Source organism: Ranitomeya imitator, chromosome 5 (assembly GCF_032444005.1).
Source record: "Ranitomeya imitator isolate aRanImi1 chromosome 5, aRanImi1.pri, whole genome shotgun sequence".
Classification (NCBI taxonomy): Eukaryota; Metazoa; Chordata; class Amphibia; order Anura; family Dendrobatidae; genus Ranitomeya; species Ranitomeya imitator.
This window is the reverse complement of record NC_091286.1, coordinates 225975036-226047124: the sequence shown is the minus strand read 5'-3', so window position 1 is coordinate 226047124 and position 72089 is coordinate 225975036.

Genomic DNA, 72089 nt, shown 5'->3' with positions numbered 1-72089 from the left:
ATAGTTGATTCACAGTGGTTTTATTTAACACGTTTCAGGGGTCTCATGCCCCCTTCATCAGGAAATACCACCTGGAGAAACTGAAGAAGAGGCAGTATGCAGTGATGCGCAACTGCTTTGTCTCTCTAAATCCAAAGAGGCAGGTGGGCCAGTGCCTACGGTCAGCACACCTGAGTACGCATCTGATGATGAGACTCAGGTGCCACTTTCTGGTGCGTAATGTGCTGCCGAGACTTCCCAGGAGCAGTTGTTGGGAGAGGGTAGTGTAGATGATGAGGTCATTGACCTATCATGGCATGAGGTACAGGAAGGTGGTGGGAGCAGCTCTGAGGAAGAGATTCCCCGAATGGCCCAAAAATGAGGGAGAGGGAGGAGGAAGACTGCGGAGCCTGTAGCCTCCACTTCGGCACCCATTAGGAGCATGCCTCTACCAAAACCCAATATCAAAAATTACCGCACACTTGAAGCTGGTATGATGCAAATATATAACAAGTTTATTGTGTTCACAAAACAGGTTGCCACAAAAAGGAAACAAAAAGTGCAAATAGAAACCCAACGTTTCGACCCTCCCGGGCCTTATTCATGGGGTTACTTGATGCACGCTAGGATACATATGTAGGTGGCAGGCATAGGGTAGGAGGGCAAGTCCCTTGGTATATAAGCTGTCGCCTAACCTGGAACAGGCTGGGAATATGCTGTTTTGTAATGCAAAGCGATAGTGGCAACATTTTCGACCCGTTTCGCTCAACCCTAGCTGCGGCATGTCGCAGCAGCAGGGCGCAGGAGCGCCGCTCATCCAGCACCCTCCATTCACGTCACTACAAGCCTCAGGAGTGCTGCCCGCACGGGTCATCCAGCTATACACAGGCCCACTACGGATCTCACAGCCTCTGTGTGCCACTATCGCTTTGCATTACAAAACAGCATATTCCCAGCCTGTTCCAGGTTAAGCGACAGCTTATATTCCAAGGGACTTGCCCTCCTACCCTATGCCTGCCACCTACATATGTATCCTAGCGTGCATCAAGTAACCCCATGAATAAGGCCCGGGAGGGTCGAAACGTTGGGTTTCTATCTGCACTTTTTGTTTCCTTTTTGTGGCAACCTGTTTTGTGAACACAATAAACTTGTTATATATTTGCATCATACCAGCTTCAAGTGTGCGGTAATTTTTGATATTGGACTGTTTTGGACCACACGGTCTGTTTTACCAGCACCTACTTACCTCTGTCCTGAGTGCACACCATTATTTCCTTTATGACTTTTTTCTACCAAAACCCAAAACGGGCGCTCCCAAGACTTGCAGTGCCTGGACCTTTGTAGACACAGATGACATTTGCTTTGCCAAATGCAAGCTGTGTAATCAGAAAGTCAAAAGAAGGGAAAGTGTCAGCAACCTCAATACCACAAATATGTGGAAACATGTGCGGACCAAGCACGTGGTGGAGTTACAAAAACACACTGAAGACCTAGGCCAACCTACAGCGGCACCTACCACCTCTTCAGCTCGTGTTGTAGCATTTTCCTCCAGTTCACACACACCTGGTTTGGCTTCCTCACAGGATCACCATGGAAGAACCTCTGGCACTGTTGTACAGAGACCCAGTATAATTCCACCCACAGCACCACGTTCCCAGTCATCCTCACACTCCCAGCTAAGTCTACAGCCATCGGTAGCACAGACATGGGAGAAAAGGCAGCCATTCTCGGCAAACCACCCCCAAGCACAGGCTCTGAATGCTGGCATTGCAAAACTACTGTCCCTTGAAATTCTGTCATTCAGGCTGGTGGAGACTGACACCTTCCATAACTTGATGGCATTGGCAGTCCCACAATACAACGTGCCAAGGCACTTTTATTTCAGCAAGAAAGCCATCCCTGCCCTGCAAAAGCATGTGGAGGGAAACATTAAACATGAGCTACTAAACGCCATCAGTAGCAAGGTCCACCTGACCACCGATGCGTGGACCAGTCACCATAGAGAGGGACAATACCTTTCCCTCACTGCCCATTGGATCAATGTTGTGGAGCCGGGTACAGATCTTGAGAGTGGCGCTGTATGTGTTCTGCCAACTCCAACGATTGCAGGAATCCAGTCTATACACATTGACTCCTCCTCATACTCCAGTTCCTCTGAATCAGCGCTGCAGGAGCCATCACTGTCTACCTCCACATGGACCCGTGAACGCTTACCTGTTATGACCGATATGAACACAGACATGGCCAAACGTCAACAGGCCGTATTGAAATTAATTTCTTTGGGGAATCGAAGCCACACGGCGCAGGAGCTCTGGAATGCTATCAAGCAGGAGAGCGACGTGTGGTTTGTGCCAGCAAATCTCCAGCCAGGCATGGTAGTGTGTGTCAATGGCCAAAATCTGGTGTCAGCTCTGGGCCTAGGCAACCTCACTCACATCCCATGTCTGGCACATGTGCTCTATTTAAGGGAAAGGAGCGCACTCAGCTTACTGGGTGGTGCAGGCTGTACTTGGGAAAACCCCAAATAGTCCAATATACGAAAAAAACAGCCGCACTCTCTCAGGATATGTCTTTCCAAGGGTGATGTATTTATTCACATGTGTTGACACAAATATATACATACACGCAGCAGGATAAGATAAACGGAGTAACATTTCGACCCTGCCCCGGGTCTTTCTCAAACTGCAAGCAAACACAAACTACAATTAGTGCTATATACATATGGGGTGCATGACATAAATCAAAATTTACAAATATACATACAACTCTATCTACAATAAATAATTTTAAGAATCCCGTTACAAGGAAACTGTTCATTATGATTAATTATTATTATGATTAATGTACTGAGATCCACTCCTTGGTCTCCAAGGGGTAAGGTAATTTCATAAGAAACAATGCTATAGAGACTAGGATCAGAAACAAAATGATAGAGTAAAACCAAATGGTAAGTTTAAATGGTACCTAGTGGTGGACATGATGTGTAAAAGAATAGATATTTACTAACCTGCGTTTTTAGATATTAGACAAAAAATGAAGTGTGGTCCCTTTAAGGGCTGTGGATAAAGAGGGAGGGAGAGAGAATCCCTTGTCAGGAAATGTGTGATCTATATGTTAAAACAGTAGTGCGGGGTATAGAGTGATTACCAACCTCCTCTCAGTGCGGTGCCGGAGTATCCTGCTTCATAAGGGGTGTGTGTACGCATTGGTGGCAGTGTCCCTATTTATAGCGCCTGATGGCTGCGAGGCTGCGTCTGCCAAAGGGAGGTGTGGAGCGCTGTGTATGCGCGCTCTGCTGGCGGCGCCTGGGCAGTGTGGAAATTGAGAAGGAGGCTTGGATTCTCTGTAACTGATCGCGCAGGGACACTGCCACCAATGCGGACACACACCCCTTAAGAAGCAGGATACTCTGGCACCGCACTGAGAGGAGGTTGGTAATCACTCCATACCCCGCACTACTGTTTTAACATTCTGAACACGGCTGATTATTGGGTGTACACCCTCCTAGATCCTCGCTACCAGGACAACTTACAAAGCCTCATAACACCGTTGAACCGGGAGCGTAAAATGCGGGAGTACCAAGACACACTGGTGCATTCCATCATCTTCTCCATTCCAACTGAGAGCCGTGCTGCTAGTGCTTTACAAAGCAGCTCAGTGCATCGAGGCAGTGGAGTAAGCTCTGGAAAAAGGGAGCAGAAGCACTGCCTCAGCACAAGGCAAAACCAGTTTGGCCCAAATGTGGCAAAGTTTTGTGTGCCCACCACAAATGTCTACACCATTACAGACGGCTCCAGTCAGCAGGAGGCAACGTTTCCGTCAGATGGTGACAGACTACATGTCTTGTCCTCCCAGTGAACTCCCAGATGGCTCTTTCCCCTTCAAGTTTTGGGTCTCTAAGCTGGATACATGGCCAGAGCTTATCCAGTATGCATTGGAGGTGCTGGCTTGCCCTGCTGCTAGTGTATTATCAGAACGTGTCTTTAGTGCCACAGGTAGTGGCATGCGACTATCCTCCGATTACATTGACCGGCTTACTTTTCTGGAAAATGAACAAGGCCTGGATCTCGCAGGAATTTGCCACTCCTCTTCCAGATTAAATAATTGGTTGGCAACAGTATCCAGGTCTCCTGTTGTGTTCATGTTTTTACCACCTGAACTGTAATCCCTGGGCTCCAACACCGCCAGTTGATGCTCAGAAGTGCCGTCTGCACAGTCAACACATGACCCAGTGTTATTGGGTTTCAGTAACGTCAGCTGATCCCCAGGTGTGTATCCGGCAATTGCTCCTGCTACCTCCACACTCACACTGCTTCAGATATTAAAGTTGCTCCAATTAGGCCTCATCCTACACTCTGCTTCTCCTGGATTACCTGGGCTCCAACACCACCAGTTGTTGCTCAGAAGTGCCATCTGCACAGTCAACACTTGCTGCCATGTTATTGGGGTTCAGTAACATCAGCTGATCCTCTGCAGTGTATCCAGCAATTTCTCCTGCTACATAGTTACACAGTTATTAAGGTTGAAGGAAGACTTTAAGTCCATCTAGTTCAACCCATAGCCTAACCTAACTTGCCCTAACATGTTGATCCAGAGGAAGGCAAAAAAAACCCATGTGGCAAAGAGTAAGCTCCACCTTGGGGAAAAAAATTCCTTCCCGACTCCACATACGGCAATCAGACTAGTTTCCTGGATCAACGCCCTATCAAGGAATCTAGTGTATATACCCTGTAACATTATACTTTTCCAGAAATGTATCCAGTCCCCTCTTAAATTTAAGTAATGAATCACTCATTACAACATCATACGGCAGAGAGTTCCATAGTCTCACTGTTCTTACAGTAAAGAATCCGCGTCTGTTATTATGCTTAAACCTTTTTTCCTCCAAACGTAGAGGATGCCCCCTTGTCCCTGTTTCAGGTCTATGATTAAAAAGATCATCAGAAAGTATTGCAGACCCCCCAGTCCTCTAATAACCTTGGTCGCTCTTCTCTGCACCCGCTCCAGTTCAGCTATGTCTTTCTTATACACCAGAGACCAGAACTGTGCACAGTATTCTAAGTGTGGTCGAACAAGTGACTTGTATAGAGGTAAAATTATGTTCTCCTCATGAGCATCTATGCCTCTTTTAATGCATCCCATTATTTTATTTGCCTTTGTAGCAGCTGCCTGACACTGGCCACTGAAAATGAGTTTGTCATCCACCCATACACCCAGGTCTTTTTCAATGATGGTTTTGCCCAGAGATTTAGAATTAAGCACATAATTATACATCTTATTACTTCTACCCAAGTGCATGACCTTACATTTATCCCCATTAAAGCTCATTTGCCATTTATCAGCCCAAGCTTCTAGTTTACATAAATCATTCTGTAATATAAAATTGTCCTCCTCTGTATTGATTACCCTGCAGAGTTTAGTGTCATCTGCAAATATTGAAATTCTACTCTGAATGCCCCCTACAAGGTAATTAATAAATATGTTAAAAAGAAGAGGGCCCAATACTGACCCCTGTGGTACCCCACTGCTAACCGCGACCCAGTCCGAGTGTGCTCCATTAATAACCACCCTTTGTTTCCTATCCCTGAGCCAGCTCTCAACCCACTTGCACATATTTTCCCCTATCCCCATTATTCTCATTTTATGTATCAACCTTTTGTGTGGCACCGTATCAAAAGCTTTTGAAAAGTCCATATACACTACATCTACAGGGTTCCTTTGGTCCTGTCCGGAACTTACCTCTTCATAGAAACTGATCAAATTAGTCTGACATGAACGGTCCCTAGTAAACCCGTGCTGATACTGGGTCATGAGGTTATTCCTCTTCAGATACTCCAGTATAGCATCCCTTAGAATGCCCTCCAGGATTTTACCCACAGTAGAGGTTAAGCTTACTGGCCTATAATTTCCGAGTTCAGTTTTTGTCCCCTTTTTGAATATTGGCACCACATTTGCTATACGCCAGTCCTGTGGTACAGACCCTGTTATTATGGAGTCTTTAAAGGTTAAAAATAATGGTCTATCAATGACTGTACTTAATTCCTGCAGTATTCGAGGGTGTATCCCATCCGGGCCCGGAGATTTGTCAATTTTAGTGATTTTTAGACGCCGCCGCACTTCCTGCTGGGTTAAGCAGGTGACATTTAATGGGGAATTTTTATCACTAGTCATTTTGTCTGCCATGGGATTTTCTTGTGTAAATACTGATGAAAAAAAGTCATTTAGCATATTGGCTTTTTCCTCATCCTCATCCACCATTTCACCCAGACTATTTTTAAGGGGGCCAACACTATCATTTTTTAGTTTCTTACTATTTATGTAGTTAAAGAATATTTTGGGATTATTTTTACTCTCTCTGGCAATGAGTCTCTCTGTCTCAATCTTTGCTGCCTTGATTTGCTTTTTACAGAATTTATTTAATTTTTTGTATTTATTTAATGCCTCCTCACTACCTACTTCCTTTAATTCTCTAAATGCTTTCTTTTTGTCACTTATTGCGCCCCTTACAGCTCTATTTAGCCATATTGGTTTCCTCCTATTTCTAGTATGTTTATTCCCATATGGTATATACTGTGCACAGGTCCTATCCAGGATGTTAAGAAACGTCTCCCATTTTCTTTGTGTATTTTTGTGTCTCACGATATCGTCCCAGTTAATTGCACCAAGATCCTCTCTCATCTGTTGGAAATTTGCCCTCCTGAAGTTTAGTGTCCTTGTAACCCCTTTATTACACATCTTTTTAAAGGATACATGAAAACTTATTATTTTGTGATCGCTATTTCCCAAGTGACCCCCAACCCTTATATTTGATATGCGGTCTGGCCTGTGTGGCTACGTCCACACTCACACTACTTCAGATATTAAACTTGCTCCAATTAGGCCTCAGCCTACACTCTGCGTCTCCTAGATTCCCTGGGCTCCAACACCGCCAGTTGCTGCTCGGAAGTGCCGACTGCACAGGGAAGAACACTAGCCCCTGTGTTAGTGGGGTTCAATAACATCAGCTGCTCCCCTGCTGTGTGTCTGGCTATGTCTCCTGCTCCCTCCACATTCACATTACATCAGATCTTAAACTTGCTCCAATTAGGCCTCAGCATACACTCTGCTTCTCCTGGATTCACTGGGCTCCAACACCACCAGTTGCTGCTCGGAAGTGCTGTCTGCACAGTCAACAGTTGCTCCTCTGTTATTGGGGTTCAGTAACGTCAGCTGATCCCCAGCTGTGTATCCAGCAATTGCTCCTGCTATCTCCACACTCACACTACTTCAGATATTAAACTTGCTCCAATTAGGCCTCAGGCTACACTCTGCTTCTCCTGGATTCCCTGGGCTCCAACACCGCCAATTGCTTCTCAGAACTGCCGTCTGCACAGTCAACACTTGCTGCCGTGTTATTGGGGTTCAGTAACATCAGCTGATCCCCTGCTGTGTGTCCGGCAATGTCTCCTGCTCCCTCCACATTCACATTACATCAGATATTAAACTTGCTCCAATTAGGCCTCAACCTACACTATGCTTGTAGCATTGACCCTGGGCTCCATCATGGCCAGTTGCTGCTCGAATGTGCCGTCTGCACAGTCAACAGTTGCTCCTCTGTTATTGAGGTTCAGTAACGCCAGCTGCTCCCCTGCTGTGTGTGCGGCAATTTCTTCACTCTGTTTCTAGCATTGACCCTGGGCTCCAACACCGCTAGTTGCTGCTCGGAAGTGCCATCTGCACAGTTAACACTTGCTCCTCTGTTATTGGGGATCAGTAAGGCCAGCTGCTCCCCTGCTGAGTGTGCAGCAATTTCTCCTGCTCCTGAGAGGCGAAGATATGCACAGCGCATGCCCATGAATCCCAGCCCCGCAATGTGAATAAATCAGAAGACAGTGTGGGGCGGGATCTCGGGCAGCGTGGCCGCACAGGCGCAGTCAGCCTGAAACAAATGATGTCAGAAGATGGGCAGCGCTAACGGCGCATGCCCAAGGGATAACATAACAGCGCAGTCTCCGGGACAGATTCAAACAACGCTGAGGAGGTGGCGCCCGGCGCCAAGGGGGCATGAATGACGGCTGTGCTGCGTCTCATTAAGAAGGAAAGTCCCGCCTCCGGGACGGTTTCACGGTATGAGGGGGCACATTTTATAAGTGTTTACAGTACTTCAGTGTGTGCAAGGAGCATAACTAAAAGAGCCACCTTTTCCTTGTGCAGCATTAGTGCTGCACAAGGTGGCTCTTTTAGTTACAAACGCCTGGGGGGTTACAGGTTCCTTTTCAACTTGCTCCAATTAGACCTCAGCCTACACTCAGTTTCTCCTGTAATCCCTGGGCTCCAACACTGCCAGTTGCTGCGCGGAAGTGCTGTCTGCACAGTCAACACATGCTCCAGTGTTTTGGGGTTCAGTAACGTCAGCTGATCCCCAGCTGTGTGTGCGTCAATTTCTCCTGCTCCCTCCACATTGACACCACTACAGATTTTAAACTTGCTCCAATTAGGCCTCAGCCTACACTCTGTTTCTCCTGTAATCCATGGGCTCCAACACCGCCAGTTGCTGCTCAGAAGTGTCTTTGGCACAGGTACTCCCTCCTGCCAAGCCTGGTTCCAGCATGCATGCCAGCTGTTTCCGGGTAGTGTCAAGGTCACTTTGCCTCCAATACGTTGTCCTCTCGGGTTGTGGTCGGGTTAGCCAACTCTATAGTGCCTGCACTGGCAATCAAGGCTGGTTCCGTAGTGCCAATAGGACAAGTTCCCCCTGTAGGACTGTGGGTGTTATGTAACTATGGCCGGCTCGCTGCCTAGCAATTTTTTTTCATGTGGACCTTCAGCTGCCTATCTGAGTTCCAGCACCATTAGCTGGTTCTTAGGAACACAAGCTTGAATAGGTCCCCCAGGTTCCAGTACCGTCAGCTGGTTTCGGGCAGAGCCTTTGGCTTAGGTGCCTCCTTCTGGGTATCTGAGTTCCACCAACGTCTGGTGGTCCTTGGTAGTGCTTTCTGGCACATGTACCTCCTGCTTAGTAACCGAGTTCCAGTACCGTCAGCTGGTCCTCGGTAGTTCCATTGGCTCTTGTACCTTCTGCTACCCATCTGGGTTCCAGTACCGTCAGCTAGTTCTTGGCAGTGTCTTTTGCTCTTGTACCTTCTGCTACACATCCTGGTTCCAGTACCATCAGCTGGTTCCAGGCAGAGCCTTTGGCTTAGGTGCCTCATTCTTGGTATCCGAGTTCCACCGTCTGGTGGTCCTTGGTAGTGCTTTCTTGCACGGGTACCTCCTCCTTAGTAAATGGGTTCCAGTACTGTCAGCTGGTCCTCGGTAGTTTAATTGGCTCTTGTACCTTCGGGTAGCCATCAGGTTTCAAGTACCGTCAGCTGGTTCTCGGCAGTGTCTTTTGTTTGCTCTTGTACCTTCTGCTACACATCCTGGTTTCAGTACCGTCAGCTGGTTCCAGGCAGAGCCTTTGGCTTAGGTGCCTCCTTCTCGGTATCCGAGTTCCACCAACGTCTGGTGGTCCTTGGTAGTACTTTCTGGCACATGTACCTCCTGCTTAGTAACCGGGTTCCAGTACCGTCAGCTGGTCCTCGGTAGCTCCATTGGCTCTTGTACTTTTGTGTAGCCATCAGGGTTCAAGTACTGTCAGCTGGTTCTCGCAGTGTCTTTTGTTTGCTCTTGTACCTTCTGCTACACATCCTGGTTTCAGTACCGTCAGCTGGTTCCAGGCAGAGCCTTTGGCTTAGGTGCCTCCTTCTGGGTATCTGAGTTCCACCAACGTCTGGTGGTCCTTGGTAGTGCTTTCTGGCACATGTACCTCCTGCTTAGTAACCGAGTTCCAGTACCGTCAGCTGGTCCTCGGTAGTTCCATTGGCTCTTGTACCTTCTGCTACCCATCTGGGTTCCAGTACCGTCAGCTAGTTCTTGGCAGTGTCTTTTGCTCTTGTACCTTCTGCTACACATCCTGGTTCCAGTACCATCAGCTGGTTCCAGGCAGAGCCTTTGGCTTAGGTGCCTCATTCTTGGTATCCGAGTTCCACCGTCTGGTGGTCCTTGGTAGTGCTTTCTTGCACGGGTACCTCCTCCTTAGTAAATGGGTTCCAGTACTGTCAGCTGGTCCTCGGTAGTTTAATTGGCTCTTGTACCTTCGGGTAGCCATCAGGTTTCAAGTACCGTCAGCTGGTTCTCGGCAGTGTCTTTTGTTTGCTCTTGTACCTTCTGCTACACATCCTGGTTTCAGTACCGTCAGCTGGTTCCAGGCAGAGCCTTTGGCTTAGGTGCCTCCTTCTCGGTATCCGAGTTCCACCAACGTCTGGTGGTCCTTGGTAGTACTTTCTGGCACATGTACCTCCTGCTTAGTAACCGGGTTCCAGTACCGTCAGCTGGTCCTCGGTAGCTCCATTGGCTCTTGTACTTTTGTGTAGCCATCAGGGTTCAAGTACTGTCAGCTGGTTCTCGCAGTGTCTTTTGTTTGCTCTTGTACCTTCTGCTACACATCCTGGTTCCAGTACCATCAGCTGGTTCCAGGCAGAGCCTTTGGCTTAGATGCCTCCTTTTTGGTATCTGAGTTCCACCAATGTCTGGTGGTCCTTGGTAGTGCTTTCTGGCATGGGTACCTCCTGCTTATTAACCGGGTTCCAGTACTGTCAGCTGGTCCTTGGTAGTTCCATTGGCTCTTGTACCTTCGGGTAGCCATTCGAGTTCCAGTACCATCAGCTGGTTCTCGGCAGTTCCTCAGCCTTCTTGTACCTTCTGCTACATTTCCAAGTTCAAGTTTTTGGAAATGGTTTTTGCTTATCACTCTGGATCTCCCTGACGACGACCCTAAAGATGATGACCCTGAAGACCACCTGGAAGAAGAGGACGACCCCGGAGATGACGACCCCGGAGATGACGACCCTGGAGACGACGACCCTGAAGAACACCCCAAAGAAGACGATGACCCCGGAGACTACGACCCTGGAGACGACGACCCTGGAGATGACGAACCTGAAGACCACCCCAAAGAAGACCAAGAAGCAGAAGAACAAGAAGCTGCAGAATAAAAGCAGAAGAATATTAAGCATAAGACTAAAAATCGGCGTAAAAGATATTATCTAAATTATAAGCAGAAGAGGACTAAGCAGTGTATGGGGCTGAGTCTGTTCCTCCTTGTGGTGCCCCTGGAAAAAACCTGCTGCTGCAGGCCAAACTGAATGCGGACAAATCCTGTTGTAAATCTTTTGTGACAGGCAGAACGGAAGGTGTAATCTTCAAACTTTTATAGATAACAACTACAGGAATGCCTGTCACAAATAAGAATATGATGAAGAAGAAGAATATGAAGAAGATGAAGAAGTATAATATGAAGAAGAAAAATAGTTGAATAAAAAGAATATGAAGAATGTAAAAAAAAAGAATAATAGGAAGAAGGTGAAGAAGACGAAGATGAATAAGGTGAAGAAGAAGTTGATGAAAAAGATGCTGCTGCTGAGTATGATGAAGAAGAAAGTGTGGGAGAATTAAAAAAGAAGGTGAAGAGCATGGAAGTAGTGAAACATAAATATCTGACAAAATATAAAAAATCTTAACATAGTCAATATCTTTGTAACTCCCAACGTCTTAAAAAAAGAATTCCTGCTATTCCATTTGATTGGGCTAAACCTCTATGCCTTTAAAGTCTCCTCGACCTCCCCCAATACATCCTACATTATTCTTAGTTGTTTTCCTTCATGAACAATTAACCTACAAGGAAAGAAAGGGTTTATTTTAATTCCAATATTTTTGTCCCATTGACTTGCATTGGTATCGGGTATTGGTATTGGCGATATCCGATATTTTTTGGATATCGGCCGATCCAATCCGATACTGATTTCCGAATATTGGATGGTATCGCTCAACACTAGCTTTGGCACGATAGAGTGCGACCTTTTTTGTATATGGAGGTAGCTGCTCCTGGTATGCACCTATTCACACTAGTTTGGATGTGCCAGTCATTTTTCTGTCATTTCTTTGTGAGCTTACTGACTGCGCACTCCTCCCTTCACCATCTGGTTTTTAATTACATCTAATCACGCTTGGTTCCGGTCAATCCATATGTTGGCTTTACTGAGAGAGGTGTGAACATTCACCCAAGCATATAGACATTAGCCTTCGGTAAGTGTTCACATTTGAACAGGGAGGTCAGGGACCCATCAGATTAATGAGACCACCTTGACGATGGTTGGTGGGCTCACACTATTTGGCCAAGTTCTGTGCAAAGCATCTGAAATATTTTTCCTAATGTTCAAAAAGCCATTTTGCTCTTCATATTTCATGTATTTCATGTTCAACGTGCTTTGGCACGATAGAGTGCAACCTTTTTTTGTATATTGTATATGGAGGTAGCTGCTCCTGGTATGCACCTATTCACACTAGTTTGGATGTGCCAGTCGTTTTTCTGTCATTAGAAACACAACCCCGTTTTAGTTTTATATTTGTATAGGGTAAGATAGGATGAGAATATTTTACATTGTAGTAGAAAGAATCATTTCAAAAAGCTCCTGTGCACATCTCAGGTATTGGAAGCGGGATACTTGGCTATATGTTTTCAGATGGTAGAAATCAAAGTATTTGGTTGAAACTAATGTGAACAAGATGCAAACGCAAAAAATATACCACTGTTGAAACAGTTATGAAAACCAGAAATGTTTACCATATTGGCCAACATAATTTTGATTATTATATGACAAAGAAAACCCAGAAAGGAGAGTTGCCTTCTGAAGAAACTGAAAATTAAAGACCACAGTCATGAATGTGAACTTGACATTTTTAGGGCCCTGATTATATAAGGGGTAATCCAAGAGCAAATTATTTTTTTGCCATTAGCCAAAAAATTTCAAGCAGATAGTTACTAACCAGTTATCAACTAGCTGATTGCTCTGTCTGCTACCGGCTCAGAGTGGCCACTTAGTGCTCCTGTTGAGAATTCAGCTGCTTCATGTCAAAAGAGAAGTTCTTCTTCTTCTGGGCTGTTCTGTTGATCCTGTGTGATTGCTGATTCCATTCTGAATGGCAGATTGCTTCCTGCAGTTACTGTATACAGTGGTGAGCCAGCTGTCAATCAGAAATCAGCTGTCACACCCCGTCAACAGAGCAGAGCGGAAGAAAAGCTGCTGCTCTGTCGGCGTGAACTCTACAGAAGCTGAAGGATTACCAAAAGGAGCAATTTGGAATCGCACTGTCCTTTGCTATCCACCCGTGGCTGTTAACCTCTTAAATGCCGCTGTCAATCTCTGACAGCGGCAATTAATGTGATTTCGCCTGAAGTATGTCACTAATCCCGACTCTCAGTGCCAGTGTCACATGGCGACAGGTCAACGATGGGTTGCTATGACAATCCGGGGTCTGCAGCAGACCTCTGTGGTTGTCATTGCCGGATTGCTATGAAAAGTGAAGGTGCTACGTCTCGAAAAATGATGCAATTTTTGCTTTTTTGACTACTTAAATAAAAAACAACCTATATATGTTTGGTTTCTACAAACTCGTAATGACCTGGAGAATCATAATGGCAGGTCAGTTTAATAATTATATTATACAGATGTACATATAAAGTGCATAAAGTGCAATCAATAGTGCATATAGTGTACATACAGCGGTACGAACAGTCAATTACATATAGACACACATGTGTACTCTATTAATCATAATGACTCAGTCCATCTGAGGAGTCAGAAACATGCCGAACTCGACATTTAACCACCACATAATGGGCATGACATCTCCTCACCAAACAGGGGGAACTTCTGCGAACGCACGGTAGCATCCTATTGCCAATATTGCCATTCATAAAAAGAGAATCAGAGTATTAAACTGCGCATGCACTATTAACATCAAGCGCCTGGAAGCAGAAACACTGATACAAGCATATTGAGCCGGATTTCTGGTCTAAAACATACTGGAGACCCGGTATTCCATACCTGGACGTCTATTTAGGACCAATTCTCATCTATTCATTGAAGGCAGTTAACACAGACATTATATATCATAAATTAAAAAAAAAGGATATAAGAGAAGGTCTCCAGACCATATCTCTAATTAATGCACATAAATATATTGACATGTGAAAAAATGAATATAATTGCAATTCAATATGGTTGTGAGGGAAGATTCAGGAGCAATAGGTATCGGTAAACTTTTCTCATATTTTTTCATATTCTTATAGATTTACTTTAGTAGGATATTTATTCAAAAAAACTGAAGGGATGAGTAATGATTTCAGTTGTTTTTTTTTTCTTTTTCATTGTTTTTATACCTAGAAAACATAAAGAATAAAAAATAAGTAACTAATAAATAAGTCCTTTAAATGTATAAACGTACTACACCAAAGGAGGATAATGAGTCGATAGAAAACGGCAAATTGCAAACACCTTCTACTGTGTACTATTTAACTTGTATTCCACATTTAAACCGTTAGGTCTTAAAATTTTAAGTCTAAAAATACATTGACGTTCTTTAGCCTTTAATATCTTAGCCCTATCTAATCCCTGTCTAAGTGGTCGAACATGGTCTATAATGCAGAATTTAAGGTCTTTCTCTTTGTGTCCATGCTCCAAAAAGCACTTAGGTACGGGTAGGTCAAGCCTTTCCTTTCTAATTGTGTGTCTATGTTGGTTAATACGAGTATTGACATCACACATACTTTATTTTTCGGACAATAAGGCGCACCGGACCATAAGACACACCCCAAATTTTCAGAAGGAAGAAAAGGGAAAAAAAATTAATGTGTCAAATGGAAGTCCGTCTTACAGTTCAAATTCAACTTACCGGGGAATCAGCAGCGCTGGTGGAGCGTGGTCACAGGGGGTGTTCAGTGGTCCAGCGATATGACTCCCATTACAGACTGGTGTGGCAGGTTTGGTGGTGCTCGTGGTGTGGGGGGCCCTGCCGGCATTTTGTGAAATCCCAGAGGCCCCTGCACATCCATTGCTGTAATGCGGTTGCCATGGGGAAATCCCATCCCAGGCTGGTGTGACATGTCTCTTCGGCGCTCTGTGGTGCGGGGGGCTCTGCCAGCATTTTATGAAAGCCCAGAGGCCCTCGCACATCCATTGCTGTAATGCGGTAGCCTCCGGAAAAATGGTACTCTGTGCATAGTTGAGGGAGCAGTTAAGGACACTCAAGGTCAGCCGACGTTGAGTGATGGTGCCATTGAATAATTTTAGGGTGACAGCTAGAGATGGGCGAATACGAACAGTAACGTTCGACATCCATACCGAACACCTACTGTTCAGGCACGGACACCAAACACGGACTAGCTGGGATCTCCCCAAGCTTACGGCAGTTCAGCCTGGCTGGGAATGGAGCCTCAGTGACTGGACGTAACCTCAATGATGTCACCACCGATCTCTGAGGCTGTGCTCACAGTATCTCATTCACCAGTGGTTTTCAGCCTGGGCAGTTGCATGTTGTCACCATCCATATTGAAAACTGTTTATCCCCAGACATGGTTTGTTGTTTTTTTTACTTTACTTTTATTACAGGAGATCGAGGGCTTTGCTGGAATTAGGTGTTTAAATAAAAATGGAAAACTGTGTTTAGTCTTATTTCAAATAAAGGACTTTACTCTGACTGTGTCTTTATTTACCATACAACAATAGCATTAGTAATGGATAGGTGTCTTATAGATGCCTCTCCTTTACTAAGCCGTGGGCTTGATGTCACCGGACAAAACAAAGGTGACATCAACCCCACAAATATGAACCCCACTTGCCACAGGGCAAGTGGGAAAGGGCAAGAATTGGTGCATCTAATAGATGTGCCATTTCTGGGCAGCTGAAAGCTGCTATTTTTAGGCTGAGGGGCAATATCCATGGCCCCTTGCCAGCCTGAGAATACAAGTTCACAGCTGTCAGCTTTAGCAAGGTTGGTTGTCAAAAATGGGGGGACCCCATGCCATTATTTTAAATTATTTAGTTGAATAATTAAAAAAACAGTGTGGGGACCCCTCTATTCTTGATAACTATCCTTGCTGAAGCTGACAGCTGAGTATTTCAGTCCCCAGCTGTGAGTTTTGTATGGCAGGTTAGCAAAAATAAATGGGAACCCCATGCAGGTTTTTTTTTTCATTTATTTATTTACAGCACAGGAGCTCCTGCTCTCACTGTAATTAGCGGCAGGAGGTGTTAGATGAAGGGATCAGTTGTCCCATTAGCTGACACCAGTGACTGGAGGTAAATGTTATACCTCCGACCACAGCTGAGTGCTCCCGGTGTCCTTTGACAGAGTGAGAACCGTGACTTTCTGACTGGCGGGGATGATTTCACCGCCAATTAGAAGTGGTGTTTGCTGTGCTATCATGCACACGACAGTGCAGCAAACATTGGATGTTCAGGCCCCCCATTCAAGTAAATGGGCTCCGGGTTCAGGTTTCGGTCTGGCTCCTGTTCTGGTACCCGAACCTAAACATTTTGTAACTGTTTGGCCGAACCTGCCGGACCCGAATATCTAGGTGTCCACCCATCTCCAGTAACAACCTCTGCGGTCAAGCAAGGACAAGTCTTATTTCTAATAAAAGGCTTTATTCTAGCTGTGTCTTTATTTACAAAACAACTATATGATTAGTAATGGAGAGGTGTCTTATAGACACCTCTCCATTACTAAGCCGTGGGCTTGTTGTCACCTGACAATACAAAGGAGACATCAATTCCATAAATACGAACCACACTTGCCGCTGCTACAGGGCAAGTGAGAAGAGCCAGGCAAAGCGCCATAATTGGCGCATCTAATAGATGTGCCTTTTCTGGGCCACTGCAGACTGCTATTTTTAGGCTGGGGGATCAATATCCATGGCCGCTTATGAGCCTGAGAATACCAGCCCCAGCTGTCTGCTTTTGCAAGGCTGGTTCTCAAAACTGGGGGACCCCATGCCATCTTTTTATTATTGCTTATTTAAATAATTTAAAATACAGCATGAGGACCCCTCTTTTCTTGATAACCAACCTTGCTGAAGCTGACAGCTGAGGGTTGCTGCCCCTGGCTCATTTTCTTATTTTTTTATTTACTGTAAAGCGCAGGTGCCAACTTATGAATACCCCCATCAGCCGCTTCTGCTGTCACTGTTATTATTGGCAGCAGGCATCGGATGATGGGAGTAAGGCCGGCATCACACTACCCTAGAATAAGAGCGAGTGCTATGCGACAAAACTTTGCATAGCACTCGGACCAGTGTTAATCAATGGGACAGCTCACATCACCGTTTATTTTATCAGGCGTATTCATCATGCATGTAAAATTGGAACATGCTGCGATTGTCACCGAGACTCAGCCGAGACTCGCAAATGCAAGCCTATGGGTGTGAGAAAAAAATCACACAGCACTTGGACCATGCAAGTGCTGTCCAATTATTACGCACCGATGTCCTTTGAATATCCGGCAATTCATGTGCCACATACAGTAAAATCACACTGACAGGTTAGAATAGAATTGATAGAATAGATATATACACATAAAATACATAGATATAAAGATGTCAGTGACACACACATATATATGTTTATATATTACATACATAGATAGAAGAAAAGTCATCAAATCATCTGCCGTGTACTGGAAAATCACTTCAAGAGCCGACAGGATAAAAGAGATGGATTACATACTGTACAGTAAATACAAATAGAATATGTAGAGCAGCAGGTTCCATCTCTGCACGGTGGACCCCCGGCTGCGAACGCACCTTTCTCTATCTTTCTAATTATTTTGTGCATTCCGCTAGCCCTAACACCCATTTTTAGTTTTCTGTGTGCAATTATGTTTAATTTTACTTTTTTTTCTCAGTTTTTTGTATGCTTGTTCCAATGCATCCAAAGAAAATAAACATGTATATGACTAATCATTTTTAATTGCAATAATTAAATACTCAATTGGAAACTCAGGCATTTTTCTGATGGCCCTTCCCAGAGGTCTGGAGTTGGTCTTCAAATTGCTGAAATAAATGGAAACAGAGCTGAAATGGTAACAGCATAGTGAAGACCCCTGGAAGCATCTATGACTCTCAGGTCGCTGCTGGAAACAATGTTGTCAGAGTATTACTCCACTATTACGGACTGACAATAAAACAAACAGAACTGAAGATAAAATGGATTTTAATGGAAAAAAGTTAAGAACTATTATAGTATATAAGGAAAAATAAATAAGAGAAAAATAAATGCTCCTCTACACATTGGTCTATGTTCACGTGCAATGTTTTGCTGTTTTTTTTTTGCATGTTTGCATTGTTTTTTGGTGAGAAAAACATTCAACAGGAAACATAATTTTATCATATTAATACCTTATCTGGCCATGTGGTGTGTCAGACAATATCAGACAAATAGTGATTAATTTATGAAGGAGGGATTTTGAAAGTCACAAATTTATTTTTAAAGGGCCAACAGGCGGACATCACTATTTGTAGAGGGCCATCAGGCGGCCATTACTATTGCAAGAGGGCTAGCAGTCGGTCCTCACTATTGTTAGAGGGCCAGCAGGTGGCCCTCACTATTGTCAGAGGGCCATTAGGCTTTCCATATTCTAATTTCAGAGGGTCAGCAACCAGCCTTCACTAAGCGATTTTGGAGGGCCAGAGCATGGCTGTGCTTTGCATAGCTGTGTATTGCTACTGCAATATCAATTTTCCATCTGAGTTGTGAAAATTTTGTTTTTGGTATTAAAACTGTAAAGTTTGAAACTTGGAGAGACAGCAACGATTCATTACAATTTATAGAGGGCCAGCAAGCGGCCCCCACTATTTTTAGAGGGCCTGAAATCATCCTGTGGACAGATGAGACCAACAGTTTTTTGGTAAAGCACATCATTCTACTGTTTACAGTAAATTGAATAAGGCCTACAAATAAAAGAACACAGTAGTTACAGTCAAATATGGTGGAGATTCAAAGATATTTTGATATTTTTTTGCTGCTTCTGGCCCTGGGTGCCTTGACTGTGTGCAAGGCTTCATGAAATGTGAGGATTTAGGGTCGCAACGTAGTGCCCCGGGTCAAAAAGATGGGTTTGCATCTTAAGTCATGGGTATTCCAGCTGGACTATGACCCCAAACATACCTCAAGAAGTACCAAGAAATGGATGGAAACAAAGCACTGGAAAGTTCAGAAATGGTAATTCCAGCTCCAGTAGCGTAAAGTCTTCCACCACTAACTCTTACATACAAATGCTATAGAGAAACAGAAAATGGACACATTAAATCAGTTAATTTTGCCTGCTTTGAATTTATGAGTAAAAAAAGAGGAATCGGATAATGAGTGCATGGAAAAAACAGCAACAAGGCTCATAATTTATAAGGCAATAATCCCTAACTAGATGAATGTGATACACTATCTCTACTGCCACACCTCACTGTAGATGAATTGCAGATAAGAGCGTTATTATTGTAGAATGTAGAAGGCATTTGAACCAGCCCTAAAAAGATATTTTCTTGTACTTGGCAGCAAGAAATTGTGGAGTAATGCAAGTAATACTGTTAGCTTTGATGAATTTATGAGTACAGATCATGGTAAAAGAAACAGAAATCGGTCAATGAGTGCATGGAAAAAAGCAAATGCAAGTCTTAAAATTTTTAAGGCATTAATCCCTGACTAGATGCCTGTCATATGCTATGCCTACTGCCTCACCTCACCCTATATGAGTTGCAGATAAGAGCAGTATTATTGTAGAATATAGAAGATATTTGACCTGGCCCTGAAAAAAATATTTTCTTGTATGTAGCATCAACAAATTCTGGAAGAATGCAAGTAACACTGCCAGCTTTGATGAATTTCTGACTCACTGAAAAAAAACATGAACAAGTCAATGAGTGCATGGAATAAAGCAGTAGCAAGTAGGGTTGAGCGACCTTGACTTTTTTAGAGTCGAGTCGGGTTTCGCAAAACCCAACTATCTCAAAAGTCGGGTCGAGTGAAATCGGCCAATTATGACGTAAAGTCGGGATCGACCGAAACACGAAACCCAATGCAAGTCAATGGGGCAGCATAGTCGGCAGTGAGTGGGGGCTAGGAAAACACCTAGAGTGCCCATTTTAATGTCAAAACCATCCATTCTTCTTAATGAAGCTTGTCAATCTTAATTTCCCTTATAATAATAGTTAGGCATTGGAAATTGGGGGTCATTTGGCTAAAGTTGTGGGGGGTACGGCTGGTTCAAGTATTTAGTGGGCCCAGGTAATCTGGACCACCTCAGGGCAGTGGAGCAGGGAGAGGTAAGTATTTAAACTTTGCAAGTGCTGTGATCCTGAGCAAGCAGGGGGGGCCCACTCGTTGGTATTGGCACTGGCACAGGGCCCCTCAAAGTACGGCGGTGTGTTTGCACGGCGGGGGCGCCTCCCACCGGCAGCGACACTTTTGCATACTATGAGGGGCCCTGTGCCAGTGACGTCGCCAATGAGTATTCCCCCCCCACACCTGATGAAGGAACCTGCACTTTCATCTGCACCTTCCTCTTTGTAAGGTGGTATGGTATGCTGGAAGGGGAACCTGACTTTCAGCAGGGTCACATTCTGGCTGTGTAGCGTGCACGGGGAATGTAGCGTTCTGGGTCAATGTACCAGCAGACTCATCTATCACTGGCTGGGAAATGGGCAGGATGAGGAGGAAACACAGATATAGGCCCAAAGAATAAAGTGGGTTAAATGCAGTTCAAAATTGGTAACAGGACTAACCAGGGGGCATTGCTTTGTTCAGTGGAGGCCAAGTGTGATGAGAGGCTGACACAGAGAGTAGGCCCAAATCAGTAAGTAGTAGGGTTGAGCGAAACGGGTCGAGATTTTTCAAAAGTCGCCGACTTTTGGCAAGGTCGGGTTTCATGAAACCCGACCCGACCCCAGTGTGGGGTCGGCCATGAAGTCGGCAATCTTTTGAATCTGGAATCGGAATTCCGATACCGATTCCCGATATGTTTAAGATATCGGGAATTGGTATCGGAATTCAGATTAAAGTGTAAAATAAAGAATTAAAATAAAAAATATCACAATACTTACCCTCTGACGCGCCCTGGCACTAACCAGCAGCCTTCCTCCTTCGAATCCGCGCTTCCAGGACCTTGCCGTGACGTCGCGGTGACGTCGCGGCTTGTGATTGGTCGCGCGGCCGCCCATGTGACCGCTCGTGCGACCAATCAAAAGCCATGACGTCACCGAAGGTCCTTCAAGTGCTGATTCTTAGGAAGGAAGGCTGTCGGAAGGAAGCAGGGCGCTTCCGAGGGTGAGTATATTCCTATTAGGTATATACTCACCCTCGGAAGCGCCCTGCTTCCTTCTGACAGCCTTCCTTCCTAAGAATCAGCGCTTGAAGGACCTTCGGTGACGTCACGTCTTCTGATTGGTCGCGCGAGCGGTCATATGGTCGGCCGTGCGACTAATCACAAGCCGCGACGTCACCGCGACGTCACGGCAAGGTCCTGGAAGCGCGAATTTGAAGGAGGAAGGCTGCCGGTTAGTACCAGGGCGCGTCAGAGGGTAAGTATTGCAATATTTTTTATTTTAATTCTTTATTTTACACTTTAATATGGATCGCAGGGCCTGAAGGAGAGTTTCCTCTCCTTCAGACCCTGAGAACCATGGAAACACAATGCAATGCATTGGGTTTCGAGTTTCGGCCGACCCAACCCCGACTTTTTTATAGGATCGGCCGATTTCACTCGACCCGACTTTTGAAAAAGTCGGGTTTCGTGAAACCCGACCCGATCCTATAAAAGTAAAGGTCGCTCATCCCTAGTAAGTAGGCTAAATGCAGTTCAAAATTGGCAACAGTAGTAAACAGGCGGCACAGCTTTGTTCAGTGGAGGAGAAGAGCAAGGAGTGGCAGACACCGATAGTAGGCCCCAACCCAACTAGTAGGCCAAATGCAGTCTAACATTAACAACTACTTAACGAGAGCCTGAAAATGAAATTTCAGGACAGGAAACCAGGAGAACAGCAAGGAACGGCAGACACTGTTAGTAGGCCCCAACCGAACTAGTAGGCCAAATGCAGTTGTTCCAATTAAAAACTATTTAACAAGAGCCTGAAGATAGAAGCTCAGGAAAGGCAACCTGAAGAACACCTTGGAGCAGAAGACACCGTCTCTACAACCCATACCCAACTTGTAGGCCTAATGCAGTGTTGTTTTCAACAACTACTAAACGAGAGCTAGAAGCTCGAAGCTATGGAGAGGAAACCTGGGGAACACCTTGGAGCGGCAGACACCGTCTCTACAACCCAGACCCAACTTGTGGGCCTAATGCAGTGTTGTTTTCAACAACTACTAAACGAGAGCTAGAAGCTTGAAGCTATGAAGAGGAAACCTGGGGAACACCTTGGAGTGGCAGACACTGGTAGTAGGCCCCAACCCAAGTACTAGCCCCACTGCAGTTTGATTAAAAAAACTACTAAATGAGAGCCTGAAGATCAAAGCTCAGGAAAGGCAACCCGGAGAACATCTTGGAGCGGCAGACACTGGTAGTAGGCCCCAACCCAAGTACTAGCCCCACTGCAGTTTGATTAAAAAACTACTTAACGAGAGCCTGAAGATCAAAGCTCAGGAAAGGCAACCCGGAGAACACCTTGGAGCGGCAGACACTGGTATTAGGCCCCAACCCAAGTACTTGCCCCACTGCAGTTTGATTAAAAACCTATTTAACGAGAGCCTGAAGATCAAAGCTCAGGAAAGGCAACCCGGAGAACACCTTGGAGCGGCAGACACTGGTAGTAGGCCCCAACCCAAGAACTAGCCCCACTGCAGTTTGATTAAAAAAAGTACTAAACGAGAGCCTGAAGATCAAAGCTCAGGAAAAGCAACCCGGAGAACACCTTGGAGTGGCAGACACTGGTATTAGGCCCCAACCCAAGTACTTGCCCCACTGCAGTTTGATTAAAAACCTATTTAACGAGAGCCTGAAGATCAAAGCTCAGGAAAGGCAACCCGGAGAACACCTTGGAGCGGCAGACACTGGTATTAGGCCCCAACCCAAGTACTTGCCCCACTGCAGTTTGATTTAAAACCTATTTAACGAGAGCCTGAAGATCAAAGCTCAGGAAAGGCAACCCGGAGAACACCTTGGAGCGGCAGACACTGGTAGTAGGCCCCAACCCAAGTACTTGCCCCACTGCAGTTTGATTAAAAACCTATTTAACAAGAGCCTGAAGATCAAAGCTCAGGAAAGGCAACCCGGAGAACACCTTGGAGCGGCAGACACTGGTATTAGGCCCCAACCCAAGTACTTGACCCACTGCAGTTTGAATAAAAACCTATTTAACGAGAGCCTGAAGATCAAAGCTCAGGAAAGGCAACCCGGAGAACACCTTGGAGCGGCAGACACTGGTAGTAGGCCCCAACCCAAGAACTAGCCCCACTGCAGTTTGATTAAAAAAAGTACTAAACGAGAGCCTGAAGATCAAAGCTCAGGAAAAGCAACCCGGAGAACACCTTGGAGCGGCAGACACTGGTATTAGGCCCCAACCCAAGTACTTGCCCCACTGCAGTTTGATTAAAAACCTATTTAACGAGAGCCTGAAGATCAAAGCTCAGGAAAGGCAACCCGGAGAACACCTTGGAGCGGCAGACACTGGTATTAGGCCCCAACCCAAGTACTTGCCCCACTGCAGTTTGATTAAAAAACTACTTAACGAGAGCCTGAAGATCAAAGCTCAGGAAAGGCAACCCGGAGAACAACTTGGAGCGGCAGACACTGGTAGTAGGCCCCAACCCAAGTACTAGCCCCACTGCAGTTTGATTAAAAAACTACTTAACGAGAGCCTGAAGATCAAAGCTCAGGAAAGGCAACCCGGAGAACACCTTTGTTGTGAATTCTGTGGCAGAGCTCCCTCCTGTGGTCACAAGTGGTACTTCGGTTGATTCTCTCTGTGATCTTCCGTTGGTGGAGGAAAGTGGTACTGCGGCTTCTGAGTTTCCTCCCTCAGGTGATTTGGTGAGGTCGTTAGGTGCTGCTCTACTTAACTCCACCTAGTGCTTTGATCCTGGCTTCCTGTCAATGTTCCGGTATTGGACTTGCTTTTTCCTGGATCGTTCCTGTGGCCTGCTGCTCTGCATAGCTAAGTTCTTCTTTGCTATTTTTGTTTGCTATTTTTTCTGTCCAGCTTGTCTATTTGTTTGCTGGAAGCTCTGGGACGCAGAGGGTGTACCTCCGTGCCGTTAGTTCGGTACGGAGGGTCTTTTTGCCCCCTTTGTGTGGTTTTGTAGGGTTTTGTGTAGACCGCAAAGTTATCTTTCCTATCCTCGCTCTGTTCAGAAAGTCGGGCCTCACTTTGCTAAATCTATTTCATCTCTACGTTTGTCTTTTCATCTTAACTCACAGTCATTATATGTGGGGGGCTGCCTTTTCCTTTGGGGTATTTCTCTGAGGCAAGGTAGGCTTATTTTCTATCTTCAGGCTAGCTAGTTTCTCAGGCTGTGCCGAGTTGCATAGGGAGCGTTAGGCGCAATCCACGGCTGCCTCTAGTGTTGTTGGAGAGGATTAGGGATTTCAGTCTGCAGAGTTCCCACGTCTCAGAGCTCGTTCTATTATTTTGGGGTTTTGTCAGATCACTGTATGTGCTCTGACCTCTATGTCCATTGTGTTACTGAATTGGTTAACATAACAGTACAGGAAGCCAAAAGTACTAATGATTCTCAATAGAGGGAAAAAAGAAGTTCTGAGACCATTTTTTTTTTCTCTGCACTGTGTTTTGCCTTTTTTTTCCCCTAGACATTTGGGTGGTTCAGGACACAGGTGTAGCAATGGACATTAAAGGTCTGTCTTCATGTGTGGATCAGCTCACGGCAAGAGTACAAAATATTCAAGACTTTGTGGTTCAGAATTCTATGTTAGAACCGAGAATTCCTATTCCAGATTTGTTTTTTGGAGATAGAACTAAATTTCTGAGTTTCAAAAATAATTGTAAACTATTTCTGGCTTTGAAACCTCGCTCCTCTGGTGACCCAGTTCAACAAGTTAGGATCATTATTTCTTTTTTGCGTGGCGACCCTCAGGACTGGGCGTTTTCTCTTGCGTCAGGAGATCCTGCATTAAGTAATATCAATGTGTTTTTCCTGGCGCTTGGATTGCTGTACGATGAGCCTAATTCAGTGGATCAGGCAGAGAAAAATTTGCTGGCTCTTTGTCAGGGTCAGGAGGAGATAGAGGTATATTGTCAGAAATTTAGGAAGTGGTCCGTACTCACGCAATGGAATGAAGGTGCGCTCGCAGCGATTTTCAGAAAGGGTCTATCTGAAGCCCTTAAGGATGTCATGGTGGGATTTCCTATGCCTGCTGGTCTGAATGAGTCTATGTCTTTGGCCATTCAGATCGGTCGACGCTTGCGTGAGCGTAAATCTGTGCACCATTTGGCGGTATTACCTGAGCTTAAACCTGAGCCTATGCAGTGTGATAGGACTTTGACCAGAGTTGAACGGCAAGAGCACAGACGTCTGAATGGGCTGTGTTTCTACTGTGGTGATTCCACTCATGCTATCTCTGATTGTCCTAAACGCACTGGGCGGTTTGCTAGGTCTGCCACCATTGATACGGTACAGTCAAAATTTCTTCTGTCCGTTACCTTGATCTGCTCTTTGTCATCGTATTCTGTCATGGCATTTGTGGATTCAGGCGCTGCCCTGAATTTGATGGACTTGGAGTATGCTAAGCGTTGTGGGTTTTTCTTGGAGCCCTTGCAGTGTCCTATTCCATTGAGAGGAATTGATGCTACGCCTTTGGCCAAGAATAAGCCTCAGTACTGGACCCAGCTGACCATGTGCATGGCTCCTGCACATCAGGAGGTTATTCGCTTTCTGGTGTTGCATAATCTGCATGATGTGGTCGTGTTGGGATTGCCATGGCTACAAGTCCATAATCCTGTATTAGATTGGAAATCCATGTCGGTGTCCAGCTGGGGTTGTCAGGGGGTACATGGTGATGTTCCATTTCTGTCAATTTCGTCATCCACCCCTTCTGAGGTTCCAGAGTTCTTGTCTGATTACCGGGATGTATTTGAGGAGCCCAAGTCCGATACCCTACCTCCACATAGGGATTGTGATTGTGCTATCAATTTGATTCCTGGTAGTAAATTCCCAAAAGGCCAACTGTTTAATTTATCTGTGCCTGAGCATGCCGCTATGCGCAGTTATGTGAAGGAGTCCCTGGAGAAGGGGCATATTCGCCCGTCATCATCGCCATTAGGAGCAGGGTTCTTTTTTGTAGCCAAGTAGGATGGTTCGCTGAGACCTTGTATAGATTACCGCCTTCTAAATAAGATCACGGTTAAATTTCAGTACCCCTTGCCGTTGTTATCTGATTTGTTTGCTCGGATTAAGGGGGCTAGTTTGTTCACCAAGATAGATCTTCGTGGTGCGTATAATCTTGTGCGAATTAAGCGAGGCGATGAATAGAAAACTGCATTTAATACGCCCGAGGGTCATTTTGAGTATCTAGTAATGCCATTCGGACTTGCCAATGCTCCATCAGTGTTTCAGTCCTTTATGCATGACATCTTCCGAGAGTACCTGGATAAATTCCTGATTGTGTACTTGGATGACATTTTGATCTTCTCGGATGATTGGGAGTCTCATGTGAAGCAGGTCAGAACGGTTTTTCAGGTCCTGCGTGCTAATTCTTTGTTTGTGAAGGGATCAAAGTGTCTCTTTGGTGTGCAGAAGGTTTCATTTTTGGGGTTCATCTTTTCCCCTTCTACTATCGAGATGGATCCTGTTAAGGTCCAGGCCATCCATGATTGGACTCAGCCTACATCTCTGAAGAGTCTGCAAAAGTTCCTGGGCTTTGCTAATTTTTATCGTCGCTTCATCTTCAATTTTTCTAGTATTGCCAAACCATTGACCGATTTGACCAAGAAGGGTGCTGATGTGGTCAATTGGTCTTCTGCTGCTGTGGAGGCTTTTCAAGAGTTGAAGCATCGTTTTTCTTCTGCCCCTGTGTTGTGTCAACCTGATGTTTCGCTTCTGTTCGAGGTTGATGCTTCTGAGATTGGAGCAGGGGCTGTTTTGTCGCAGAGAGGTTCTGATTGCTCAGTGATGAAACCATGCGCCTTCTTTTCCAGGAAGCTTTCGCCTGCCGAGCGAAATTTTGATGTGGGCAACCGAGACTTGCTGGCCATGAAGTGGGCATTCGAGGAGTGGCGTCATTGGCTTGAAGGAGCTAAGCATCGCGTGGTGGTATTGACTGATCATAAGAACTTGACTTATCTCGAGTCTGCCAAGCGGTTGAATCCTAGACAGGCTCGTTGGTCGCTGTTTTTTGCCCGTTTTGACTTTGTGATTTCGTACCTTCCGGGCTCTAAAAATGTGAAGGCGGATGCTCTGTCTAGGAGTTTTGTGCCCGACTCTCCGAATTTGTCTGAGCCGGCGGGTATCCTCAAGGAAGGAGTAATTGTGTCTGCCATCTCCCCTGATTTTCGGCGGGTGCTGCAAAAATTTCAGGCTAATAAACCTGACCGTTGTCCAGCGGAGAAACTGTTTGTCCCTGATAGGTAGACGAATAAAGTTATCTCTGAGGTTCATTGTTCGGTGTTGGCTGGTCATCCTGGAATCTTTGGTACCAGAGAGTTAGTGGCTAGATCCTTTTGGTGGCCATCTCCTTCACGGGATGTGCGTACTTTTGTGCAGTCCTGTGGGATTTGTGCTCGGGCTAAGCCCTGCTGTTCTCGTGCCAGTGGGTTGCTTTTGCCCTTGCCGGTCCCGAAGAGGCCCTGGACGCATATTTCCATGGATTTTATTTCAGATCTTCCCGTTTCTCAAAAGATGTCAGTCATTTGGGTGGTCTGTGATCGCTTTTCTAAGATGGTCGATTTGGTACCCTTGTCTAAATTGCATTCCTCCTCTGATTTGGTGCCATTGTTCTTCCAGCATGTGGTTCGTTTACATGGCATTCCAGAGAATATCGTTTCTGACAGAGGTTCCCAGTTTGTTTCGAGGTTTTGGCGAGCCTTTTGTGGTAGGATGGGCATTGACTTGTCTTTTTCCTCGGCTTTCCATCCTCAGACTAATGGCCAGACCGAACGAACCAATCAGACCTTGGAAACATATCTGAGATGCTTTGTTTCTGCTGATCAGGATGATTGGGTGTCCTTTTTGCCTTTGGCTGAGTTCGCCCTTAATAATCGGGCCAGCTCGGCTACCTTGGTTTCACCATTTTTCTGCAACTCTGGGTTCCATCCTCGTTTCTCTTCAGGACAGGTTGAGTCTTCGGACTGTCCTGGTGTGGATACTGTGGTGGACAGGTTGCAGCAGATTTGGACTCATGTAGTGGACAATTTGACCTTGTCCCAGGAGAAGGCTCAACGTTTCGCTAATCGCAGACGCTGTGTGGGTCCCCGACTTCGTGTTGGGGATCTGGTTTGGTTATCTTCTCATCATATTCCTATGAAGGTTTCCTCTCCTAAGTTTAAACCTCGTTTCATTGGTCCGTATAGGATTTCTGAGGTTCTTAATCCTGTGTCTTTTCGTCTGACCCTTCCAGATTCTTTTTCCATACATAACGTATTCCATAGGTCATTGTTGCGGAGATACGTGGCACCTATGGTTCCATCTGTTGACCCTCCTGCCCCGGTTTTGGTGGAGGTGGAGTTGGAGTATATTGTGGAGAAGATTTTGGATTCTCGTGTTTCAAGACGGAAACTCCAGTATCTGGTTAAGTGGAAGGGTTATGCTCAGGAGGATAATTCCTGGGTCTTTGCCTCTGATGTCCATGCTCCCGATCTTGTTCGTGCCTTTCATGTGGCTCATCCTGGTCGGCCTGGGGGCTCTGTTGAGGGTTCGGTGACCCCTCCTCAAGGGGGGAGTACTGTTGTGAATTCTGTGGCAGAGCTCCCTCCTGTGGTCACAAGTGGTACTTCGGTTGATTCTCTCTGTGAGCTTCCGTTGGTGGAGGAAAGTGGTACTGCGGCTTCTGAGTTTCCTCCCTCAGGTGATTTGGTGAGGTCGTTAGGTGCTGCTCTACTTAACTCCACCTAGTGCTTTGATCCTGGCTTCCTGTCAATGTTCCAGTATTGGACTTGCTTTTTCCTGGATCATTCCTGTGGCCTGCTGCTCTGCATAGCTAAGTTCTTCTTTGCTATTTTTGTTTGCTATTTTTTCTGTCCAGCTTGTCTATTTGTTTGCTGGAAGCTCTGGGACGCAGAGGGTGTATCTCCGTGCCGTTAGTTCGGTATGGAGGGTCTTTTTGCCCCCTTTGTGTGGTTTTGTAGGGTTTTGTGTAGACCACAAAGTTATCTTTCCTATCCTCGCTCTGTTCAGAAAGTCGGGCCTCACTTTGCTAAATCTATTTCATTTCTACGTTTGTCTTTTCATCTTAACTCACAGTCATTATATGTGGGGGGCTGCCTTTTCCTTTGGGGTATTTCTCTGAGGCAAGGTAGGCTTATTTTCTATCTTCAGGCTAGCTAGTTTTTCAGGCTGTGCCGAGTTGCATAGGGAGCGTTAAGCGCAATCCACGGCTGCCTCTAGTGTTGTTGGAGAGGATTAGGGATTGCGGTCTGCAGAGTTCCCTCGTCTCAGAGCTCGTTCTATTATTTTGGGGTTTTGTCAGATCACTGTATGTGCTCTGACCTCTATGTCCATTGTGTTACTGAATTGGTTAACATAACACACCTTGGAGCGGCAGACACTGGTATTAGGCCCCAACCCAAGTACTAGCCCCACTGCAGTTTGATTAAAAAACTACTTAACGAGAGCCTGAAGATCAAAGCTCAGGAAAGGCAACCCGGAGAACACCTTGGAGCGGCAGACACTGGTATTAGGCCCCAACCCAAGTAATAGTCCCACTGCAGTTTGATAAAAAAAACTACTTTACGAGAGCCTGAAGATCAAAGCTCAGGAATGGCAACCCGGAGAACATCTTGGAGCGGCAGACACTGGTATTAGGCCCCAACCCAAGTACTTGCCCCACTGCAGTTTGATTAAAAAAACTACTAAATGAGATCCTGAAGATCAAAGCTCAGGAAAGGCAACCCGGAGAACACCTTGGAGCGGCAGACACTGGTAGTAGGCCCCAACCCAAGTACTAGCCCCACTGCAGTTTGATTAAAAAACTACTTAACGAGAGCCTGAAGATCAAAGCTCAGGAAAGGCAACCCGGAGAACACCTTGGAGCGGCAGACACTGGTATTAAGCCCCAACCCAAGTACTTGCCCCACTGCAGTTTGATTAAAAAAACTACTAAACGAGAGTCTGAAGATCAAAGCTCAGGAAAGGCAACCAGGAGAACACCTTGGAGCGGCAGACACTGGTAGTAGGCCTTAAACCAAAAATTTGGCTCAATGCAGTTTATAAAATGTTCCAGGGGTACACAGGCAGCATTGGTGTGGTAAGCGGAGGACAATTTCTATTTGGGACTGCAAACAGACTTAGTAGGCTGTTCCCAGTGGACCATGCATCCACCACATTAACCCAGTGCGCCGTAATGGACATGTAACCTTTCGTGGACATGCCTACTGGTCCATGCATCTGTTGTCAGGTGCACCTTTCTACTATTATATTGCCTGAGAGCATGGACAATGTGGATTTTTACATGATGGTGGAGGGCTGGGATGGCTTTTCTTGCAAAAAAGAAGTGACGACTGGGTAGCTCTTACCGTGGTACAGCGTAGTCCATCTGGGCTTTATAATTATAAAATAAAGAAAAAAAGTAGGCTGTATGCACTTCAAAATTGGTTCCAGGGGTACACGGGTGGCAGTGGACAGGTCACTGGAGGACTAGTGGAAGGAGGGACCGCAGACAGGCGTAGTAGGCCTAACATAACAAAATTTGGCTGTAGGCACTTTTAAATTGGTTCAAGGGGTACACGGGCAGCAGTGGTCTGGTCAGTGGAGGACTAGTGGAAGGAGGGACCGCAGACAGGCGTAGTAGGCCTAACATAACAAAATTTGGCTGTAGGCACTTTAAGATAGGTTCCAGGGGTACACGGGCGGCAGTGGACAGGTCACTGGAGGACTAGTGGAAGGAGGGACCGCAGACAGGCATAGTAGGCCTAACATAACAAAATTTGGCTGTAGGCACTTTAAAATAGGTTCCAGGGGTACAAGGGCGGCAGTGGACAGGTCACTGGAGGACTAGTGGAAGGAGGGACCGCAGACAGGCGTAGTAGGCCTAACATAACAAAATTTGGCTGTAGGCACTTTAAAATAGGTTCCAGGGGTACACGGGCGGCAGTGGACAGGTCACTGGAGGACTAGTGGAAGGAGGGACCGCAGACAGGCGTAGTAGGCCTAACATAACAAAATTTGGCTGTAGGCACTTTAAAATAGGTTCCAGGGGTACACGGGCGGCAGTGGACAGGTCACTGGAGGACTAGTGGAAGGAGGGACCGCAGACAGGCGTAGTAGGCCTAACATAACAAAATTTGGCTGTAGGCACTTTTAAATTGGTTCAAGGGGTACACGGGCAGCAGTGGTCTGGTCAGTGGAGGACTAGTGGAAGGAGGGACCGCAGACAGGCGTAGTAGGCCTAATATTACAAAATTTGGCTGTAGGCACTTTAAAATTGGTTCCAGGGGTACACGGGCGGCAGTGGACAGGTCACTGGAGGACTAGTGGAATGAGGGACCGCAGACAGGCGTAGTAGGCCTAACATAACAAAATTTGGCTGTAGGCACTTTAAAATTGGTTCCAGGGGTACACGGGCGGCAGTGGACACGTCACTGGAGGACTAGTGGAAGGAGCGACCGCAGACAGGCGTAGTAGGCCTAACATAGCAAGATTCGGCTGTAGGCACTTGCAATTCTCTTGCAGGGGTACACAGGCAGCATTGGTGTTGTCAGCGGAGGCTGATTGTAATGAGTGTCTGCCAGTTAGTACTCCAAAAAAATAAATAGATGTTAATGTCTCACATTACAACAAAACCAAAACACAAACGGGTGGAATACTTAGGTACAGGGGTGGGCTCCTCTACTGAGTTTTAGACCTACTAATTTGCCGCTAATTATTTAATGGTGTAAATATAGGACACTGCCCCTGACTATGTTAAGTACCATCATACATGTCAACACAATGGTACTGTCAGTGCCAGGCATTGAATGATGTCAGCGCATAGACTAAACATTGGTGGAACTGTGAGAGATAATTGTGCAAGTGGTAGAGCAATGTTTGAGCAGGGGGGGAACTCTCTTGTGGCCGCGGTACAGGCCCAGGGCCCCTCATGTTACAACATTGTGTCTGACGTTGGGTGCGCACCACCACCGCCAGAGACACTTTATTGTACTATGAGGGACCCAGTGGCAGTGCTGTCGACCAAAAGCGGGCACACCCACCTCTTCAGACAAACGGCACTCTCACGGATGCTTGCGCCAAGTGGCGAGACCACAGCCCGTGGGGGGAGTTTGGCCATTTAGGGAGTTGTAAACATGTCGTATGCTGGACAATCAGCTGCTGCAAATTACGCGATTTGAAAAGTCAGTCAGAGTAGTCCACAAGCAAGACCTTAACTTAGGAAAGCTAGGTGTCACCTGGGCAAGGTGGGGCAAAAGAATTCGAAATCCAGTCGTGGTTCATTTTAATGAAGGTTAGATTATCAACATTTTGGGAAGCCAGACAAGTCCTTTTTTTGGTTAATATTGAACCTGCAGCACTGAATACTCTTTCTGATAGGACACTAGCTGCCGGGCAAGCAAGCTCCTGCAATGCATATTCTGCCAATTCTGGCCAGGTGTCTAATTAGGATGCCCAGCAATCAAATGGGAATGACGGTTGAGGGAGAGCATCGATAAGGGATGAAAAATAGTTAGTAACCATACTGGACAAATGTTGTCTCCTGTCACTTTGGATTGATGCTGCAGTACCTGTCCTGTCTGCGGTCATAGCAAAATCACTCCACAACCTGGTCAGAAAACCCCTCTGTCCAACGCCACTTCTGATTTCTGCACCTCTAACACCTCTGGTCTGCTGCCCCCTGCAGCTCGTGTGAGAACGATCACGGGCGCTGTGTGCTGGGAATGCCTGAAGCAAACGGTCAACAAGAGCTGATTGTTTGGTTGCTAATATTAGTTCCAAGTTCTCATGTGGCTTAATATTTTGCAATTTGCCTTTATAGCGAGGATCAAGGAGGCAGGCCAACCAGTAATTGTCATCGTTCATCATTTTAGTAATGCGTGTGTCCCTTTTGAGGATACGTAAGGCATAATCCGCCATGTGGGCCAAAGTTCCAGTTGTCAAATCTGCGGTTGTGCTGTTTGGAGGGGCTGTTTCAGGCAAATCTACGTCACTTGTGTCCCTCAAAAACCCAGAACCCGGCCTTGCCACGCCACCAATTTCCAGTGTCCCCGGAAAAGCTTCCTCATTTAAAAAATACTCATCCCCATCATCCTCCTCGTCCTCCTCCACCTGTTCACCCGCTACCTCGTCCTGTACACTGCCCTGACCAGACAATGGCTGACTGTCATCAAGGCTTTCCTCTTCCTCAGCTGCAGACGCCTGCTCCTTTATGTGCGTCAAACTTTGCATCAGCAGACGCATTAGGGGGATGCTCATGCTTATTATGGCGTTGTCTGCACTAACCAGCCGTGTGCATTCCTCAAAACACTGAAGGACTTGACACATGTCTTGTATCTTCGACCACTGCACACCTGACAACTCCATGTCTGCCATCCTACTGCCTGCCCGTGTTCGTGTATCCTCCCACAAATACATAACAGCACGCCTCTGTTCGCACAGTCTCTGAAGCATGTGCAGTGTTGAGTTCCACCTTGTTGCAACGTCGATGATTAGGCGATGCTGGGGAAGGTTCAGAGACCGCTGATAGGTCTGCGTAGGGCTGGAGTGTACGGGCGAATGGCGGATATGCGAGCAAAGTCCGCGCACTTTGAGGAGCAGGTCGGATAACCCCGGATAACTTTTCAGAAAGCACTGCACCACCAGGTTTAAGGTGTGAGCCAGGCAAGGAATGTGTTTCAGTTGGGAAAGGGAGATGGCAGCCATGAAATTCCTTCCGTTATCACTCACTACCTTGCCTGCCTCAAGATCTACAGTGCCCAGCCACGACTGCGTTTCTTTCTGCAAGAACTCGGACAGAACTTCTGCGGTGTGTCTGTTGTCGCCCAAACACTTCATAGCCAATACAGCCTGCTGACGCTTGCCAGTAGCTGCCCCATAATGGGACACCTGGTGTGCAACAGTGGCAGCTGCGGATGGAGTGGTTGTGCGACTGCGGTCTGTGGACGAGCTCTCGCTTCTGCAGGAGGATGAGGAGGAGGAGGAGGGGGTGCGAACGGCTACAGCCAACTGTTTCCTAGACCGTGGGCTAGGCAGAACTGTCCCAAAATTGCTGTCCCCTGTGGACCCTGCATCCACCACATTCACCCAGTGTGACGTGATGGACACGTAACGTCCCTGGCCATGCCTACTGGTCCATGCATCTGTTGTCAGGTGCACCTTTGTACTCACAGATTGTCTGAGTGCATGGACGATGCGCTCTTTAACATGCTGGTGGAGGGCTGGGATGGCTTTTCTCGAAAAGAAGTGTCGACTGGGTAGCTCTTAGCGTGGTACAGCGTAGTCCATCAGGGCTTTGAAAGCTTCGCTTTCAACTAACCGGTAGGGCATCATCTCTAACGAGATTAGTTTAGCTATGTGGGCGTTCAAACCCTGTGTACGCGGATGCGAGGCTAAGTACTTCCTTTTTCTAACCATAGTCTCATGTAGGGTGAGCTGGACTGGAGAGCTGGAGATCGTGGAACTAGCGGGGGTGCCGGTGGACATGGCAGACTGAGAGACGGTGGGAGACGGTATTGTTGCCGCCGGTGCCCTAGATGCAGTGTTTCCTACTACGAAACTGGTGATTCCCTGACCCTGACTGCTTTGGCCTGGCAAAGAAATCTGCACAGATACTGCAGGTGGTGCAGAAAATGGTGGCCTTACACTGCCGGAAGGGATGTAGCGTTGCTGACTAGCTTCATTGGCCGAGGGTGCTACAACCTTAAGGGACGTTTGGTAGTTAGTCCAGGCTTGCAAATGCATGGTGGTTAAATGTCTATGTATGCAACTTGTATTTAGACTTTTCAGATTCTGACCTCTGCTTAAGGTAGTTGAACATTTTTGACAGATGACTTTGCGCTGATCAATTGGATGTTGTTTAAAAAAATGCCAGACTGCACTCTTTCTAGCATCGGATCCCTTTTCAGGCATTGCAGACTGAGCTTTAACCGGATGGCCACGCTGTCCTCCAACAGGTTTTGGCTTTGCCACGCGTTTTGGGCCAGATACGGGCCCGGCAGATGGAACCTGTTGCGATGTTGATGCCTGCTGCGGCCCCTCCTCCTCCGCTTCAGAACTATTGCTGCCTGCACCCTGTTCCCCCAATGGCTGCCAATCAGGGTCAACAACTGGGTCATCTATAACCTCCTCTTCTAGCTCGTGTGCAACTTCGTCTGTGTCACCGTGTAAGTCGGTGGTATAGCGTTCAAGATGGGGCACCACAGTCTCATCAGGGTCTGATTCTGGATCAGTACCCTGCGAGGGCAATGTTGTGGTCTGAGTCAAAGGACCAGCATAGTAGTCTGGCTGTGGCTGTGCATCAGTGCACTCCATGTCAGATTCCACTTGTAATGGGCATGGCCTGTTAACTGTTTCACTTTCTAAGCCAGGGACGGTATGTGTAAAGAGCTCCATGGAGTAACCCGTTGTGTCACCTGCTGCATCCTTCTCTGTTGCTGTTTTTGCTGAAGAGGACAAGGAAGCGACTTGTCCCTGACCGTGAACATCCACTAACGACGCGCTGCTTTTACATTTACCAGTTTCAGAAGAGGAGGCAAAAGAGCTAGAGGCTGAGACAGCAAGGTAAGCCAAAACTTGCTCTTGCTGCTCTGGCTTTAAAAGCGGTTTTCCTACTCCCAGAAAAGGGAGCGTTCGAGGCCTTGTGTAGCCAGACGACGAACCAGGCTCCACAGCTCGAGACTTAGGTGCTATATTGTTTTTCCCACGACCACCCGATGCTCCACTACCACTACCATCATTACCAGCTGGCAATGAACGCCAAAGGCCACGACCTCTTCCACCAGACTTCCTCATTGTTTTAAAAACGTCACCAAACTAACGGTATTTGTTACTGTCAAACAACTTACAAGGTGAACTCTAACCTCTGTATGATTTAGATATCCCTTTATAGGTGGGTGAGACTGCAAGGAAAATCAGGCACGATGTTAGACACTCTGTTTTCTGTGGCACCAAATGAGAGAGATGCCACACACGCAGGACTGTCACTCAAGCACAAAGGCCAATATTAATCTCCCACTGTTTTTTTTTTTTTTTTTCAGGGAGAATTTAGATACCAAATAAAAAAAAAAAATAGGCTTTCTATGGCTCACTATTTAAGAGAGATGGCACACTCAGGACTGGCAAACAAGCACAAAGGCCAATATTAATCTCCCACTGTTTTTTTTTTTTTTCATGGAGAATTTAGATACCAAATTTAAAAAAAAGTAAAAAATAGGCTTTCTATGGCCCACTATTTAAGAGAGATGGCACACTCAGGACTGGCAAACAAGCAGAAAGGCCAATATTAATCTCCCACTGTTTTTTTTCCCAGGGAGAATTTAGATACCAAATTTAAAAAAAAAAAAATAGGCTTTCTATGGCCCACTATTTAAGAGAGATGGCACACTCAGGACTGGCACACAAGCAGAAAGGCCAATATTAATCTCCCACTGATTTTTTTATTTTTCAGGGAGAATTTAGATACCAAATGTAAAAAAAAATAAAAAATAGGCTTTCTATGGCCCACTATTTAAGAGAGATGGCACACTCAGGACTGGCACTCTAGCAGAAATGCCAATATTAATCTCCCACTGTTTTTTTTTTTTCAGGGAGAATTTAGATACCAAATAAAAAAATAAAAAAAACACTAGGCTTTCTATGGCCCACTATTTAAGAGAGATGGCACACTCAGGACTGGCAAACAAGCAGAAAGGCCAATATTAATCTCCCACTGTTTTTTATTTTTCAGAAAGAATTTAAATACCAAATTTAAAAAAAAAAACAATAGGCTTTCTATGGCCCACTATTTAAGAGAGATGGCACACTCAGGACTGGCAAACAAGCAGAAAGGCCAATATTAATCTCCCACTTTTTTTTTTCCCAGGGAGAATTTAGATACCAAATTTAAAATAAAAAAACTAGGCTTTCTATGGCCCACTGTTATGGCTGGCAATCAGGCAACACAGCGTGCAGTAATCAGCGCACATACAGAGATCTGGCAATAACCAAAAACAATAGGACGAGCTCTGAGACGTGGAATCTCTGTAGACTGCAGTACCTGATCTATCCTCACACAACTATAAGCAGCAGTGAATTGCGCCTATCACTACCTATGCAACTCGGCACTGCCTGAGGAGCTGACTAGCCTGAAGATAGAAATACAAGCCTGACTTACCTCAGAGAAATACCCCAAAGGAATAGGCAGCCCCCCACATATAATGACTGTTAGCAAGATGAAAAGACAAACGTAGGAATGAAATAGATTCAGCAAAGTGAGGCCCGATATTCTAGACAGAGCGAGGATAGCAAAGAGAACTATGCAGTCTACAAAAAACCCTAAAACGAAAACCACGCAAAGGGGCAATAAGACCCACCGTGCCGAACTAACAGCACGGCGGTGCACCCCTTTGCTTCTCAGAGCTTCCAGCAAAAGTTAATAGCAAGCTGGACAGAAAAAAACAGAAAACAAACTAGAAGCACTTATCTAGCAGAGCAGCAGGCCCAAGGAAAGATGCAGTAGCTCAGATCCAACACTGGAACATTGACAAGGAGCAAGGAAGACAGACTCAGGTGGAGCTAAATAGCAAGGCAGCCAACGAGCTCACCAAAACACCTGAGGGAGGAAGCCCAGAGACTGCAATACCACTTGTGACCACAGAAGTGAACTCAGCCACAGAATTCACAACAGTACCCCCCCCTTGAGGAGGGGTCACCGAACCCTCACCAGAACCCCCAGGCCGACCAGGATGAGCCACATGAAAGGCACGAACAAGATCTGGGGCATGGACATCAGAGGCAAAAACCCAGGAATTATCTTCCTGAGCATAACCCTTCCATTTGACCAGATACTGGAGTTTCCGTCTAGAGACACGAGAATCCAAAATCTTCTCCACAATATACTCCAATTCCCCCTCCACCAAAACAGGGGCAGGAGGCTCCACAGATGGAACCATAGGTGCCACGTATCTCCTCAACAACGACCTATGGAATACATTATGTATGGAAAAGGAGTCTGGGAGGATCAGACGAAAAGACACCGGATTGAGAATCTCAGAAATCCTATACGGACCAATAAAACGAGGTTTAAATTTAGGAGAGGAAACCTTCATAGGAATATGACGAGAAGATAACCAAACCAGATCTCCAACACGAAGTCGGGGTCCCACACGGCGTCTGCGATTAGCGAAAAGCTGAGCCTTCTCCTGGGACAAGGTCAAATTGTCCACTACCTGAGTCCAGATCTGCTGCAACCTGTCCACCACAGAATCCACACCAGGACAGTCCGAAGACTCAACCTGGCCTGAAGAGAAACGAGGATGGAACCCAGAATTGCAGAAAAATGGAGAGACCAAGGTAGCCGAGCTGGCCCGATTATTAAGGGCGAACTCAGCCAACGGCAAAAATGACACCCAATCATCCTGGTCAGCGGAAACAAAACATCTCAGATATGTTTCCAAGGTCTGATTGGTTCGTTTGGTCTGGCCATTAGTCTGAGGATGGAAGGCCGAGGAGAAAGATAGGTCAATGCCCATCCTACCACAAAAGGCTCGCCAGAACCTCGAGACAAACTGGGAACCTCTGTCAGAAACAATATTCTCAGGAATGCCATGTAAACGAACCACATGCTGGAAGAACAAAGGCACCAAATCAGAGGAGGAAGGCAATTTAACCAAGGGCACCAGATGGACCATTTTAGAAAAGCGATCACAGACCACCCAAATGACCGACATTTTTTGAGAAACGGGAAGGTCAGAAATGAAATCCATCGAAATATGTGTCCAAGGCCTCTTCGGGACCGGCAAGGGCAAAAGCAACCCACTGGCACGTGAACAGCAGGGCTTAGCCCTAGCACAAATTCCACAGGACTGCACAAAAGCACGCACATCCCGCGACAGAGATGGCCACCAGAAGGATCTAGCAACCAACTCCCTGGTACCAAAGATTCCTGGATGACCGGCCAGCACCGAACAATGAAGTTCAGAGATAACTTTACTAGTCCACCTATCAGGGACGAACAGTTTCTCGGCCGGACAACGATCAGGTTTATTAGCCTGAAATTTCTGCAACACTCTCCGCAAATCAGGGGAGATGGCAGACACAATGACTCCTTCCTTGAGGATACTCGCCGGCTCAGATAACCCCGGAGAGTCGGGCACAAAACTCCTAGACAGAGCATCCGCCTTCACATTTTTAGAGCCCGGAAGGTATGAAATCACAAAATCAAAACGAGCAAAAAAAAACGACCAACGGGCCTGTCTAGGATTCAAGCGCTTGGCAGACTCAAGATAAGTAAGGTTCTTATGATCAGTCAAAACCACCACGCGATGCTTAGCACCCTCAAGCCAATGACGCCACTCCTCGAATGCCCACTTCATGGCCAGCAACTCTCGGTTGCCCACATCATAATTACGCTCAGCAGCAGAAAATTTCCTGGAAAAGAAAGCACATGGTTTGAACACTGAGCAACCAGAACCTCTCTGTGACAAAACCGCCCCTGCACCAATCTCAGAAGCATCAACCTCGACCTGGAACGGAAGAGAAACATCAGGTTGACACAACACAGGGGCACAGCAAAAACGACGCTTCAACTCCTGAAAAGCTTCCACGGCAGCAGAAGACCAATTAACCAAATCAGCACCCTTCTTGGTCAAATCGGTCAATGGTCTGGCAATGCTAGAAAAATTACAGATGAAGCGACGATAAAAATTAGCAAAGCCCAGGAATTTCTGCAGACTTTTTAGAGATGTCGGCTGAGTCCAATCCTGGATGGCCTGAACCTTAACCGGATCCATCTCGATAGTAGAAGGGGAAAAGATGAACCCCAAAAATGAAACTTTCTGCACACCGAAGAGACACTTTGATCCCTTCACGAACAAGGAATTAGCACGCAGTACCTGGAAAACCATTCTGACTTGCTTCACATGAGACTCCCAATCATCTGAGAAGATCAAAATGTCATCCAAGTAAACAATCAAGAATTTATCCAGATACTCACGGAAAATGTCATGCATAAAAGACTGAAAAACAGATGGAGCATTGGCAAGTCCGAACGGCATCACCAGATACTCAAAATGACCCTCGGGCGTATTAAATGCCGTTTTCCATTCATCTCCCTGCCTGATTCTCACCAGATTATACGCACCACGAAGATCAATCTTAGTAAACCAACTAGCCCCCTTAATCCGAGCAAACAAGTCAGAAATCAATGGCAAGGGATACTGAAACTTAACAGTGATCTTATTAAGAAGGCGGTAATCAATACACGGTCTTAGCGAACCATCCTTCTTGGCTACAAAAAAGAACCCTGCTCCCAATGGTGACGACGATGGGCGAATATGTCCCTTCTCCAGGGACTCCTTCACATAACTGCGCATAGCGGTGTGTTCAGGTACGGACAAATTAAATAAACGACCCTTAGGGAATTTACTACCAGGAATCAAATCGATAGCACAATCACAATTCCTATGCGGAGGTAGGGCATCAGACTTGGACTCTTCAAATACATCCTGAAAGTCCGACAAGAATTCTGGGATGTCAGAAGGAATGGATGACGAAATAGACAAAAATGGAACATCACCATGTACTCCCTGACAACCCCAGCTGGTTACCGACATAGAGTTCCAATCCAATACTGGATTATGGGTTTGTAGCCATGGCAACCCCAACACGACCACATCATGCAAATTATGCAGTACCAGAAAGCGAATAACTTCCTGATGTGCAGGAGCAATGCACATGGTCAGCTGGGCCCAGTACTGAGGCTTATTCTTGGCAAAAGGTGTAGCATCAATTCCTCTCAACGGAGTAGGACACCGCAAAGGCTCCAAGAAAAATCCACAACGTTTAGCATAATCCAAATCCATCAGATTCAGGGCAGCGCCTGAATCCACAAACGCCATGACAGAATACGATGACAAAGAGCACATTAAGGTAATGGACAAAAGGAATTTGGACTGTACAGTACCAATAACGGCAGAGCTATCGAACCGCCTAGTGCGTCTAGGACAATTAGAAATAGCATGAGTAGAATCACCACAATAGAAACACAGTCTGTTCAGACGTCTGTGTTCTTGCCGTTCTACTTTAGTCATAGTCCTGTCGCACTGCATAGGCTCAGGTTTACTCTCAGACAATACCGCCAGATGGTGCACAGATTTACGCTCGCGCAAGCGACGACCGATCTGAATGGCCAAGGACATAGACTCATTCAAACCAGCAGGCATAGGAAATCCCACCATTACATCCTTAAGAGCTTCAGAGAGACCATTTCTGAACAAAGCCGCTAGTGCAGATTCATTCCACAGAGTGAGTACTGACCACTTCCTAAATTTCTGACAATATACTTCTATATCATCCTGACCCTGGCATAAAGCCAGCAGATTTTTCTCAGCCTGATCCACTGAATTAGGCTCATCGTAAAGCAATCCCAGCGCCTGGAAAAATGCATCAACATTACTCAATGCAGAATCTCCTGGTGCAAGAGAAAACGCCCAGTCCTGTGGGTCGCCGCGCAAAAAAGAAATAATAATCAAAACCTGTTGAATAGGATTACCAGAAGAATGAGGTTTCAAGGCCAAAAATAGCTTACAATTATTTCTGAAGCTCAGGAACTTAGTTCTGTCACCAAAAAACAAATCAGGAATCGGAATTCTTGGTTCTAGCATCGATTTCTGATCAATAGTATCTTGAATCTTTTGTACATTTACAACGAGATTATCCATTGAGGAGCACAGAGCCTGAATATCCATGTCCACAGCTGTGTCCTGAAGCACTCTAATGTCTAGGGGAAAAAAAAGACTGAAGACAGAGCTAAGAAAAAAAAATGATGTCAGGATTTCTTTTTTCCCTCTATTGGGAATCATTGGTGTGGCTCCTTGTACTGTTATGGCTGGCAATCAGGCAACACAGCGTGCAGTAATCAGCGCACATACAGAGATCTGGCAATAACCAAAAACAATAGGACGAGCTCTGAGACGTGGAATCTCTGTAGACTGCAGTACCTGATCTATCCTCACACAACTATAAGCAGCAGTGAATTGCGCCTATCACTACCTATGCAACTCGGCACTGCCTGAGGAGCTGACTAGCCTGAAGATAGAAATACAAGCCTGACTTACCTCAGAGAAATACCCCAAAGGAATAGGCAGCCCCCCACATATAATGACTGTTAGCAAGATGAAAAGACAAACGTAGGAATGAAATAGATTCAGCAAAGTGAGGCCCGATATTCTAGACAGAGCGAGGATAGCAAAGAGAACTATGCAGTCTACAAAAAACCCTAAAACGAAAACCACGCAAAGGGGCAAAAAGACCCACCGTGCCGAACTAACAGCACGGCGGTGCACCCCTTTGCTTCTCAGAGCTTCCAGCAAAAGTTAATAGCAAGCTGGACAGAAAAAACAGAAAACAAACTAGAAGCACTTATCTAGCAGAGCAGCAGGCCCAAGGAAAGATGCAGTAGCTCAGATCCAACACTGGAACATTGACAAGGAGCAAGGAAGACAGACTCAGGTGGAGCTAAATAGCAAGGCAGCCAACGAGCTCACCAAAACACCTGAGGGAGGAAGCCCAGAGACTGCAATACCACTTGTGACCACAGAAGTGAACTCAGCCACAGAATTCACAACAGCCCACTATTTAAGAGAGATGGCACACTCAGGACTGGCAAACAAGCAGAAAGGCCAATATTAATCTCCCAATGTTTTTTTTATTTTTCAGGGAGAATTTAGATACCACATTTAAAAAAAAAAAAATAGGCTTTCTATGGCCCACTATTTAAGAGAGATGGCACACTCAGGACTGGCAAACAAGCAGAAAGGCCAATATTAATCTCCCACTGTTTTTTTTCCCAGGGAGAATTTATATACCAAATAAAAAAAAAATAGGCTTTCTATGGCCCACTATTTAAGAGAGATGGCACACTCAGGACTGGCACAAAAGCAGAAAGGCCAATATTAATCTCCCACTGATTTTTTTATTTTTCAGGGAGAATTTAGATACCAAATTTAAAAAAAAAAAAAAAGGCTTTCTATGGCCCACTATTTAAGAGAGATGGCACACTCAGGACTGGCACTCTAGCAGAAATGCCAATATTAATCTCCCACTGTTTTTTTTTTTTTCAGGGAGAATTTAGATACCAAATTTAAAAAAAAAATAGCCTTTCTATGGCCCACTATTTAAGAGAGATGGCACACTCAGGACTGGCACACAAGCAGAAAGGCCAATATTAATCTCCCACTGTTTTTTTTCCCAGGGAGAATTTAGATACCAAATTAAAAAAAAAAAAACACTAGGCTTTCTATGGCCCACTATTTAAGAGAGATGGCACACTCAGGACTGGCAAACAAGCAGAAAGGCCAATATTAATCTCCCACTGTTTTTTTTATTTTTCAGGGAGAATTTAAATACCAAATTAAAAAAAAAAAACAATAGGCTTTCTATGGCCCACTATTTAAGAGAGATGGCACACTCAGGACTGGCAAACAAGCAGAAAGGCCAATATTAATCTCCCACTGTTTTTTTTCCCAGGGAGAATTTAGATTCCAAATTAAAAAAAAAACAATAGGCTTTCTATGGCCCACTATTTAAGAGAGATGGCACACTCAGGATTGGCACACAAGCAGAAAGGCCAATATTAATCTCCCACTGATTTTTTTATTTTTCAGGGAGAATTTAGATACCAAATTAAAAAAAAAAATAGGCTTTCTATGGCCCACTGTTTAAGAGAGATGGCACACTCAGGACTGGCACTCTAGCAGAAATGCCAGTATTAATCTCCCACTGTTTTTTTTTTTTTTCAGGGAGAATTTAGATACCAAATTTAAAAAAAAAAAAAAATAGGCTTTCTATGGCACACTATTTAAGAGATATGGCACACTCAGCACTGGCAAACAAGCAGAAAGGCCAATATTAATCTCCCACTGTTTTTTTTTTCAGGGAGAATTTAGATACCAAATTTAAAAAAAAAATAGGCTTTCTATGGCCCACTATTTAAGAGAGATGGCACACTCAGGACTGGCAAACAAGCAGAAAGGCCAATATTAATCTCCCACTGTTTTTTTTCCCAGGGAGAATTTAGATACCAAATTTAAAAAAAAAAAAAATAGGTTTTCTATGGCCCACTATTTAAGAGAGATGGCACACTCAAGACTGGCACTCTAGCAGAAATGCCAATATTAATCTCCCACTGTTTTTTTTTTCAGGGAGAATTTAGATACCAAATTAAAAAAAAAAAAAACACTAGGCTTTCTATGGCCCACTATTTAAGAGAGATGGCACACTCAGGACTGGCAAACAAGCAGAAAGGCCAATATTAATCTCCCACTGTTTTTTTTATTTTTCAGGGAGAATTTAAATACCAAATTAAAAAAAAAAACAATAGGCTTTCTATGGCCCACTATTTAAGAGAGATGGCACACTCAGGACTGGCAAACAAGCAGAAAGGCCAATATTAATCTCCCACTATTTTTTTTCCCAGGGAGAATTTAGATTCCAAATTAAAAAAAAAAAAAAAAATAGGCTTTCTATGGCCCACTATTTAAGAGAGATGGCACACTCAGGATTGGCACACAAGCAGAAAGGCCAATATTAATCTCCCACTGATTTTTTTATTTTTCATGGAGAATTTAGATACCAAATTAAAAAAAAAAATAGGCTTTCTATGGCCCACTATTTAAGAGAGATGGCACACTCAGGACTGGCACTCTAGCAGAAATGCCAGTATTAATCTCCCACTGCTTTTTTTTTTCAGGGAGAATTTAGATACCAAATTAAAAAAAAAAAAAATAGGCTTTCTATGGCACACTATTTAAGAGATATGGCACACTCAGGACTGGCAAACAAGCAGAAAGGCCAATATTAATCTCCCACTGTTTTTTTTTTTCAGGAAAAATTTAGATACCAAATTTAAAAAAAAAAAATAGGCTTTCTATGGCCCACTATTTAAGAGAGATGGCACACTCGGAACTGGCAAACAAGCAGAAAGGCCAATATTAGTCTCCCACTTTTTTTTTCCCAGGGAGAATTTAGATACCAAATTTAAAATAAAAAAAAGCTAGGCTTTCTATGGCCCACTATTTAAGAGAGATGGCACACTCAGGACTGTCACTCTAGCAGAAATGCCAATATTAATCTCCCACTGTTTTTTTTTTCAGGGAGAATTTATATACCAAATTTAAAATAAAAAAAAATATGCTTTCTATGGCACACTATTTAAGAGAGATGGCACACTCAGGACTGGCAAACAAGCAGAAAGGCCAATATTAATCTCCCACTGTTTTTTTTATTTTTCAGGGAGAATTTAAATACCAAATTTAAAATAAAAAAAAACTAGGCTTTCTATGGCCCACTATTTAAGAGATATGGCACACTCAGGATTGGCAAACAAGCAGAAAGGCCAATATTAATCTCCCACTGTTTTTATTTTCAGGGAGAACTTAGATACCAAATTAAAAAAAAAATAGGCTTTCTATGGCCCACTATTTAAGAGAGCTGGCACACTCAGGACTGGCACACAAGCCGAAAGGCCAATATTAATCTCCCACTGATATTTTTATTTTTCAGGGAGAATTTAGATACCAAATTAAAAAAAAAAAACACTAGGCTTTCTATGGCCCACTATTTAAGAGAGATGGCACACTCAGGACTGGCAAACAAGCAGAAAGGCCAATATTAATCTCCCACTGTTTTTTTTATTTTTCAGGGAGAATTTAAATACCAAATTAAAAAAAAAAACAATAGGCTTTCTATGGCCCACTATTTAAGAGAGATGGCACACTCAGGACTGGCAAACAAGCAGAAAGGCCAATATTAATCTCCCACTGTTTTTTTTCCCAGGGAGAATTTAGATTCCAAATTAAAAAAAAAAAAAAATAGGCTTTCTATGGCCCACTATTTAAGAGAGATGGCACACTCAGGATTGGCACACAAGCAGAAAGGCCAATATTAATCTCCCACTGATTTTTTTATTTTTCATGGAGAATTTAGATACCAAATAAAAAAAAAAAATAGGCTTTCTATGGCCCACTATTTAAGAGAGATGGCACACTCAGGACTGGCACTCTAGCAGAAATGCCAGTATTAATCTCCCACTGCTTTTTTTTTTTTCAGGGAGAATTTAGATACCAAATTTAAAAAAAAAAAAAAAATAGGCTTTCTATGGCACACTATTTAAGAGATATGGCACACCCAGGACTGGCAAACAAGCAGAAAGGCCAATATTAATCTCCCACTGGTTTTTTTTTTTCAGGAAGAATTTAGATACCAAATTAAAAAAAAAAAATAGGCTTTCTATGGCCCACTATTTAAGAGAGATGGCACACTCAGAACTGGCAAACAAGCAGAAAGGCCAATATTAATCTCCCACTTTTTTTTTCCCAGGGAGAATTTAGATACCAAATTTAAAATAAAAAAAAGCCAGGCTTTCTATGGCCCACTATTTAAGAGAGATGGCACACTCAGGACTGTCACTCTAGCAGAAATGCCAATATTAATCTCCCACTGTTTTTTTTTTCAGGGAGAATTTATATACCAAATTTAAAATAAAAAAAAACTAGGCTTTCTATGGCCCACTATTTAAGAGAGATGGCACACTCAGGATTGGCAAACAAGCAGAAAGGCCAATATTAATCTCCCACTGTTTTTTTTTTCAGGGAGAACTTAGATACCAAATTAAAAAAAAAATAGGCTTTCTATGGCCCACTATTTAAGAGAGCTGGCACACTCAGGACTGGCACACAAGCAGAAAGGCCAATATTAATCTCCCACTGATTTTTTTATTTTTCAGGGAGAATTTAGATATCAAATTTAAAAAAAAAAAGGCTTTCTATGGCCCACTATTTAAGAGAGATGGCACACTCAGGACTGGCACACAAGCAGAAAGGCCAATATTAATCTCCCACTGATTTTTTTTTTCAGGGAGAATTTAGATGCCAAATTTTTTTTAAAAAACACTAGGCTTTCTATGGCCCGCTATTTAAGAGAGATGGCACACTCAGGACTGGCACTCTAGCAGAAATGCCAATATTAATCTCCACTGTTTTTTTTTTTTTTCAGGGAGAATTTAGATAACAAATTAAAAAAAAAAAAAAAACACTATGCTTTCTATGGCCCACTATTTAAGAGAGATGGCACACTCAGGACTGGCAAACAAGCAGAAAGGCCAATATTAATCTCCCACTGTTTTTTTTTATTTTTCAGGGAGAATTTAGATACCAAATTAAAAAAAAAAAAAGGCTTTCTATGGCCCACTATTTAAGAGAGATGGCACACTCAGGACTGGCACTCTAGCAGAAATGCCAATATTAATCTCCCACTGTTTTTTTTTTTTCAGGAAGAATTTAGATACCAAATTTAAAAAAAAAAAACACTATGCTTTCTATGGCCCACTATTTAAGAGAGATGGCACACTCAGGACTGGCAAACAAGCAGAAAGGCCAATATTAATCTCCCACTGTTTTTTTTATTTTTCAGGGAGAATTTAAATACCAAATTTTAAAAAAAAAACACTAGGCTTTCTATGGCCCACTATTTAGGAGAGATGGCACACTCAGGACTGGCACATAAGCAGAAAGGCCAATATTAATTTCCCACTCTTTTTTTTTTTCAGGGAGAATTTAGATACCAAATTTAAAAAAAAAATAAAATAGGCTTTCTATGGCCCACTATTTAAGAGAGATGGCACACTCAGGACTGGCACTCTAGCAGAAATGCCAATATTAATCTCCCACTGTTTTTTTTTTTCAGGGAGAATTTAGATACCAAATTTAAAAAAAAAAACACTATGCTTTCTATGGCCCACTATTTAAGAGAGATGGCACACTCAGGACTGGCAAACAAGCAGAAAGGCCAATATTAATCTCCCACTGTTTTTTTTATTTTTCAGGGAGAATTTAAATACCAAATTTAAAAAAAAAACACTAGGCTTTCTATGGCCCACTATTTAAGAGAGATGGCACACTCAGGACTGGCACACAAGCAGAAAAGCCAATATTAATCTCCCACTGATTTTTTTATTTTTCAGGGAGAATTTAGATACCAAATTTAAAAAAAAAAAAAAATAGGCTTTCTATGGCCCACTATTTAAGAGAGATGGCACACTCAGGACTGGCACTCTAGCAGAAATGCCAATCTTAATCTCCCACAACTTATTTTTTTAGGGAGAATTAAAAAAAAAAAAAAAAGAAACTGTCCTACAATTACTATCTCCCTGCAGTAATCTCAGCCAGGTATGGCAGGCAGCAATAAGAAGGAGTGGACTGCTGCACAAATTAAATCAATAGTGTGGACAAACAAAAAAGATAGCTGTGCAGAAAGGAAGGAGCTACAGGATTTGTGCTTTGAAGTTGAGCTACAGCGCTGAGGAAAAAAAAATGTAGCTTCCACTGTCCCTGCAAGCAAAGGTGGTGTTGGACAGTGGAAATCGCTACAGCACAAGCGGTTTAGTGGTTAATGGACCCTGCCTAACACTATCCCTGCTTCTGATGAAACAGCAGCAACCTCTCCCTATGCTCAGATCAGCAGCAGTAAGATGGCGGTCGGCGGGAACGCCCCTTTATAGCCCCTGTGATGCCGCAGACAGCAAGCCAATCACTGCAATGCCCTTCTCTAAGATGATGGGGACCAGGACCTATGTCATCACGCTGCCCACACTCTGCGTCCACCTTCATTGGCTGAGAAATGGCGCTTTTTGCGTCATTGAAACACGACTTTGGCGCGAAAGTCGTGTACCGCATGGCCGACCCCACACAGGGATCGGGTCGGGTTTCGTGAAACCCGACTGTGCCAAAAGTCGGCGACTTTTGAAAATGAACGATCCGTTTCGCTCAACCCTAGTAGCAAGTCTTAGACTTTATAAGGCAATAAATCGTTACTATATGCCTGGCATACGCTATACTTACTGCCACCCTTCACTGTAGATGAATTGCAGATAAGAGCCGTATTATTGTAACCGAATACAATTGATTTGAATTAGCCCTGAAAAAAGCGATTAGTATAATGTAGCAGCATGAAAGACTGTTATTTCGTCAACCCTGCTGGGGAATATAGTGAGGGAATCTATTCAGCCTGATATACGGGAAACCAGGATCTTCTATACTTACTGTACAAAGTGGAAAAAATTGTGGAAAATCCAGAGTAGTAAAAATAGAAGTCTTTATTGAAAATATTCCATTTAGGATTTAAAAAAATGTGGCATTCTGGCAAACGCGTTTCGGAATTTAATCCTTATTCGATGCAGCACTGCAGGTTTCCTTACGTGGTATTTTCTGTGAAAGTGGGATAACTTTTTTTTATTTTTTTATATTGTACAAAGTCTCCTGTCCCAGCTGTGAAATCATTTATGCATTGTGAGAACTCCCACCACCTGATAGCCCCACAAGACATTGGATCGTTTACTAGTAGAACCCGTCGGCTCTTATGGTTTCCAAAAATGTTCCGTCAACTAGAAGGTGGAGCCTCAGAAAAGCATTTTTTCCCATTACTAAAGAGCGGATCTCCTACACCAGTAGAGCATATGCACTAAGTACAAGGGATGCCAAAAGTTAGAAGGAGGCACTCCAATACACCTTTCAAGAGACTTAGTGGAGGGCCTTAGAAAATATTTTTTCCCATTATTAAGGAGTGGGTATCTTAGACTCCGCATGCATTAAGTGCATGTACTGAAAAACATTTACCCCTGGAGGTCTACATATATGTTGAAGAATGTAAGAGGTAGGCCTCTCAAAATTCTTAATGGTAGCATTATCACCCTGTTAACATGGTGGTGGAGAAGGAGGAGGATGACACATATACCCATGTTTGGATGGAAAGGGTACATGGTAATAGTCCACAAATAAAACACTGCATTTGAGTTTATATTCAGCTGCTGCCCTTGTTCATTTTGATAAGAGTCAGCCTATCAGCATTTTCAGTTGACAGGTGGATGCATCTATTGGTTATAATAATCCCAGCAGCACTAAAACCCCACTCTGATGAAATGCTAGTGGAAAGGCAAGTTAAGGAGTATAGAAACAGTTGATGCCACATGACTAGTTTTGAAACTCAACAGTTGTAAGGTGCAGAGGAATCATTGAGGATGCTGGGATAGTCGGCAATGTACTCCTTCAGCATCTTCCAAAACTTTTCCTCCTGTCACAGAACCCTGCACATCAGGGCCTGGGTACTCGTATGGTCTGAGAAAACTGTCCCAGACCATTGAAAGTGTTCCTTTGCCTCTGATGCATCTGATGTGTGTCTCCCTCATTTCCACTCCTTGGTTGTCCAAGGAACTGTGACCTCTGCTACCAGTGTTGTCAGATGGGAATTTTTGTAATAATTCTTCAACTAGGGCCATCTGGTACTGCAACATTTTATTAGACCTCTCCGCTACAGAAAGGAGAGATGGAAAGTTCTCTTTGTAGCATGGGTTTAGAAGAGTAACCAACCAGTAATTAGTGTTGGCCAAAATGCGTACAATGCGACGGTCACGGGAAAAGCAGTGGAAAATAAACTCGGAAATGTGTGCCAGGCAACAGTAAAGACTTCCCTATCCCCATGAAAAGGATGACTGTTCATGTTGTCCTCGTCCTTCTATTCATCTTCCCTCCCTCTCCTCCTTGTCTTCAGCCCTTCATCCCTGAACATACGGGATGAAGGTGGTGTGGGTAGTACCGTCTGTAGCGTAAGCAACTAGCTCCTGTTCCTCCTCCTCCTCATTATCACCTAATCCACATTAAGAAGATGAGTTGAAGCTGGGCTGTTCGGCATCACCCAGTATAGCTTCTTGCTCCATCTCAACTTGCTCTGCCCGCTTAGCATCCTCTTTAATTGTGAGCAGACGGTGTGGGCACACACGCAGCATACGTTCACAAATAGCTCTGGCAGATCTGGGTAGGTTTTGAGAAACCGCTGAACTACTAAGGCTAGCATGTGGAGCAGGCATGGTACGTGTGCGAGGTTGCCAAGCTTCAGAGCTGTCACAAGGTACGGCCATTGTCACACACAAACATGTCTGATTGTAGGTTCAGGGGCAAGAGCCACTGATCAGTCTGATTAGATCTTTCAACAACTCCGCGGCAGTGTGCGGTTTGTCATCTAAGCAGATTAGCTTCCGCAGAGCTTGTTGCCGTTTGGCTGATGCTGTGCTGCAGTGATTCCAGCTTGCAACTGATTTTGACATTTTGGAGATGAAGGCTTATGAGGAGGAGGAGAAGATGCAGGAACTGCTGTAGAAGGTGGGGACACCTTGATTGGACTAGGGCCTGCACTCCTCAGTGTCAATAGCACATGTTATGTCCCAGTATGCAACTGGGCGCTGGCTTCCACAATGTTCACCCAATGTGCTGTCAGGGAAAAGTAGCATTGTTAACCCTAAGCACTTGTCCAGGTGTCTGTGCGTAAGTGGACCTTCCCAGCAACAGCATTTGTTAAGGCATGGCTGATGTTATGGGACACGTGCTTGTGTAAGGCGGGTATGGCACATCGGGAGAAACAGTGGCAACTGGGGACCAACTACTGAAGGATGGCCATCGTCATGAGGTTGTGGAAAACTTCAGTCTCCACAAGCCTAAGTGGCAACATTCCAGGGCGAGCTGTCAGGAAATATGGCCGCTTAGTATTTTGGCCTGTGGGTGCTGGTGTATTCACACTTGCGTTCCAAGGACTGGGGTGGGGACAACTGATCACTATGTTAGAACAAGGATGTGAACATGGATACTGACAGTGATTGAAAATGTGCAATGACTGGTGCAGGGTGGGAGGCATCTTTGCCTATATCATGTACAGGATGTTGGTGTGAATGTAGAACAGGGGAAGATGCAGTGGTGTCATCCGCAGACACTATTTCTGGACCCTGGGGTTTGGCCCAAGTATTGGGGCTCTTTGATTGCATGTGTCTGAGCATGCTGGTGGTGGTCAAGCTGGTAGTTGTGCTGCCACTGCTGATGCTGGCATGGCACATATTGCAAATGGCCTTTTTTGGGTTTACTGGACAGTCTTTAAAAAAGCGCCAGATTCAGGAATATCAAACCCATGGCTTGACAACTTCACTCGTGTCAGTGCTCTCTGCCTTGTGTCTCTGGCCACCCCACTGCCTCTTCCTGCCTGTTGTGGTGTAGCAGATCCCTTCCCCTATGTGCTGCTGTCCTCGCTCTGCATGTCACCTTCCCAGGTTGGGTCAGTGACTTCATTGTGCACACCTCGTCTTTCACTTCAGCATTTTGTCCTCCTCCTGACTTGCTGATGTAACCATCGCTTGTGTTGGCAATTGTGTCTCATCATCATCCACCTCTTGCAACAGTAATTACATTTTCCCACTGTCGTCTTCTTGTGAGCGTGGCTGCTCAAATATTTGGGCATTGCTACATGCAATCTCCTCTTGACCTGTTTGAAATGGGCAGGGTGAGACCCCAGAATTTATAAATGGAAAGAATTTATAAATGGAAATGTGAACAGCTCTTCAGAGCGTCCAAGTGTGGGATCATTTGTGTCTGGGCATGGTGGGAGGATGGAGGATCAGGATGAGGATTATGTGGTCCAGAAGCACTGAGATTTGGACCCGTAGAAGTGCACGTAGTGTGAAACGGCCATAGTCCAACTCCTACCTCCACCTCTTCTCCCTGCCGCTATGTTTTAACTATCAATTTGAATAAAAGATTGTGCCATGAACTGTGAGTGCTGCCTTTTACTTTTGTTATTCTGGATATTATACTGTACTGCACACCGGCAGCACCCAAATAACCACAGGAGCCTTTTAAGCAAAGCACAAAGACACTGGAATCCTGGTCTTTGAGCCGGATTGGTGCCTAGTGCTGGGTCTTTTCCATAAATTATTAATATTGATTATAATTAGCCCTAAGAAAGACTGCTGTTGTAGCTGAAAGAAATATAAATGTGGTTGAATACCTGCTTATATGCAGTTACAATTCTGTCCCTCTTTCAGCAGCACCTCTCCATGCTCTGCCTATTTCTGGGTAACAGTGTGCCGAGCATAGCGTCATGGGTCATATATAGACCTGATTATGCTATGTGGCCAGCCAATCACAAAAATGCCACAACAATGATAGCTACGGCATTGCAGTGACTGGCAGGCAATCCCTGCATGTTTACTGGCTGTCTAAAAAGCACCAAACATGAGGGGTGGGGACTCGAGCTTCCACTCAAGCATTCAAAAAATACTCACCAATAGGGTTGAGCGAAATGGGTCGAAAATATTCAAAAGTCTCCGACTTTTGGCAAGGTCGGGTTTCATGAAACCCGACCCGACCCCTGTGTGGGGTCGGCCATGAAGTCGGCGATCTTTTGAATCTAGAATCGGAATTCCGATACCGATTCCCGATATGTTTATATCGGGAATTGGTATCGGAATTCAGATTTAAGTGTAAAATAAAGAATTAAAATAAAAAATATCGCAATACTTACCCTCTGACGCGCCCTGGTACCAACCGGGAACATTCCTTCCTTAGAAACAGCCTTCCAGGACCATGCGGTGAGGTTCGCGGTGACGTCGCGGCTTGTGATTGGCCGCGCGGCCGCCCATGTGACCGCTCGCGCGACCAATCACAAGCCGCGACGTCACCGCGACATCACCGAAGGTCCTGGAAGGGCTGATTCTTAGGAAGGAAGGCTGCCGGAAAGAAGCAGGGCGCGTCCGAGGGTGAGTATATTCCTATTAGGTACATACTCACCCTCGGACGCGCCCTGCTTCTTTCCTATTAGGTATATACTCACCCTCGGACGCGCCCTGCTTCTTTCCGGCAGCCTTCCTTCCTAAGAATCAGCCCTTCCAGGACCTTCGGTGACGTCGCGGTGACGTCGCGGCTTGTGATTGGTCGCGCGAGCGGTCACATGGGCGGCCGCGCGGCCAATCACAAGCCGCGACGTCACCGCGAACGTCACCGCAAGGTCCTGGAAGGCTGTTTCTAAGGAAGGAAGGTTCCCGGTTGGTACCAGGGCGCGTCAGAGGGTAAGTATTGCGATATTTTTTATTTTAATTCTTTATTTTACACTAAAATATGGATCACAGGGCCTGAAGGAGAGTTTCCGCTCCTTCAGACCCTGGGAACCATGGAAACCCAATGCACTGCATTGGGTTTCGAGTTTCATCCGACCCCGACCCCGACTTTTTTATAGGATCGGCCGATTTCACTCGACCCGACTTTTGAAAAAGTCGGGTTTCGTGAAACCCGACCCGATCCTATAAAAGTAAAGGTCACTCAACCCTACTCACCAAGTAACGATTATTGCAAGCACACTGATGCGTGAAGAGCACCCTCGCTCATCACTAGTGCCAACACTTTTGGCCATGTCTGTATAATATTATGGGCTATGAGAATTGGATTCTGTGATGGGGTATTGATCAAGGGAGCTTGTCTGATTGCCGTCTGTGGAGTCATAAAGAATTTTTCCTTAATAAATATTAATATCCGCTTCATGAGATTTTTGCGTTCCTCTGGATCAACATGTTAGGCTATGATGAACTTGATGGATTTATGTCTACCTTCAACCATAAAAAACTAAGATATTACATTAAGAAAAAAGGAGCGCACTCAGCTATCTTAGGTTGGTGCTGGCTGTACTTGGGAAAAACCCAACAACAAGTCCAATATAGAAAAATCAGCCGCACTCTTATGGTATATCTTTGCAAAAATGTGATGTATTTATTCACATGTGTTGAGACAAAATTTTCATGTATATACACACACACAGCATATACAGAGTATAAACAGAAGCAGGAAGACCTGACACCACAACAATAGGAGCCCTTAAAGGGACCACACTTCTTATTTTTCACAGTATCTAGAAAACGCAGTTTGAGAAAGACCCGAGGCAGGGTCGAAACGTTACTACTTCGTTTATACTCCCTGCTGTGTGTGTATATACATGAAAATTTTGTCTCAACACATGTGAATAAATACATCACATTTTTGCAAAGATATACCATAAGAGTGCGGCTGATTTTTCTATATAAGATATTATATTGATAGGTAAACAAGTTTGTATCATCTCATATCTGTTTTACTGTTCTGCTTAGAAAGATAAGCATTTTAATTATTTATATTCAATTGATGTGTAGTGTTATATTCTGATCAGGAGTTAAAATGAGTTATTTGGGCTGAAATGAAAAGTCTGCAGTCACGCTACATGACTGCAGAATGCCAAATCATGACAGTGTGCAAAATGCATACTGTCATGATTCCTCTGCACTTGTCGTGCGGGTTGGTGATCACTTGACTGAATGTGTGCAATTTGCACACTTGTAGTCAAATGCTCACTACATTCATCCAGATTCTCTCAATAGAAGAGAAATTAGAGTAGTGTAGGAGTCTAGTTGGCAAGTGTCCACAAGTATGCAACATAATCACCCACCTACGCAAGGGATGAAGAGGAATTGTGGCAGTGTGTGCATGACACACTGTCATGATTCAGCTGTCTGTAGTTACTAAAAGGGAATACAGACTTTTAATTTCAGTGTATTACAATCCATTTAATTAGATCAAAGCTTTAATGTATTCATAAAGTAATCTTACACTTGTGATGCAGATCACTGTCTTGCTTTGTCCTCTAGTAGCATTTTGCTAACAGGTTACTCTCAGATATCTGTATATTCCTATTAAGTGAGGAAACAAAAACAATTTGTATGAAAAGACATGAACAGATTTAAGTATATGAAGAAAGCTAATTGTATCTCAATTATGATTATGTTTTCTGTTTTTCAATATAGGGACAAAATCACTGTGCATGTTATATTGAGTTATTAGGACAGAAGGCAGGAGGTCACACGGACACAAGGGTTGAGTGGAAGACATGAAAAGCTGATAACATTGCATAGAGCTAAAACTTAACAAATTTCTTCTTCATATTTTTCATATTCTCTAAAAACCCTTTTATAATACACTTACAGAATAAATGTTTGAACTTACAGCCTAAAAACTGAGGTTGCTATAATCAAAAGCCTTCATACTCTGATTTCAATCAAGTACCATGTTATAATGGAGAAACTATGTGAAATTAGGTTTCCAAATTGAATGAGACCCCCCATGTGGAAACTTAAATTCCATTAATTTCATCAGTTAAAGGGGTAATTCAGGATACATAAAGTTTTAGTAGAATAAATTACTAAAAATGATAGAATCTTTTGAAATTCAAAATTTTCCCCAGCAATTTCTGGCAAATGTATTTGCTGCTCATAAAAGGTGGTTTAATTGCTCTGAAAGTACATGTATAATACTCTGATTTCTCCTGGCACTTTCAAGCTCTTTAACACAAATCTAAATCTCATTTATTTAAGTATTTCTACATCAACTAAGTAATCTGCTCCTCAGACCTTATGGGGGCATCATAGTACAGAACCAGACCCCAATCAGAGAACAATAAAACTTTCACACTTCTTATCTATGAATTGTTCCAATATTTACAGGCCACAACTGCTTATCCCTCTCCCATAATAATAGTTCTGCTTCACATCACTTGTCTTATCTTTTGAATTATTCCTGTGCCCTGTTGTGTATAAATATGTGATTCTTTAGATTTTGTATTATTCTGTGCCTCATGAAGAAGTCTCGAAAGCTTGCAATTTGTTACCATCTTTTCGGTTAGCCATTAAAAGGTATCAACCACTGAGGACTCTCAATTCTAAATATTTTTCTTAAACAAACTAGCACCTTTCGTGAGTCATCCCATGTATGTGTCATCATTAGTGACAGCTATATCACCGGCAATAATATCTCAGTATACAGGTAAGAAATTAAAAAATGCTATGTTTTCATCTAAACTATTGGTTTTTCTTGAGTATTTAGTCATTTTTGGGAGTGCATGTTAAACAGATTCATGAATTCACGCAATTATAATATGTGTTTGAATATGAAATAAGATATATGATATAGTATATTTGAGTCACCCTCCAGGGCCGTGGGATACTCGGTACCGGGTCCATTACTTAAAGGGACATGTCATGGCGGCGGTGACCCGGTCCGTGGCCCTGGGCACCCATGTTAAAGGGATATTCTTTAAAGGGGAGTATTATTACTCTTAGCAAAATAATGAAAGAAAACCCTTTAAATTCGAAATTCCTCTTATAATGATCTAATTTTAAATGCATAACTTCCAGGAGAATACTACGAGAAAATGTAATTTTATTATAGCCAGGTGTTGAGTTCCTGCCTCTGCACAGGGGGAATCTCGAACCATCTCCACTGCGGTCTCCCATTCATCTCCAGCTGCAGTGGAGTCTGCTCAGTGGAGACGTCGGTCCCAGCATCTAGCTCAGGCTGATACTGGATGACTGGTTACTACTGCCCTTCCAGGCTCTGTCCTTGTAGCCAGCAATGTTCAGCAGCGAGCAGGTCTTTCTGGGACTAAGTTCTGCTTTTCCCTTACTGAGCATGCCCATGGGACGACCTCCCGTTGGAGGTCGGGGGTCACATGCTCAGGTCCTGTTGCGGCTCCTATTGGTCCATCTGGAAGGTCTTGTAGCACTGCCACTATAAAAGGTTCACATGGCCGCTCGGCCATGCGCTAGTGTACATTTGTGAACATGTGTGTGTTGATGAGAGAAAATCGCTCTTTAATTATCCCCTCCCTTGTGTTTAACTGCTCGTGAAAGGTGGATGATTGATATCTAGCGCCCGACTTTGTTATCAACACTTGAACACACAAAACAGCGTCTATTTGCTGTGACTGCCAGAGCGGTGCTTTCCCTACCCAAGCCTGGGTGGTTAGTGGCATCCGCCAGAGCGGCACCGCATGCACTCCCTTGCATCTAAATTATTATTTCGGTTACACTGACACCCCAGTTGCGGTGTCGAGCGCAAGAGGTCTAGTTGTACTGTAATCCCTAGTCTAGTGGTTGAGTTCCTTGCTTGCGCTCTTGATGCGGTACCGCGACCTTGTGACGCAACAGGGTTTGCTTTCTTCATACTGGGTGAAGTTAACCCATGTGTGAATCCATATTGCACCGCCATATAGTCCGTCATTACTTAGCAGCAGGTTCCACCTCTGCACGGTGGACCCTGGGCTGTGAACGCACCTTACTCTATCTTTCTAATTATTTGGTGCGTTCCGCTAGCCCTAACACCTGGTTTCCTTCAGCAAATATTTATTTACAATTCAGCAAACAGAAAACAAGCTATAGTTCATGGTTTAAATGTAAAATTTAAGTCTAAATGGTACACATAATTATGAGAAACAATAAATCATTTTTAATATGTTACAATGTGTCAAAATGATAATGATTGGTGTCGAGTGAACAAGAACTGATCAATAATTTCCATGAATGTCATAATTAACTAACAGTTTAAGCTGTAGCATAAACAGCTCATAATCAGAATCTGTAATAATTAGTGAACAATGAATTAATATCTCACATTTGCAATTTTATACTCAAGTAAATATCAGTTCTACAATATCACTAATGCATAATGTTCCAGAAAATGTAAGGCAATTGTAAATAAAAGATTGGGATAAAATTAATGAGCAAATTCTCTGGCTTATTAGAGTAAAATTTCCATGTTAAAGTGCTAATGGACAGCATTCATTATGAATGCAAAACAGAAGTAAGATTAATTTAGAGCTGCCTATTATACAATTTCTGTTGAAAATATGCAATATGTTTGTTATTGGAATGTGACAAAGGAAGGTATATTGCAAATTGTAGACTGAACTGGTGGTTTTACATAGGTAAAGGCATAATAATAGATCAATGCTTATTTTTATGAAAATGGGTTTCTGATAAATGTATGAACTTAATTCGAGTGTTGCTGTAATTTTCTTATTATGGGGTTTTACTGGATAAGTTGAACAGTAAAATGTTTAAACATCAGTCTAAATGTATGTCACCAGTGGGAATGTACCAAAACAGTTTTGACCTCCTAAAGTAAACTGCACTCTACATACAGTTGGGTTCAAAAGTTTACATACTCTGGCAGCATATGAATGATAACAGCAACACTTTTTCTCCACTCATGGTTAGTGGTTTGGTGAAGCCAAATATTATCAAACTACTGTGTTTTCTCTTTTTAAATCCTAATGTTATCATTGATATTCTTTGAAAAAAGGCCAAGAAAACAAAAAATTCTGCTGGCGTATGTAAACTTTTGAGCACAACTGTAACTGGAGCAGCAATTATAACCAGGGACAATACATGAGTTTCACAGCTCATTGGGAGAATGTTGTCAGAGGTGCACCACCACAAGTGGGACAAGTGGTGAGTAGGCATGGGTTTACTCATGGATAGTGTTGAGTGATACCTTCCTATATTCGGAAATATCTGTATCGGATTGGATCGGCCGATATCTAAAAAATATTGGATATCGCCGATAATGATACCCAATACCAATGCAAGTCAATGGGACAAAAATATTGGAATTAAAATAAACCCTTTCTTTCCTTGTAGGTTAATTCTACATGAAGGAAACAACTAAGAATAATGTAGGATGTATTGGGGGAGGTGGAGGAGACATTAAAGGCATAGAGGTTTAGCCCTATCAAATGGCATAGCAGGAATTATTTTTTTAAAAGACGTTCGGAGTTATAAAGATATTGACTATGTCAAAATTTTTTATATTTTGTCAGATATTTATGTTTCACTACTTCCATGCTCTTCACCTTCGTTTTTACTTCTCCCACACTTTCTTCTTCATAACCCTCAGCAGCAGCATCTTCTTCATCAACTTCTCCTTTACCTTACTCATCTTCTTCTTCTTCACCTTCTTCCTAGGGCAGCACGGTGGCGCAGTGGTTAGCACAGCAGCCTTGCAGCGCTGGGGTCCTGGGTTCTAATCCCACCCAGGACAACATCTGCAAAAGAGTTTGTATGTTCTCTCCGTGTTTGCGTGGGTTTCCTCCGGGCACTCCGGTTTCCTCCCACATTCCAACGACATACTGATAGGAATTTTAGATTGTGAGCCCCATTGGGGACAGTGATGATAATGTGTGCAAACTGTAAAGCGCTGCGGAATATGTTAGCGCTATATAAAAAAATAAAGATTCCTATTATTCTTTTTTTTTACATTCTTCATATTCTTTTTATTCAACTATTATTCTTCTTCATATTGTACTTCTTCGTCTTCTTCATATTCTTCTTCTTCATCATATTCTTATTTGTGACAGGCATTCCTGTAGTTGGTATTTATAAAAGATACCTTCAGTTCTGCCTGTCACAAAAGATTTACAACAGGATTAGTCCGCATTCAGTTTGGCCTGCAGCAGCAGTTTTTTTCCAGGGGCACCACAAGGAGGAATGTACTCACCCCATACACTGCTTAGTCTTCTTCTGCTTATAATTTAGATAATATCTTTTGCTCTGATTTTTAGTCTTATGCTTAATGTACTTCTGCTTTTTGTTCTGCAGCTTCTTTTTCTTCTGCTTCTTGGTCTTCATGGTTGTCGCCTCCAGGGTCGTCGTCTCGAGGGTCATTGTCTCCAGGGTTGTCATCTCCAGGGTCGTCGTCTCCGGGGTCATAGTCTTCATGGGGGTGGTCTTCAGAGTCATCATCTCCAGGGTCGTCATCTCCAGGGTTGTCTTCTCCGAGGTCATTGTCTTCTTCGGGGTGGTATTCAGGGTCATCGACTTTAGGGTCTTGAACTTGGAAATGTAGAAGAAGGTACAAGAAGGCTGAGGAACTGCCGAGAACCAGCTGACGGTACTGGAACCCGGATGCCTACCTGAAGGTACAAGAGCCAATGGAACTACCGAGGACCAGCTGACAGTACTGAAACCCGGTTACTAAGCAGGAGGTACCCGTGCCAGAAAGCACTACCAAGGACCACCAGACATTGGTGGAACTCAGATACCCAGAAGGAGGCACCTAAGCCAAAGGCTCTGCCTGGAACCAGCTGACGGTACGGGAACCAGGATGGGGATCAGAAGGTACAAGAGCAAAAGACACTGCCGAGAACGAGCTGATGGTACTGGAACCCGGATGGGTAGCAGAAGGTGCAAGAGCCAATGGAATTACCAAGGACCAGCTGATGGTACTGGAACCCGGTTACTAAGCAGGAGGTACCCGTGCCAGAAAGCACTACCAAGGACCACCTGACGTTGGTGGAACTCGGATACCCAGAAGGAGGCACCTATGCCAAAGGCTCTGCCTGGAACCAGCTAACAGTACTGGAACCAGGGGAACCTATTCAAGATTGTCATCCAAAGATACAGCTAATGGTGCTGGAACTCAGATAGGCAGCAGAAGGACCACAGGAAAAAAAATAAATTGCTAGGCCGGCAGTAGTTACCAAAAACCCACAGTCCTACAGGGGGAGCTTGTCCTATTGGCACTACGGAACCATCCTTGATTGCAAGTTCCTGCAGCCCACATAGGAATCACCTAAGCTGCAGGCACCATTGAGTTCGCTAACCCGACCGCAACCCAACAGGACAACGTATTGAAGGCAAAGTGACCTTGACACTACCCGGAAACAGCTGGCGCACTGGAACCAGGCTTGGTAGGAGGGAGTACCCATGCCAAAGACTAGGGTTGAGCAACCTTGACTTTTTTAGAGTCGAGTCAGGTTTTGCAAAACCCGACTATCTCAAAAGTTGGGTCGAGTGAAATCGGCCGATTATGTCGTAAAGTCGGGATCGACCGAAACACGAAACCCAATGAAAGTCAATGGGGCAGCATAGTCGGCAGTGAGTGGGGGCCAACAAAACAAGTAGGCCAAATGCATTGTTATATTACAAAATTTAACGAGAGACTCAAAATTGAAGCTAAGGAAAGGCAACCTAGAGAACACCTTGGAGCGGCAGACACCGTTTCTAGAACCCAACCAAACAAGTAGGCCCACTGCAGTTTTTAAATTAAAAAACTCTTCAACGAGAGCCTGAAAAGTGAAGCTCAGGAAATGCTACCAGGAGAACACCTTGGAGCGGCAGACACCGTTAGTAGGCCCTACCGAAGTAGTAGCCCCAATGCAGTTTTCAAATTCCTATAGGCTGAAAACCAGACAATTGACGCTCAGCTTTTTTCAGAGGAGGACAGCTGTATTAGGTGGCACAGACAGACACAGGTAGTAGGCCTTAAACAAAAAAATTGGCTCAATGCAGTTTAAAAAAGGTTACAGGGGTACACAGGCAGCACTGGTGTGGTCAGCGGAGGACAATTTGAATTAGGGACTGCAGACCGACTTAGTAGGCTGTCCCCTGTGGACCATGCATCCACCACATTAACCCAGTGCGCCGTAATGGACACGTAACCTTCCGTGGACATGCCTACTGGTCCATGCGTCTGTTGTCAGGTGCACCTTTCTACTCTTAGATTGCCTGAGTGCATGGACAATGCGGACTTTTACATGCTGGTGGAGGGCTGGGATGGCTTTTCTCGCAAAAGAAGTGTCGACTGGGTAGCTCGTACCGTGGTACAGCGTAGTTCATCTGGGCTTTATAAATATAAAATAAAGAAAAAAAGTAGGCTCTATGCACTTTCAACTAGGTTCCAGGGGTACACGGCCAGCATTGGTCTGGTCAGTGGAGGACATTTTAAATTATGGACCGCAGACAGACATAGTACGCCTACAATTAAAAAAAGGATGCTCTATGCAATTTAAAATAGGTTCCAGGTGTACACGGCCAGCATTGGTCTGGTCAGTGGAGGACTATTGGAAGGAGGGACCGCAGACAGGCTTAGTAGGCCTAACATAAGAAAAGTAGGCTGTAGGCACTTTAAAATAGGTTCCAGGGAAATAAGGGCAGCAGTGGTGTGGTCAGTGAAGGACAATTTCTATTATGGACCGCAGACAGACTTAGTACGCCTACAATCAAAAAAAGGATGCTCTATGCAATTTAAAATAGGTTCCAGGGGTACACGGCCAGCATTGGCCTGGTCAGTGGAGGACTATTGGAAGGAGGGACCGCAGACAGGCTTATTAGGCCTAACATTAGAAAAGTAGGCTGTAGGCACTTTAAAATAGGTTCCAGGGGTACACGGGCAGCAGTGGTGTGTCCAGTGAAGGACAATTTCTATTATGGACCGCAGACAATCTTAGTACGCTTACAATCAAAAAAAGGATGCTCTATGCAATTTAAAATAGGTTCCAGGGTACACAGCCAGCATTGGTCTGGTCAGTGGAGGACTATTGGAAGGAGGGACCGCAGACAGGCTTAATAGGCCTAACATAAGAAAAGTAGGCTGTAGGCACTTTAAAATAGGTTCCAAGGGTACACGGGCAGCAGTGGTGTGGTCAGTGAAGGACAATTTCTATTATGGACCGCAGACAGACTTAGTACGCCTACAATCAAAAAAAGGATGCTCTATGCAATTTTAAACAGGTTCCAGGGGTACACGGCCAGCATTGGTCTGGTCAGTAGAGGACTATTGGAAGGAGGGACCGCAGACAGGCTTAGTAGGCCTAACATAAGAAAAATAGGCTGTAGGCACTTTAAAATAGGTTCCAGGGGTACACGGGCAGCAGTGGTGTGGTCAGTGAAGGACAATTTCTATTATGGACCGCAGAAAAACTTAGTACGCCTACAATCAAAAAAAGGATGCTCTATGCAATTTTAAAGAGGTTCCAGGGGTACACGGGCAGCAGTGGTGTGGTCAGTGAAGGACAATTTCTATTATGGACCGCAGACAGACTTAGTACGCCTACATTGCTCTATGCAATTTAAAATAGGTTCCATGGGTACACGGCCAGCATTGGTCTGGTCAGTGGAGGACTATTGGAAGGTTGGACCGCAGACAGGCTTATTAGGCCTAACATAAGAAAAGTAGGCTGTAGGCACTTTAAAATAGGTTCCAGGGAAATACGGGCAGCAGTGGTGTGGTCAGTGAAGGACAATTTCTATTATGGACCGCAGACAGACTTAGTACGCCTACAATCAAAAAAAGGATGCTCTATGCAATTTTAAATAGGTTCCAGGGGTACACGGCCAGCATCGGCCTGGTCAGTGGAGGACTATTGGAAGGAGGGACCGCAGACAGGCTTATTAGGCCTAACATTAGAAAAGTAGGCTGTAGGCACTTTAAAATAGGTTCCAGGGGTACACGGGCAGCAGTGGTGTGTCCAGTGAAGGACAATTTCTATTAAGGACCGCAGACAATCTTAGTACGCTTACAGTCAAAAAAAGGATGATCTATGCAATTTTAAATATGTTCCAGGGTACACAGCCAGCATTGGTCTGGTCAGTGGAGGACTATTGGAAGGAGGGACCGCAGACAGGCTTAATAGGCCTAACATAAGAAAAGTAGGCTGTAGGCACTTTAAAATAGGTTCCAAGGGTACACGGGCAGCAGTGGTGTGGTCAGTGAAGGACAATTTCTATTATGGACCGCAGACAGACTTAGTACGCCTACAATCAAAAAAAGGATGCTCTATGCAATTTTAAATAGGTTCCAGGGGTACACGGCCAGCATTGGTCTGGTCAGTGGAGGACTATTGGAAGGAGGGACCGCAGACAGGCTTAGTAGGCCTAACATAAGAAAAGTAGGCTGTAGGCACTTTAAAATAGGTTCCAGGGGTACACGGGCAGCAGTGGTGTGGTCAGTGAAGGACGATTTCTATTATGGACCGCAGACAGACTTAGTACGCTTACAATCAAAAAAAGGATGCTCTATGCAATTTTAAATAGGTTCCAGGGGTACACGGCCAGCATCGGTCTGGTCAGTGGAGGACTATTGGAAGGAGGGACCGCAGACAGGCTTAGTAGGCCTAACATAAGAAAAGTAGGATGTACGCACTTTAAAATAGGTTCCAGGGGTACACGGGCAGCAGTGGTGTGGTCAGTGAAGGACAATTTCTATTATGGACCGCAGACAGACTTAGTACGCCTACAATCAAAAAAAGGATGCTCTATGCAATTTAAAATAGGTTCCAGGGGTACACGGCCAGCATTGGTCTGGTCAGTGGAGGACTATTGGAAGGAGGGACCGCAGACACGCTTAGTAGGCCTAACATAAGAAAAGTAGGCTGTAGGCACTTTAAAATAGGTTCCAGGGGTACACGGGCAGCAGTGGTGTGGCCAGTGAAGGACAATTTCTATTATGAACCGCAGACAGACTTAGTAGGCCTAACATAACAAAAGTAGGCTCTATGCACTTGGAATTATCTTGCAGGGGTACACAGGCAGCATTGGTGTTGTCAGCGGAGGCCGATTGTAAGGAGTGTCTGACAGTTAGTACTCCCAAAAAATAAATGTTAATGTCTCGCAATACAACAAAACCAAAAAACAAAAGGGTGGCATACTTAAGTACAGGGGTGGGCTCCTCTGCTGAGTTTCAGACCTAGTAATTTGGTGCTAAGTATTTACTGGTGTAAATATAGGACACTGCCCCTGACTATTTTAAGTAGCATCATACATGTCAACACATTGGTATTGTCAGTGCCAGGCATTGAAGGATGTCAGCGCATAGACTAAACATTGGTGGAGCTGTGAGAGATAATTTTGCAAATCGTAGAGCACTGTTTGAGCTGGGGGGAACTGTCTTGTGGCCGGCGGTACAGGCCCAGGGCCCCTCATGTTACAACGGTGTGTCTGACGTTGGTTGCGCGCCACCACCGCCAGAGACACTTTATTGTACTATGAGGGACCCAGTGGCAGTGCCGTCAACCAAAAGCTTGCACACCCACCTCTTCAGACAAACGGCACTCTCACGGGTGCTTGCGCCAAGTGGCGAGACCACGGCCCCGTGGGGGGAATTTGCCCATTTAGGAAGGTGTAAACATGTCGTATGCTGGACAAATAGCTGCTGCAAGTTACGAGATTGGAAAACTCAGTCAGACCAGTCAAGAAGCAAGACCTTTTCTTAAGAAAGCTAGGTGTCAGCCGGGAAAGGTGGTGCAAAATAATTCGAAATCCAGGAGTGATTCATTTTAATGAAGGTTAGATCATCAACATTTTGGGTAGCCAGACGAGTCCTCTTTTTGGTTAATATTGAACCAGCAGCACTGAATACTCTTTCTGATAGCACACTAGCTGCTGGGCAAGCAAGCTCCTGCAATGCATATTCTGCCAATTCTGGCCAGGTGTCTAATTTGGATGCCCAGTAATCAAATGGGAATGACGGTTGAGGGAGAACATCGATAAGGGATGAAAAATAGTTAGTAACCATACTGGACAAATGTTGTGTCCTGTCACTTTGAATTGATGCTGCAGTACCTGTTCTGTCTGCGGTCATAGCAAAATCACTCCACAACCTTGTCAGAAAACCCCTCTGTCCAACGCCACTTCTGATTTCTGCACCTCTAACACCTCTGGTCTGCTGCCCCCTGCAGCTCGTGTGAGAACCATCATCGGCGCTGTGTGCTGGGAATGCCTGAATCAAACGGTCAACAAGAGTTGATTGTTTGGTTGCTAATATTTGTTCCAGGTTCTCATGTGGCATAATATTTTGCAATTTGCCTTTATAGCGAGGATCAAGGAGGCAGGCCAACCAGTAATCGTCATCGGTCATCATTTTAATAATGCCTGGGTCCCTTTTGAGGATACGTAAGGCATAATCCGCCATGTGGGCCAAAGTTCTAGTTGTGAAATCTGCGGTTTTGCTGGGTTGAGGGGCAGTTACAGGCAAATCTACGTCACTTGTGTCCCTCAAAAAACCAGAACCCGGCCTTGCCACGCCACCAATTTCCATTGGCCCCGGAGAAGCTTCCTCATTAAAAAAATACTCATCCCCATCATCCTCCTCATCCTCCTCCTCGTGTTCGACCGCTACCTCGTCCTGTACACTGCCCTGACCAGACAATGGCTGACTGTCATCAAGGCTTTCCTCTTCCTCTGCTGCAGACGCCTGCTCCTTTATGTGCGTCAAACTTTGCATCAGCAGACGCATTAGGGGGATGCTCATGCTTATTATGGCATTGTCTGCACTAACCAGCCGTGTGCATTCCTCAAAACACTGAAGGACTTGACACATGTCTTGTACCTTCGACCACTGCACACCTGACAACTCCATGTCTGCCATCCAACTGCCTGCCCGTGTATGTGTATCCTCCCACAAATACATAACAGCACGCCTCTGTTTGCACAGTCTCTGAAGCATGTGCAGTGTTGAGTTCCACCTTGTTGCAACGTCGATGATTAGGCGATACTGGGGAAGGTTCAAAGACCGCTGATAGTTCTGCATACGGCTGGAGTGTACGGGCGAACGGCGGATATGCGAGCAAAGTCTGCGCACTTTGAGGAGCAGGTCGGATAACCCTGGATAACTTTTCAGGAAGCACTGCACCACCAGGTTTAAGGTGTGAGCCAGGCAAGGAATGTGTTTCAGTTGGGAAAGGGCTATGGCAGCCATAAAATTCCTTCCGTTATCACTCACTACCTTGCCTGCCTCAAGATGTACAGTGCCCAGCCATGACTGCATTTCTTTCTGCAAGAACTCGGACAGAACTTCCGCGGTGTGTCTGTTGTCGCCCAAACACTTCATTGCCAATACAGCCTGCTGACGCTTGCCAGTAGCTGCCCCATAATGGGAGACCTGGTGTGCAACAGTGGCAGCTGCGGATGGAGTGGTTGTGTGACTGCGGTCTGTGGACGAGCTCTCGCTTCTGCAGGAGGACGAGGAGGAGGAGGAGGGGGGCTAATGGCTACAGCCAACTGTTTCCTAGACCGTGGGCTAGGCAGAACTGTCCCAATATTGCTGTCCCCTGTGGACCCTGCATCCACCACATTCACCCAGTGTGCCGTGATGGACACGTAGCGTCCCTGGCCATGCCTACTGCTCCATGCATCTGTTGTCAGGTGCACCTTTCTACTCTCAGATTGCCTGAGTGCATGGACGATGCGCTCTTTAACATGCTGTTGGAGGGCTGGGATGGCTTGTCTCGAAAAGAAGTGTTGACTGGGTAGCTCGTAGCGTGGTACAGCGTAGTCCATCAGGGCTTTGAAAGCTTCGCTTTCAACTAACCGGTAGGGCATCATCTCTAACGAGATAGTCTAGCAATGTGGGCATTCAAACCCTGTGTACGCGGATGCGAGGATGAGTACTTCCTTTTTCTAACGAGAGTCTCATGTAGGGTGAGCTGTACTGGAGAGCTGGAGATTGTGGAACTAGCGGGGGTGCCGGTGGACATGGCAGACTGAGAGACGGTTGGAGACGGTATTCTTGCCGGTGCCCTACATGCAGTGTTTCCTACTACGAAACTGGTGATTCACTGACTGCTTTGGCCTGGCGACGGAATCTGCACATTTACTGCGGGTGGTGCGGGAAATGGTGGCCTTACAGTGATGGAAGGGATGTAGCGTTGCTGACTAGCTTCATTGGCCGAGGGTGCTACAACCTTAAGGGACGTTTGTAAGTTAGTCCAGGCTTGCAAATGCATGGTGGTTAAATGTCTATGCATGCAACTTGTATTTAGACTTTTCAGATTCTGACCTCTGCTTAAGGTAGTTGAACATTTTTGACAGATGACTTTGCGCTGATCATTTGGATGTTGTTTAAAAAAATGCCAGACTGCACTCTTTCTACCATCGGATACCTTTTCAGGCATTGCAGACTAAGCTTCTTTAACCGGATGGCCACGCTGTCCTCCAACTGGTTTTTGCTTTGCCAAGCGTTTTGGGCCAGATACAGGCCCGGCAGATGGAACCTGTTGCGATGTAGATGCCTGCTGCGGTCCCTCCTCCTCCGCTTCAGAACTACTGCCACCTGCACCCTGTTCCCCCAGTGGCTGCCAATCGGGGTCAACAACTGGGTCATCTATAACCTCCTCTTCTATCTCGTGTGCAACTTCGTCTGTGTCACTGTGTAAGCCGGTGGTATAGCGTTCGTGACGGGGCACCATAGTCTCATCAGGGTCTGATTCTGGATCAGTACACTGCGAGGGCAATGTTCTGGTCTGAGTCAAAGGAACAGCATAGTAGTCTGGCTGTGGCTGTGCATCTGTGCACTCCATGTCCGATTCAACTTCTAATGGGCATGGCCTGTTAACTGTTTCACTTTCTAACCCAGGAACGGTATGTGTAAGGAGCTCCATGGAGTAACCCGTTGTGTCACCTGACGCATCCTTCTCTGTTGTTGTTTTTGCTGAAGAGGACAAGGAAGCGACTTGTCCCTGACCGTGAACATCCACTAACGACGTGCTGCTTTTACATTTACCAGTTTCAGAAGAGGAGGCAAAAGAGCTAGAGGCTGAGTCAGCAAGGAAAGCCAAAACTTGTTTTTGCTGCTCCGGCTTTAAAAGCGGTTTTCCTACTCCCAGGAAAGGGAGCGTTCGAGGCCTTGTGTAGCCAGATGACGAACCTGGCTCCACAACTCGAGACTTAGGTGCTATATTGCTTTTCCCACGACCACCTGATGCTCCACCACTAGGGTTGAGCGACCATTACTTTTATAGGATCGGGTCGGGTTTCACGAAACCAGACTTTTTCAAAAGTCGGGTCGAGTGAAATCGGCCGATCCTATAAAAAAGTCGGGGTCGGGGTCAGCCGAAACCTGAAACCCAATGCAGTGCATTGGGTTTCCATGGTTCCCAGGGTCTGAAGGAGCGGAAACTCTCCTTCAGGCCCTGCTGTTATGAAAGGCAATTCAGTACTACAATGGACATAGCGGTCAGAGCACATACAGTGATCTGACAATAACCCAAAATCATAGAACGAGCTCTGAGACGTGGGAACTCTGCAGACCGCAATCCCTAATCCTCTCCAAACAACACTAGAGGCAGCCGTGGATTGCGCCTAACTCTGCCTATGCAACTCGGCACAGCCTGAGAAACTAACTAGCCTGAAGATAGAAAATAAGCCTACCTTGCCTCAGAGAAATACCCCAAAGGAAAAGGCAGCCCCCCACATATAATGACTGTGAGTTAAGATGAAAAGACAAATGTAGAGATGAAATAGATTCAGCAAAGTGAGGCCCGACTTTCTTAACAGATCGAGGATAGAAAAGGTAACTTTGCGGTCTACACAAAACCATAAAGAAAACCACGCAAAGGGGGCAAAAAGACCCTCCGTACCGAACTAACGGCACGGAGGTACACCCTTTGCGTCCCAGAGCTTCCAGCAACAAAAGAGACAAGCTGGACAGAAAAAATAGCAAACAAATAGCAAAGAAGAACTTAGCTATGCAGAACAGCAGGCCACAGGAATGATCCAGGGAAAAGCAAGTCCAACACTGGAACATTGACAGGAAGCCAGGATCAAAGCATTAGGTGGAGTTAAGTAGAGAAGCACCTAACGACCTCACCAGATCACCTGAGGGAGGAAACTCAGAAGCCGCAGTACCACTTCCCTCCACCAACAGAAGCTCACAGAGAGAATCAGCCGAAGTACCACTTGTGACCACAGGAGGGAGCTCTGCCACAGAATTCACAACAGTACCCCCCCCTTGAGGAGGGGTCACCGAACCCTCACCAGAGCCCCCAGGCCGACCAGGATGAGCCACATGAAAGGCACGAACAAGATCGGGAGCATGGACATCAGAGGCAAAAACCCAGGAATTATCTTCCTGAGCATAACCCTTCCATTTAACCAGATACTGGAGTTTCCGTCTAGAAACACGAGAATCCAAAATCTTCTCCACAATATACTCCAATTCCCCCTCCACCAAAACCGGGGCAGGAGGATCAACAGATGGAACCATAGGTGCCACGTATCTCCGCAACAATGACCTATGGAATACGTTATGTATGGAAAAAGAATCTGGAATGGTCAGACGAAAAGACACAGGATTAAGAACCTCAAAAATCCTATACAGACTAATGAAACGAGGTTTAAACTTAGGAGAGGAAACCTTCATAGGAATATGACGAGAAGATAACCAAACCAGATCCCCAACACGAAGTCGGGGACCCACACGGCGTCTGCGATTAGCGAAACGTTGAGCCTTCTCCTGGGACAAGGTCAAATTGTCCACTACATGAATCCAAATCTGCTGCAACCTGTCCACCACAGTATCCACACCAGGACAGTCCGAAGATTCAACCTGTCCTGAAGAGAAACGAGGATGGAACCCAGAATTGCAGAAAAATGGCGAAACCAAGGTAGCCGAGCTGGCCCGATTATTAAGGGCGAACTCAGCCAAAGGCAAAAAGGACACCCAGTCATCCTGATCGGCAGAAACAAAGCATCTCAGATATGTTTCCAAGGTCTGATTGGTTCGTTCGGTCTGGCCATTAGTCTGAGGATGGAAAGCCGAGGAAAAAGACAAGTCAATGCCCATCCTACCACAAAAGGCTCGCCAAAACCTTGAAACAAACTGGGAACCTCTGTCAGAAACGATATTCTCTGGAATGCCATGTAAACGAACCACATGCTGGAAGAACAATGGCACCAAATCAGAGGAGGAGGGCAATTTAGACAAGGGTACCAGATGGACCATCTTAGAAAAGCGATCACAGACCACCCAAATGACTGACATCTTTTGAGAAACGGGAAGATCAGAAATAAAATCCATAGAGATATGTGTCCAAGGCCTCTTCGGGACCGGCAAGGGCAAAAGCAACCCACTGGCACGAGAACAGCAGGGCTTAGCCCGAGAACAAATCCCACAGGACTGCACAAAAACACGCACATCCCACGACAGAGACGGCCACCAAAAGTATCTAGCCACCAACTTTCTGGTACCAAAGATTCCAGGATGACCAGCCAACACCGAACAATGAACCTCAGAGACAACTTTATTGGTCCACCTATCAGGGACAAACAGTCTCTCCGCTGGACAACGATCAGGTTTATTAGCCTGAAATTTTTGCAGCACCCGCCGCAAATCAGGGGAGATGGCAGACACAATTACTCCTTCCTTGAGGATACCCGCCGGCTCAGACAAACCCCGGAGAGTCGGGCACAAAACTCCTAGACAGAGCATCCGCCTTCACATTTTTAGAGCCCGGAAGGTACGAAATCACAAAGTCAAAACGGGCAAAAAACAGCGACCAACGAGCCTGTCTAGGATTCAACCGCTTAGCAGACTCAAGATAAGTCAAGTTCTTATGATCAGTCAATACCACCACGCGATGCTTAGCTCCTTCAAGCCAATGACGCCACTCCTCGAATGCCCACTTCATGGCCAGCAACTCTCGGTTGCCCACATCATAATTTCGCTCAGCAGGCGAAAACTTCCTGGA